At 40.9% G+C, this 64,621-nt stretch overlaps 1 protein-coding gene across 1 annotated transcript; it reads left to right on the forward strand.

Moving 5' to 3' along the window:
- The first annotated feature begins 2,822 nt into the window (after positions 1 to 2,822).
- Nup160 (nucleoporin 160) lies at positions 2,823 to 57,598 on the forward strand. The gene is made up of 36 exons (XM_032903621.1): positions 2,823 to 2,940; positions 3,201 to 3,312; positions 8,319 to 8,529; positions 9,380 to 9,602; positions 10,959 to 11,037; positions 12,435 to 12,549; positions 13,395 to 13,553; positions 16,750 to 16,827; positions 17,277 to 17,374; positions 18,509 to 18,593; positions 20,503 to 20,571; positions 22,971 to 23,054; positions 23,268 to 23,438; positions 24,063 to 24,162; positions 24,420 to 24,585; positions 25,144 to 25,271; positions 25,802 to 25,962; positions 28,621 to 28,754; positions 29,898 to 29,968; positions 30,592 to 30,751; positions 31,817 to 31,886; positions 33,409 to 33,507; positions 36,334 to 36,453; positions 39,862 to 39,957; positions 40,051 to 40,145; positions 40,237 to 40,333; positions 40,414 to 40,519; positions 43,387 to 43,547; positions 44,208 to 44,268; positions 45,311 to 45,421; positions 45,569 to 45,692; positions 46,974 to 47,075; positions 49,338 to 49,479; positions 52,644 to 52,769; positions 54,110 to 54,214; positions 56,578 to 57,598. Exons 1-36 carry the CDS (start codon positions 2,841 to 2,843, stop codon positions 56,665 to 56,667), a joined length of 4,209 nt encoding a protein of 1,402 aa, XP_032759512.1. The 5' UTR covers positions 2,823 to 2,840; the 3' UTR covers positions 56,668 to 57,598.
- Positions 57,599 to 64,621: the final 7,023 nt, after the last annotated feature.

The raw sequence follows: 64,621 nt of genomic DNA on the forward strand, positions 1-64,621 counted from the left end.
ATCTAAAGATTTATTCAGCCATGAACAAGAAAAAATTGCATCATTTGGAGGGAAACGGTTACAATTAGAGATCATCATTACTAATAAAGGCAGATATACAAAACAAGCTCTGCCTGTTGGTTCTTACATGCAAAATCTAGATTTAAATATAAGTATACATGGCATAAAAGGGGAGGGAGGACTTTATTCGGGAAGAGGAAGGGGAACAGAAAGAGGGGAAGGGAGGACAAGATTTGCTAACAAGGAGTGAATGTGACCATAGTAGATTAAAGTACATGTATGAAAATGTCACGTGATATCCATCATTTGTAAAATGGATAACAATAAAAAGCAAACATACTGATAAAATCTTCTGTTTATGTCTGTGAGACAGGGTCTGACGTAGCCTAGGCGGGCCTCAAACTTACTATGTTGCTGAGACTGGCCTAAAATGCCTCCACCTTGCAAGTACCTGGGATGAGGTGTGTGCCACTATTCTCAGCTTCATTCATGTACCTCTATCGCCCTCTTTTGCACCCCTCCCCATGAGCCCCTCCTTCTTCCCAAGTAGTTCCCCTTCTATTTTCATGTCTTTTCTATGAATGCAACCCACTGAGTTTAATTAGGGTTGCTTGAATAAGCATGGGAGGGAAGATTATAGGAACACTGGCAACTAACCAGTAAATACACTACTGAAGAAAATTACTCCTCCCTCAGAGCAGCCACTGACTTTACCGATGGCTCCTCAGGGAGGGATGGGGCCTCATCAGTCCAACCCCCACAACGGAATGTTGACAGGCCCCGTCTTTTGTGTAGGTAACCACAGCTATGATCTCATCAAAGCAGCCACCACATTGTATGTCCAGGAGGCAGTTTTTACAGCATTCCTCCCTATTCATCTCTTACATTCTTTCTTATATTATAGATATTTTGAATATGTGAGGAAAATGACTCTTAACATCAAGTTCCCCAAAACATATTTCACTCATTCCATAGACTAGGCTAGCCGTAAACTCACAGAGATCTACCTGCATCTATCTGCCTTCTGTGTGCTGAGGGTCAAGATGTGAGCCACCAAGCCCAACAACAGGTATTCTTTTTAAAAAGATTTTTAAAAGTGTGTGTGTGTGTGTGTGTGTGTGTGTGTGTGTGTGTATACTCGCGCGCGCACAGGCAGAGATTTGCACACAGGAAAGCGCACATAGCTTACAGAAAACAGCCTTGCTAGGGGAGTGACGAACGCAGGATTAGACAGGGAAAATTGAACTGAAATTGTGGGGACCAGGACCTTATACTTCATCTGGATTCACTAAAATGTGTCCACTGAGTGCAGACATAATTCCCATTCACCAACTGTAGAACACAGGAGTTAGCAAGGCTTTAGGGGAGACTTGAAATCAGTGAGATTTAGAAGAGTAACAGTAAAAATGGAAAAATTAAAGATGCTAAAATGATCAGTTAACTGAAGGTTGAAGTAGGAAGGGTGTCTCTCTATAAGCTCAGACACAGTTCAATGTACAGAAACAGAAGCATAAAGCTAGAATTGCTGGTAGTGGGAAACATGGTTGCAGGGCAAGTTGTCTTTTGTGGGGAGTAGTGGCATCAAGACAGTTTCTGTTTTGTGTAGCCCTGGCTGTCCTGGAATTCACTATAATCCAAGCTGCCCTTTAACTCACAGAAACCCACCTACCTCCTCCTCCTGAGTGCTGGGATTAAAGGGGTGGGCCCCCACACTTGGCTGCCTTTTGATTTGAGCCAGGGTTTTAGGCAGCCTCAGGCTGGCCTTGATCTTGACATAGATTGGAGGATAATCTTGAACTCCTGATTTACTTGCTTCCTAAAGTTGCTGTTGTGTACGACTATGCCCACTCAACCTGACTTCAGAGTAAGCTAAGTGAGAAAGATGTGGGCAGTTACAATCACGAAATATTCATCAAGGCCAAGGGAATTGTAATTGCTGGGGCAGGGGCAGAATTACGGAACTGCACAATGTTATGATTCTGATGAAGTTGCCAAGGAACGTGTTCAGTTGTAAGCCTGAAGTTGTGTTTATTTATTTATTCATTGACAGACTATTCATTGACAGACAAAGTCTCAGTATCTAGACCCAGCTGGCTTTGAATGATCAATCCACTTTCTTCAACCTCCAGAACACTAACCGATCCCAGAGAAAAATTAAAGAACAATTATTTGCACATTTGCAAATTGTACTGCATTTTGATAGCCTCAGAGGGTTGCAGCATTAATGTTTAATTTAATGCACCCGACCCGTGTCGATCCGGGTGGCAAGTGCCTGTAATTCCTAGTACTCGGGAGTACTAGGGGCGGGAGGATAAGAGTTCAAGGCCCACCTAAGCTAAAAAGGGAGCTGCCATCTCAAAACACACATGTGTATGTGGGTATGTAAAAAAAAAAATGTCTCCCAAAAATGCTAACACAAAAGATCCCTCTCCCGTTCACTTTTCCTCCTTGTTTCGCTGATCGATGAAGAGGTTGGGTAACAACTTACAAGCCAACACTCTGACGGAGGGGAAGGTGACCGCTAGCTGCTAGTGTGCTTGTCAGGCCTCTTCCCTCGCCGCCCGTCCCCGCCCGTTTTTCAAAATGAAAACACACACGGCCCCGCCCCTGCTCTAGGCGGTCGAGAAAGGGCGCCGCCGCCGCCGGCTCCAAAATGACCGCTAGTGGAGGCATCTTCCTCCCGCTTCAGCCTCTCTCTCGCGGTGAAAAGCCACAAACGATCCTCAGACCCATGGTCCTCGGCCAGCGAAAGTCTCACAGGCCCGCCCTGCGCCACACCCCCGGAAGTGACGTCGACGTGACCCGCCCTTGTCCCGTCGGGCCTCGCGACGCGCGGGAAGATGGCGGCGGCGGGATCCCTGGAACGGAGCTTCGTGGAGCTGAGCGGCGCTGAACGCGAAAGGCCCAGGCACTTTCGGGAATTCACAGTGTGCGACATTGGTACGGAAAGGGCTTGGGAGAATGGGAGCCACCGCTTTCCCTCGGGCTCCCCAAGTAGGCCTTTGGTCTCCCCTGGTTTATCCAAGTCCACATGCCTAAAGCCTGTGCATCATAGCTTGTCTTGTGCCTGACTTCTTTCTCCCTTTTCCACCTATTATTGTATGCACTGTCAGTCCCTTGCACTCTGCTTCCTCAGCACTCTTCAGTGCCTGTCATCCCCAGAGAACCACGTGTGCAAGCCGACCACATTCATTTTGTAGGGACTGCAAATGCTGCGTTTGGAGCAGTGAAATACAGTGAGAGCGCAGGAGGCTTCTATTATGTGGAAAGTGGCAAGTTATTCTCCATCACCAGAAACAGGTTCATTCATTGGTAAGTGCTACGTTCCCTCTTCTCCTACAGATGTGTAAGGTTGTCTGATGTATCAGTATTTGTGCCTGTTCCAAATTTTTGCGTCTAGCAGTAATCCACACATAGGAAAAGAGAACCAGTGTCTCCCTGTTTGCGTCAGAATCAGTTCTAGAAGTATTCTTGTAGCTGGATAAAACTAAAGGAATGTAGTCAAGATAAAACACTGAAAACCCATTTTAGCCATGAATTCAAATTATCATTATAGTCTTTGAAGCTTCATTCAGTTGATGAGATTAAGTCGTACATGGTGCTGAGTACTAGGAAATGGTGCAAGATGTTGTAGCTATATAATAGTAGACATATAGTGGATGCCACTTTTGTTGTCCCAGTTTCACACACAAAGAAGACATTAAAGATATAACGTAGATATATAAATACAGACTTTCATGCCTCAGAGAAAAGTCTTGGAGACTATAAGAAGCAAATGGGACAATCATATGTGATTGGCAGGGGAGGGGAGGGGAGGGGAGGGTCACAGTTTAACAGATCCAAAGGATCAAAAAAGTTAGCTAAGCATGGGCAAAGATGGATCAAGTAGATACCATGGAAGGGAATGGACAGAACTTGAGAGCTGGGTTAGAGGGGAGTCGGGAGTCCAGGTTACCGAGAATGTGAATATCGAAGAAAGACTGAAAGGAGGAGGATGGATGCAGAAAGAATCCCACTCTAAGAAAGCCAGGATCAGTGTTCTAACTGAAAGAGACCTGGTTTGGGGGACAAGGATGCAGATGGCGGTTGTAAGGTGATGGGAAGGGACTCCTGCACCTTGGAGATATCTTCTTGAATCTGTCAAAGATCTGGCCTTTGGGGGACAAGGATGCAGATGGCGGTTGTAAGGTGATGGGAAGGGACTCCTGCACCTTGGAGATATCTTCTTGAATCTGTCAAAGATCTGGCCTTGTTTAAGCATAGTATGTTATGTGTCTTTGGGTTTCTATTGCTGTGAAGAGACACCATGACCACAGCACCTCTTATAAAGAAAAGCATTTAACAAGGTTTGCTTACTGGTTCAGATGGTTAGTTCATTGTCATCTTGGTGGAAAGCATGGTGACACATAGACGTTCGTAGTGCTAGAGAGGTAGCTGAGAATTCTACCTCTGGATCAGCAGACAGCTGAGTAAAGGAATGAGCTACTGGGTCTGGTTCAAGCTTCTGAAACCTTAAAGCCCAGTGCCGTGACAGTTCTTCCAACAAGTCCACCCCTTCTGACCCCACTCTCTAAGCTTTCAAATATATGAGTCTGTGGGTACCATTCTTTTTTTTTTTTTTTTTTTTTTTTTTTTTTTTTCGGAGTTGGGGACCCAAACCGGGGCCTTTGACTTGCTAGGCAAACGCTCTACCGCTGAGCTAAATCCCCAACCCCAGTGGGTACCATTCTTAATCAAACTACCATGGTATGAATTATCATTTAAGTTATATGACCTGCCGTGAGTAATTTTTGTCCATTTTTTTTTAAAGAATAGCAACACAAAAAGCTCTTGGTGTTTTTGTTTGTTTGTTTGTTTTAATATGAATATGAAATATTCATTCTCTTCAGACACACCAGAAGAGGACATCAGATCTCATTACAGATGGTTGTGAGCCACCATATGGTTGCTGGGAATTGAACTCAGGACCTCTGGAAGAACAGTCAGTGCTTTTAACCACTGAACTATCTCTCCAGCCCTGGTGTTTTATGCTGCTTTAAACTATTTCCTGCTAGGTTATCTATCCCATAGTAAGAATCAATAAATTTTTAGAACTTTTACTCTTATGAATAGAAAAACCTAGATTTATTCAAAACTTTTTTCCTTTCCTCTGCTGTGAGTAAAGTCAGTCACCTGAGTCAAAAATAGCACCACAGTTTACATTAAGATACCAGGGCTGAATTTCAGTAAAATGAGTCAAGATGAGAAACTTTTAGATGGGACGTCTCCTGTCATTCTCAAGGGAACAGTTGATTAATGACACTTGACACATACTTAAAAGAAGCCAAATAAATTGGACAAGAAAAATGAAAAGAATTTGAAATGATAAAAGTTCCAAGAAAGTTCATGTGCATGAGTGTTTTAGCTGCGTGTATTTGCGTGCACCACATGCATGCAGGCCTGGTACTGCTGAAGACCAGAGAGGTTGCCTGGGTCCCCGGAACTGGAGTTATGGGTGGTCGTGAACTGCCATGTTGGTGCTTGGATTCAAACGTGAATCTTTTGAAGGAACAACTGGTGCTCTTAATCATTTAACCAAGTTTCTAGCCCCCAAATTGTTAACTTTTTGTTTGTGTTGGGGGTCAGGGAGAGAGAGAATGCCTCACTATGTATTTCTGACTGGTGTGGAACTCGCCGTGTAGCCAAACTGGCTTACTCACAAAGACCTGTCTGCCTTTGCCTCCAGATTGCTAGTATTAAAGATATGGGCTGTCATATGCAGCTGACTAAACAGTATTAATAAAAAGATATATTTCTTCAAAATGAGCAGAGGGATAAAACTAAAGGCTAAAAGTTAAGGAGAATAAGTTGGTTGGCTTTTTTATTTAAATTTTAGTCTTGATTGTTGATTCAAGAAAAAATTCATTTTATCATTCTGAAGTCAGTGTGATCTTTTAAAATGTTCTTCATGCTTTTAAAAGGCATAGTATTTGCATATAATCTGCATGTCCAACATACTTTAGTTCATTTCTAGCCCACTTTTTTTGTTTTGTTTTTTCTTGGATTTTTTTTTATTTACATTTCAAATGTTATTCCCTGTCCCAATTTCCTGTCTATAAGCTCTATATCCCCTTCCCCTCCCCATCTATAAGGGTGTTTCCCTCCCCATCCACTCCCATACACACATCCCCCTATACTGGGAGGTCCAGCCTTGGCAGGATCAAGGGCTTCTTCTTCCATTGGTGCCCAAAAAGGCCATCCTCTGCTACATATGCAGCTGGAGCCACGGATCAGTCCATGTATAGTCTTTGGGTAGTGGTTTAGACCCTGGGAGCTCTGGTTGGTTAGCATTGTTGTTCTTATGGGGTCTCAACTGCTTTAACTCCTTTAATCCTTTCTCTAATTCCTTCAATGGGGGGGGCAGTTCTCAGTTCAGTGATTTGCTGCTAGCATTCACCTCTGTATTTGACATGCTCTGCTAGCCCACTTTTGATGCTATATATGATGTTAATATTGTATAAATAATTGTGATTTGATGCTTTATATGATGTTAATACTGTGTATAGGAGGATGGTGAGAAGAAAAAAGAATGGAGGTACAAGCAAGTTGTATGTTTGTTTTCCTGGGTGTTTTTAGTTTGTGGCTAGTTGAGTTTGCAGGTATAGAGCCTGTGGGTTTATAGGGGCAGCTGGGGTCTGAGGAGAAAGGGTCATTTTGGTTCAGGTCCTGGTCCAGAATTGATCTATTCTTCCTTTGGTCCTGTGACCTCACCTCTTAAAGGTCCTACTACATCCCAGTACTGCTCTGAGGACTAAACCTTTAACACATAAGACTTTGGAAGACATTCAAGATCCAAACTAGCATCATACATGTTGACATAGACCAGTTAGTAGATACTAAAAAGATGTTTAAAAATGACAAGTTCTGGGGTTGGGGATTTAGCTCAGTGGTAGAGCACTTGCCTAGCAAGCGCAAGGCCCGGGGTTTGGTCCCCAGCTCCGGAAAAAAGAAAAAAGAAAAAAGAAATGACAAGTCCTGGGTTGAAGAGATGGCTCAGTGGTTAAGAACACTGACTATTCTTCCAGGAATCCTGAGTTCAATTCCCAGCAACCACAAGGTAACTTACAACCATCTATTAGGATCTGATGCTCTCTTCTGGTGTGCTTGAAAACAGCTACAGTATATTCATATAAATAAAATAAATAAACCTTTAAAAAAAGAAAAAAAAAAGACAAGTTCTTAGAAGGCAAAAGTGAATAGACAGAATAAGAGAAAGTGGCAGCATCTGTGATGGACACAAAGGACAGCACAGGCAGCAGAGGGTAATTAGAATTATATGAATTTAAATTCAGACAGAGGATTCTCAGCGAAACAGTTTGGTTCCTGTGTTGCAACTTGGATTTGAACAAAGCCCCCACCTTGCTCTATCTCCCTGCTGCCAGTTGTATTTGTATCTCATCAGACAGCATTTATTGAATGTCAGCTCTGATTCAGACACTTTGCTGGATTTGCAGATATCTAAGTATATGTGGCACTTCCTCTGCACTCAAATTGCTTACTGCCATTTATTCAGAAGCTGTCTTTGAAAAGGACTAGGAAGGAAGTTGGACTGGTTTTATGTAGTGAAGAGACTAACCTTGATATGCTCAACATGCAGTTATTTTTATATTTTTTAAAAATATTAAGAAATACTGACCCTTACACATAAATACAAAACTCACAAAGTTGCTGCTTTTCAAAAATTTGTTAAAAACATAATAGAAAAGGGAAATGTGCTTATTACTTTAGAAACAATTTTTGTTTGGTGGTAAATGTACATGAATACCTCATTCCTCTACAAATGACGTGTGGTTTCATTTTTATATAGTAGGATTAAGGATTAAGGAAATGGGAAGTATATTTACTATTACCATAGTGAGAGTTAGATTTTTGTTGTACTGTGTTTTATAAATCTATATAATAGATTCTTAGCAATTTTTTTTTTTTTCCGGAGCTGGGGACCAAACCCAGGGTCTTGTGCTTCCTAGGCAAGCGCTCTACCACTGAGCTAAATCCCCAACCCCTATAATAGATTCTTAAATGGAAAGGTGGTCCAAGCCAGACATGGTGGTGCATTCCTTTAATCCCAGCACTCAGGAGGCAGAGGCAAGCGAATCTTGTTGAGTTTGATGTAGTGACAGGCAGGGATATGTAGAGAGACTCTGAAAAGGGTGTAGGTTCAAGCTGAATTGTCTAATCTTTTCAAATTGGGAGAGTTCATTTATATACTTTTATACACTTTATTGCAGCGGTCATTGAGGGAAAAAAGACTTTAAACAAATCTGTCTTTGTTCTAACAGGAAGACTTCCGGGGATACATTGGAGCTGGTGGAGGAATCACTGGACTTAAATTTGTTGAATAATGCTGTTCGCCTAAAATTCCAAAATTACAGCCTCTTACCCGGTGGGGTTCATGTCTCTGAGACCCAGAATCATGTGATAATCTTGATATTAACCAATCATACAGTACACAGATTAATTTTACCACACCCATCCCGTATGTACAGAAGCGTAAGTTAATTGTTGTGTGCATTAACTTGTTTCCCATATTATGATATCACAGATTGAAGACTAGAATGATTTCTTTGAAATGGAAAAAATAGATTTGTTAGACCTTACAAAGCATACTTTATAGTGACTGTTTGAAATAATTAGGTTGGGGTGTTATTTAGTCAGAGAGCACTTGCTAGTGTAAACAAAGCCCTGGGTTCCAGCCTCATAAATTGAGTTTGTGCCTGTAATCCCACTGCTTAGGAGGTGGATATAGAAAGATTGGAAGTTTAAGATCATCCTGAAGTTCACAGCCAGCTTGGGCTATATGAGACCCTGTCTCAATAATAAAAGAGCAGACATTTTAAGTTGATAAAATAGTTTTCATTAGGTACTACAGTACACATCTATAATCCTAGTAAGAGGGTCTGACACAGGAGAATTTCTTATCTCAGAGCAGTCTCAGCCGTACAGAGGAAGTTCATGACCAGCCGGGGCTATGTAATGACAACCTGACTGGCAAGGAAGAGAGGAAGCTTTTGTCTTGTCCTCAACAATTTTTTTAAGATTTATTTTATGTGTATAACTGTTTTGTCTGCATGTATGTAAGTGCACCACATGCATGCAGTGCCTGCAGGAGCCAGAGGGTATCAGATACCCTAGAACTGGAGTCAGGCAATTGCGGGCCACTATGTAGTCGCAGGGAACAAAGCCCAGGTCCTCTTCAAGAGCCACAGGTGCTTATAACCACTGGGCTGTCCTCTCAACCCCTCGACATTTTTTTCAATAAACATTTTTGAAAGGAAATAAACATAATTGAAAGGAACTAAAAACAATTCAGGTACTCTCAAAATATGCTTTCTCATTACAGGAGCTGGTAACTGAAAGTCAGATGCAATCAATATTTACTGACATTGGAAAAGTTGATTTCAAAGATCCTTGCAACTATCAGTTAATTCCAACAGTGCCTGGACTGTCCCCGAGTTCCACCACTTCTGCAGCCTGGCTTAGCAGTGATGGGGAGGCTCTGTTTGCTCTACCGTCTGCTTCTGGTGGCATCTTTGTTCTTAAGCTGCCTCCTTATGACATACCTGGTGAGTATGGGAACTGAGTATGAGTCAGTCATCAATGCTGACACTGAAGCATTGTCAGTGTAGGGTTAAATCTGTACTGTGTCTGCCTTCATTATTGCTTGCTCGGTCCCTGCTGCTTTACCTTTCTTTATTCAGTGGATGAGGGACCAGGATGGATACTGGGTGTGGAAAAACAGAAATATATAAAGTAACTATTCTGAGTCTAACAGAGACGGATTACTAGTTTCCCACCCTCATATTGAAGAAGTGTATTTAAAACAAATGAGTTTTGGAACCAAGTTTGACAACTGATCCCTGTTCTAAGTCACCATTAGACCATTGTATCTTGCCTGCATTATAATGTCCTAAATGTCTTCAGATCTGCCCTCCCATTTCAGGAACTTCTTGGGCAGATTGATATATTAATCATTAGTAATCAGACAGTGGTAGTGCATGCCTTTAATCCTAGCACTTGGGAGGCATAGGCAGGTGGATCTCTGAGTTTACAGAGTGAGTTCTAGGACACCTAGCACTATACAGAGAAACCCTGTCTCCAAAAACAAAACAAACAAAAATTGGTTGGGGGACTAGCAAGATGGCTCAGCAGTTAAAAAGCACTGGCCACTTTTCCATTTCTAAGGCATTCACATACCAGCTCATAGCTATAACTCCCATTTCCACAGGATCTGGTGTCCTCCTCTGGACTTGAGGGGCATCAGGCATGCAGGTGGTGTGCATATACATGTGCAGGCAAAGCACCCATATATGTAAATACATTTTAAAAAACAAACTCATTTCCTCACTTGCCCTCTACCAACTACATGCCCTTTTGTAGTTTTTTAAAGGCATGAGACATATTCCGATATTTTAATTCCTCGTCAATGTTTTTAGTTCTTGATTGTATCTCCATATTGAGGTCTTCTTTGACCATCCTTTTGGAAATCCAACCTTCATCCAGACATGCCAGCAATACTCATTTAAGGCTCATGAGGGCAGTTGTTCATTGACCAGTGAATCTCCAGCACCTAGATCATCTGCCACAGTACCCAGTGAGTGAGAAAATATGAGATGACTGGGCAGTGGTGGCGCACACCTTTAATCCCAGCGCTCAAGAGGCAGAGGTAGGTATCTCTCTGAGTTTGAGGACAGCCAGGGCTACACACAGACCCTGTCTCAAACCTCCCTCCCCCAAAAACAAGAAGAAAAGAAAATATGAAACGATTCTATTGAGTGGAAGAATATGCTGCTGTCTGCAAATGGCAAGCCGTTTCTCCTAAGAATATAAAAAAATGTCGTTTTATTTATTCTTATTTACGGCATTTGTAGCATTGAGTTTCCCTAGGTTAAAACCAGGAGGTTTCTTGGGTATCGTTGCAGGGATAGCATCAGTTGTGGAACTGAAACAGAGTTCAGTGATGCAGCGGTTACTCACAGGCTGGATGCCCACAGCTATAAGGTAAGTTGCTGCTATAAATATTTTTTGGGAGATATATACCCCCTTTTGCATCTTAATATCTATTGGGAGTTTCTACCCCACTTCTGCCTGTTTTGCTCCCAAGAAAATGACAAAGAAACACTAATTTATTAATAAGCTTTCGGTTCTATGCTGGGCAGGTTCTTCTTCCACACTGTTAAAACCCACATGAATGCTCTGTAACTGGCCAAATTAGTGTCTCCTGGGTAGCCTCTGCTATAGTCATCTGTCCTCAGAGTGAACTTCTGTGCTCCTTGTCCATCCTAAGTAATGACAGCCTCCTCTTCCTCTTCCTCTTCCTCTTCCTCCTCCTCCTCCTCCTCGTGGTCCCTAGAAGAGACCCCTCTACTCAATCTCAAGTCCTGCCTTCCTCTCTCCCCTGCCCAGCCACAAACTCTAGCCTTTTGTTAACAAATCAGAGGTTATTGTGGAACATTCTTCATAGCACATTGGTCAGTACAATGCCCATGTCCAGTCTGCAATCTGATCTTGGGACACAGAACTCAACATCTAAATATAAAATGCATAAGACTAACCCCAACAGTAAGTTGTGTCCTGCAAGAAATCAAAGGGCTCAAGTTGTACTCCTGTGTTACTGCCTCCAGCTGTATTTCATGGCATATTCTGCACTGAGCACAAGAGTGCATAGCCTGATGTCTTGCCTAAGGAAAGCCACACTCCAGAATCTGCCTTATTTGCAGATTGTCCTACACTTTGACGCCATTGCTGTGTCCTGACTTAACCAAATTCAGGTTTCTGTAAGGTGGCTAGAGTAGAGAATACAAGATGGCCCAGAGGGTTAAGGCGCTGGCTGGAGAGCCTGACATCCAATGATCTATTGCATGTCCCACGTGCTGGAGGGAAGAAAACCAGCCACTGTGCTGTCCTCAGACCTTCATACATGACCCCTATGTGCTCTCTTTCTTTTGTGTTCTCGTTCTCTTTCTCTCTCTCTCTGACATACATAAACAATTAAGAGGTGTTATTTTTATAAAGATCTAATAAGCCTAGTGTGCTTACACACACCTTAAATCCTAGCATTTAGGAGGCAGGTGGATGTCTGCGAGTTTAAGCTAGCCAAAGCTACAAAATATCTCCAAACCAACCAAACAAACAAAAACGGTGAGATAGCTTAATGTAGGACGTTTCTCAACCAATAGAAAAGGAATCACTTTTGTGATATAGTCCATATTCTATTTTATGGTAATAATGAGCATAAACTACGTAGAAATTTATTTGTCTTATATCAGCATATTAAGTTCATGTTCTTTCTGCTAAGAATATCCATTTACAATTTTATTTTGCCTATTAAATCACAAATTCTAATGATCCACTTATTTGCACTAGTGAAAAGTCTAAAGTCTGTCCTTTGTTTTTAGGGGTGACCATGGGCCTTCAGATCGTGCCCTGAGTCTTGCTGTTCATTGTGTTGAACATGATGCCTTTATTTTTGCCCTATGTCAGGATCATAAACTACGGATGTGGTCTTATAAGGTAAGTACTACATTTATGATTGGTGTAAGTTAAAATGTGAGTGTGAAGTATGGAAGGATTGAAATCAATCCTGCTTCATTTAGAGATGATTAGATCGTTTGGGTTGAAAACAATATACTTTCAGATCTTGAATTAACATTTTCCTATTTTTTATTTGGGGCCTTATATGAGTTAAAAGGGTAATATAAGACACAGTCTTCGCTTAATGGCAACAACTGTTTGAATTTTTTTCTTAAGTTTATTTTATGTGTATGACTGTTTTGCCTATATGCAAATACGTAATTCATGTATCCTTGGTGTCTGTGGATGTCAGATCCTCTGAAACTGGAGTTAACAGATGGTTGTAATCCGCACAACTGTTATTAAAATTTATGTTGGGGCTGAAGAGATGGCCCTGGCTAACAGTAGTTATCAACACTGGCTGCTCTTCCCAAGGGTTGAAGTTCAATTCCCAGAATCCATATGGTGGCTCATAACTGCCTGTTACTTCATTTCCAAGCAATCCACCACCTTCTTTGGTTTCCAAAGGCACTAGGCACATAGGTATACACTAATACATGGAGGCAAAACATCCACACACATAAAATTAAGAAAAAAATTAATGCATGTTGATGATTTTCAAGATCCGGGGGGTTGGGTGGGGAGCTGGTACTGTTTTTTTTGTTTTGAGACAAGGTCTTGCAGGGTAGCTCTGGCTCACTTGGAACTCACAAAGATCCAGCTGCCTCTGCCTCCCAAATTCTAGGATTGAATGTATGTGCCTCTGCCAGACTTTTTGAAAAGTTAAGGATGTATTTCTAGCTGCAGTATTCTTAGAACATCACTTATCAACTTCTCTTGGGCAGGACCAAATGTGCCTGATGGTGGCTGACATGCTGGAATATGTCCCTGTAAACAAAGACCTTCGGCTCACTGCAGGAACAGGACATAAGTTACGGCTTGCGTATTCCCCTTCCATGGGGCTCTACCTAGGAATATACATGCATGCTCCAAAACGAGGACAGGTATGAAATAGTGTGTGTGTGTGTGTATGCCTGTCTGTCTGTGTCTATGTGTGAGTCTGTGTGTGTGTGTGTCTGTCTGTCTGTCTGTGTCTGTGTGTGAGTCTGTGTGTGTGTGTCTGTGTATTGATTTGGGGAAATATCAGGCTCATTGAGTCGACTTAAATTTTGCTTAAAATATTAAGTTATTGGAAGGGAGATTGGGTTTTGTGGGGATACATGAATTAGAACATTGGTAAGGAGTGGTAAGGATTAAAGGGAAGTTTAAAGGGAAGTTAGATTTGAAAATCTAGGTGAAGAAGATAAAACTGCTAAAAAGGAATGCAGGTGTTAGTGTGTTAGGAAGTAGTTTTGGTAAAATTAATGTTTAGAAATATTTGTTCACCACCCAGATCCTGGTGGTGTTTATGGGTGAGGCATACAGAGTGTATACAATAGTGTAATCAAATAGTAAAGAGCTGTTTGTTGTGTGTTTGGCATGGTAGTATGCATTCTACATAGCAGCACTTGAACAGGCTTACTGTACTCCTATCAGACAGAGGATGTGTCTCCCTTACTTACTGGAGCTCTGATGCCCCATGCTAGGTTTTTGTCCTGCTTAGAAGTCTGGTTGGGCTCTGCTGTCCTTTCCCTGTTTGAGCCCTGAGACGCTACCCCCATTCTCCACTGTGAATGTTCTCATAACAGGGCTTAGTGGGTAAAGATACTGTGCCTTCATCAAGCCTGACAACCTGAATTAGATCTCCAGGATATAACACAGTAGAAGAGAACCTCCTTAAAATTCTTCTCTGTGTGACATGCACATGTTACAACACACATGAATGCTAAGAAAATAAGAGATTAAATTAATAAAATTAAATAAGCCTGGGGTTGTGATAAATATTTAATCCCAGCATTCAGAAGACTGGGACAAGAGGATTATCATGGTTTTAAGGACACACTAAGGGACATCATAAAACTGTCCAGAAGAAAAAAATGGAGTAAACTCATTTTTTGTTACAAGTCATTTGAGAAACTCATGCACTCAACTGGAATTTTCTGGATTTTGTTGTTTTGTTTGGGCTACATTCTACAATGCATATTTTACTTGAGTATGCACTTTTGTAATGGTAGACATATAACAGGAATTTTTTTAATAAAACATTTATTTTTACTATAACATACCACAATGAATAGGTGAGTTCTAATTCTTTAGCGAGTTATTGTGGTCTTAAGTTCTATTGTGGTTTTTGTTCTTTTTTGAGACAGACTCTGTGTAGTATCACTGGCTGAACTGGAACTCAGAGATCCACCTGCCAAGTGCTGGGATTAAAGGTGTGCAACACTTTTTATTTTTGGTCTTCATACATGCTACATATTCACACTGTCATTGAACTATACCTTCATCCCCTATGTAGATCTTTTTATTTTTTAAGATTTACTTTTGTGTGTACATATGTGTTTGTGTGAGTATACACATATATGTGTAAAAGTGCCATGGAGTCTAGAAGATGTCGGGTCCTTTGGAGCTGGAATTATGTGTTAATGAGATGTCTGGTGCGAGTGATGGGGCCCAGTCTCCTTAAGTCTTCTTACCTGCCAGGCTATCTCCAGCTCCCCCCACATGTCATATACTTATTTTTCCCAGAAGACGATTCAGTGTTTATTTTTTTTCCCTTAAAGCTTGCTTGTGACGCTGGGACTATAGCTTAGCAGTAAAACTACCTACAATGAGTAAAGTCCTAGGTTCTAATCCCCACTACTGGGGAAACAAAAAAAAATTATAATTTTCTCCTTCTAAAAAGTTTTTTTAAAGCCAGGCAGCACATGCTTTTCATCCCAGCACTTAGAAGGCAAGGATGGGCAAATCTGAGTTTGAGGCTAGCCTGGCCTACATAGTTCCAGAGCTATATCAAAAGATCTTGTCTCAAAAAGCTTTTTTTAAAAAAGTGGTTATAGGAGAGTGGTAACCAGACAGCTAAATGAGTACCAGTGTTTGCAGCCATGCCTGACAGCCTGGGTTTGGTTTCCAGAACCTATACAATAGAGACAACCAATTCTTGCAGGTTGTCCTCCATGCACACTTGAATCCTCATATATACACACATACACTAAATGTATATAAAAAAAAAAAAAAAAATAGGGTTGGGGATTTAGCTCAGTGGTAGAGCACTTGCCTAGCAAGCGCAAGGCCCTGGGTTCAGTCCTCAGCTCCGGGGGGAAAAAAAAACAAGAAAAAAAAGAAGATGAGGAGGCATGTCAGGTCCCTCTTTTTAAAAAAAAAGTTAACTTACTGTGAGTAGTTGCCTACCTGTGATAGAAGGCACGGAGCATTACATTGTCAGTGCACAGTGAATTTTCTTTAGTAAAAATTGTCAAAAATACTATTTATAAGTATCTTATGCCTTAATTTGTTTCTTTTTTTTTTTGTCTTTTCCTCCAGTGTAAGGGATTGAACCCAAGGCCTTACACATTTAAGGCAATGATTCTACACTGAACTAAACCTAGCCTTCAACTGCCATTTAAGAAAAACACTTTTATATGTTTATATATAATTTATACATAGTATTTGTTTTGTATATTGTGTATTTTAAATTTGTGTGTGTGCACGCGCTTGTGTGCACTACATACATGCAGGAACCTGTGGATACTAAAAGAGGGCATTAGATTGTTGGAACTGGAGTAGTAGGAAGTGTGTGGGTGCCTGTGTATGTGCAGTGTGCAATTGGGCACTCATAAACACTGAGGATCAAACAGGGTGCCATATCTTGGTTTCTAAAGTAGTAGTCATAGACTCAGAGTGGTTATTGCAAGGCAGTACGACTGGAGTGTGAGGGATTGACAGTATGAGAGGAGCTGTTTATTGGGAGTAAAGTTTCAGTTTTGCAAGATATAGAGTCCTGCATATGAGTAGCACAGCAATGTCAATATATATAAACTGCATTCTTAAAAATGGTTAAGATAGGGGTTGGGGATTTAGCTCAGTGGTAGAGCGTTTGCCTAGGAAGCGCAAGGCCCTGGGTTCGGTCCCCAGCTCCGAAAAAAAGAACCAAAAAAAAAAAAAATGGTTAAGATAGTGACTTTGTTATATTTTAGTTAAGTCTGGTGGCACACACCTTTATTCCCAGCACTTGGAGACAGGGGAATTGTGAGTTCTCTCCATAGAAGAATAACATGTTGATTATATGAAGTGACGAACTTTTAACTTGTTTTTCAACAGTTCTGCATTTTCCAGTTGGTGAGCACCGAGAGCAGTCGCTATAGTTTAGATCACATCTCTTCACTGTTCACTTCTCAGGTAAGTTAAACCGTCCTGTGCATTTCACACAGGCACAGGAAGGAAATGTTGGCTATAGCCTGGTGATGTTGCTTGTTTTTGTAATCAAAGCTTTTTTTGAATCTGAGGCAGTCATTTAAACACAGGAGTTCCAAACCAACTCAACAACTTTCTGTAGTTGCCAAGTAGAATCTCACAGCAGTGAGACTGTCTCAAAATTCCTTAACCCCATTGTGTTACTGTAGACAGTTGAGAGCTCACCATATGGGTGAGAATTGAGCTAAAGTGTTTTGGGAGAGCAGTCAGTGTTCTGAACCATCTTTCCAGTCCCTCTTCATGTATGGAAACAGTTTAAGTTGGGTTTTATCAAGTTCATGTGGCATGTTGTGCTTTTATGTGTTTTGTTCTTGTCAATACAAACTTAGTCTCTGCTCCCTTTTTTCCCCTTACCTTTCCCCCTTTCTTCCTAGGAGACACTGGTCGATTTTGCCTTAACCTCAACGGATATCTGGGCCCTGTGGCATGATGCTGAGAACCAAACAATTGTGAAATATATCAACTTTGAACAGTATGGAATATAACCTTTGTCTTCCTGCTTTACCCCAGGCAGAGCCATACTGAGATGAGACCTTTGCATGTAGAGTCACATAGTTTAGTTCAAATGATTCTGATGTTTGTCTAGATTTTTCTGAAGTGCTACCTTTTGTGGTTGTTACCTTTTGATTTTAGAGCAAATATGCTTAGGATTGAGATAAGATAAAGTACCATTATTTCTTAGGAGAGGTACCCTAAAAACAGTAGCAGTAATTTGGAATCTCACTGCTAGTACTCTAATTTTTTAGCTGTGGTCTCGGGCAAATGGCTCAGCAGTTAAGACTCAGACTGCTCTTCCAAAGGGTTGAAGTTGAGCCCCAGCACCCCTGTGGACCCCAGATCTGACTACAGATGGTCATGGTCCTCTTGCCTCCTGGGACACATACACTCACATGGACATACACATACCATATACATGATTCAAAAATAGTGTTAAGTTGTTTTATTGTTCAAGGATTTCTCTGAATATCCCTGGCTGGCCTCAAACTCCAAGATCCACCTGCCTCTACCTCCCTAGTGCTGGTTAAAGGTGTGTGCCATAACACCGAGATTAATCTGGAAAAAAAATAATATTTACAAATATATTTATAAACAGATTTAAACATTTTTTTTAATCAAATATATAACCACTGAAACACTCTTCATTGGCCTTTTGGCTAAGATCGAGTGTTGAAGCATCATCCTTGTAAGATTCCTTTTGAGAAACTTTAGTAAAAGTGCTAGCTGTGGGAGCCTGACAACAATCTCCAGAATTCATGGTGAAGGAGAGGACAGATGCACAAGATCTGTCCTCTTAGATCTCCATATATCTACTGTGGTACCTGGGTAACTGCTTTCACCACACAATGGTAATGACAGAATAGGTAAATGATTTAGAACAAGATGGAGAACAGCTGAGAAAGACATTTGGCATTGAGCCCTAGCCTCCACAAGATATGCCTGTCTGCACCTGCACACACACAGAGCCAGTAAGAGCCGATAGTAAGGACAGGAAAACTTAGTAGGAGAGTTAAATACTGATCGGTTGCAAGAGATTAACTGATAAGACCGATCCTACTCAGATAGTATGTGGCCATTTTTTGGTAAACTTTTGAATTTTTTTCTATAGTAATGTTGCAGGTCAGTGGAATCCAGTTTTTATGCAGTCTCTACCAGAAGAAGAAATTGTCATCAGAGACGATCAAGACCCCAGAGTAAGTTCATTAACTGTTATGTTATTGTAAGAACCACTTGTATTAGTTTTTACCCTCAGGTAATTTGAACTGACTGAAACGAGAAGGCAAATACACTGGCTTTATGAGGCTGAGATGTTGAGCATCTGCTCTCAGAGGGCTGGCATAGTGTTTTCAAGGCTTCGTCTCTTTATTCTGTTTCCTTCCTTCCTGTTTTTGGTCTCAGTACCTCTTGCCTTGACAAAGCTACATTCTGTGTGTTTAGCTGTCCTGTGTCCTTGTGATGAATTAGCATGGCCTGGGTAATATGTTCGTTTCTAATGTGTTCACTGATGAGAATGGATGTTCTGGGCTAGTGTGACACATGTCAGGAGACAGCTCTACAGTTAGTTCTCTCTTCACCATGCAGGTCCCAGTGGCGCTGTGGTCATCAGGCTTAGTGGTGAGGGCCTTTACAGTGTTAGCTGCTGAGCCATTTTCATGACTGAGAATTTTACTTTATGTACATGGCATTTTTTTTCTTGCATGTATGTATGGGTACCCTGTGCTCACCTGATGCCCACAGAGTTCAAAATGGAGTGTTGGATTGTCGGGAACTAGAGTTGTAGATGGTGGTAAGCTGCCATATGTGGGCTAAGAACCAAAGCTGGTTCCTCTGTAAGAGCAACAAGTGCCCTTAACTCCTCAGCCCCCAGCTCCCCAGCTCCCAAACCTTTCAGTTGACATAATTATATACATTTGTGAAATATGCATGATAATGATTGTGGAACCATCATTATAGTAATTAGTATTATCATCTGCTTAAACATTCTGTGGAGTTCAGATAAATTCTGAAGAATATAGCTTGATTGTAGAGAACTTGTGTATGTCAAACCTGGGTTCAATCCAAAGCACCTTATCAGGGGTTTACAAATCTGATAAAGGGTAGAGTAGTGGGCAAAGGTCTTTAATCCCAGTACTTGGGAGGCAGAGACAAGCAGAGTTCCAAGACAGCAAGGGCTATGCAGAGAAATTCTATCTCAAAAACAAAACAAAACAAACAAACATTCTGGTAAAGGTAATGTGCAGTAAAGCATAATAGGCCAGTCTCCATGTTTTAAAAAATATCTCTAGGCTAAATGAAAAAAAAAGTTGCTAGTTGATGCCTTAGTGAGCTAAGCTGAAATGACGAGGGTTGTCACCCCTGGAATCCCCACTTTAAGTATCAGAAATTGAATGTTGCTCAAGAGACTTCCTTGGTAATGGTTACTCATTACTATAGTTAACAAAGACTAGCTTTTGGGTCTTGTTTAAAGCCAAAGTCACAGCCTGATCATTAGTAGCCTTTATTCCATCGTACTCGTGTTATCACCCACCAAGAAGCTCAGTAGAAGAATCTCTGATGATGGTCACTCAGACTTGACGCTTAGAAGTAAATCTGGTTCGTGAGACTTGTTCAAAATAATGAGGCAGCATGGACTTTTCTAGTCTAGTCTATACTCTGTTAGTTTTCGCAGTTTATTTTGTTAGATTTGGATTACCTACTGTCAGTTTCTTTTATATGTGAGTCCTTGTGAAGATGGTTTTAAAATCAACTTGTTCTAACTTGTTATGCTCTTTTACCAATGCATAGTATCAGCAGGCTGGGTCCACCCTTTGCATTTAAGATTGGCAGCTGACACCTTTGTTTTGCAGTGGGCCCCAGTAGGGTGCTGTAAGAATGGGTATCATTCAGGAGGGTGTAGCAGCTTGACCCCGTTTGACAGCATTGCAGTCTTCACTTACACCATAAAGACATGTCTCTGCAGTGCAACTTATTACTGCTCAAGTGTGGAAGGGCAGTGTGCAGTTCATGTACAAATCCATGTGTTGGGGTCACAGATTCTTTTGTATTTTTTACAATTTCATCTTTTTCAGAATCATAATAGCTTTTGTTTTAATTTTCTAATAGGAAATGTATTTGCGGAGCCTATTTACACCAGGACAATTCATAAATGCAGCTTTATGTAAAGCTTTACAGGTAAGCAAGAAAATATCTAATGTTTACTTGAAATTCCTGATTTTATTGCTGTGTTGAAAATTAATTATTCATTTACTTTTATTTATATATATATGTGTGTATATATATTTGCTTGGAAGTACTATTGTAATTTGTTTTAACATTCTTTACACAAAATAAGAATCCTGTCTGAGAAATAGGAGTAGGAAATGCTTTCCCAAATAATTAGGGGAGCATGCCACAGACCAGATTGTGTGCCAACACTATTGTAAAAAGAAATTATTCTACATTGCATATAGTCTTTATACTTGAAAGAAACTTATAGGTTAGTTTTTAGATTAGTTATGATTGATTATATGTTGTTTTTACCCTTTTGTTAGTACAGTGACAGTCCAAGTTCAGGGTTCAGAGTATAGGCAACTCAAAATATTTTAGCTTCAAGCTAGGTATACATGACTACAATCCCAAGATTCAGGAGGCTGAAGCAGAAGGATAATGAATCAGAGGCAGCTGTCTATATTGAATAGTGAAACTGTCTCAGAAAATATTTTGTTTTCACTCATGACTTAGAGTTGTTTATTATTTTACAAAAATTGTTTTTTTGTTATTTGTTGTTTTGCTTTTGGGGTAGAACTTGAACTTTTGATCCTTTTGCCTCTACCTCCCCGTAGTTGGGATTAATTATGTACACAGCAGGTCCACTGCAAGATCCTTTCCAGTTCCTTAAATACAAGTTGCTATCTTCAGAAACACCTGGAGAGGGCATCAGATCTCTTATGAGTGGTTGTGAGGGGTTGGGGGATTTAGCTCAGTGGTAGAGCGCTTGCCTAGGAAGCGCAAGGCCCTGGGTTCAGTCCCCAGCTCGGAAAAAAAAAAAAAAAAAAAAAAATGAGTGGTTGTGAGCCATCATGTGGTTGCTGGGATTTGAACTTAGGACCTCTGAAAGAGCAGTCAGTGTTCTTAACCACTGAGCCATCTCTCCAGCCCACAAATAGATTTCTTTCCCTCTTTGTTCCCTTCCCCTTTCTTGCTATTGTGAATTTTTTGGGGTGTGTGTGTGTGTGTGTGAGAGTGTGTGTTTTGATTGCACGTGTATCTGTGTATCACATGCTTCCTATGTATGCATGAGGAAGTGGTGATCATCTATATGGGTACAGAAACTTGAACTACTAGTCCTTTGCAAGAAAAGCAAGTGCTCTTAACCACCAAACCAATTCTGCACAACACACCATAGGGGGCGGGGTTCGTTGTGGTTGCCTTGTCTGTCCCAGAACTAACTCTATAGTCCAGGCTGGCCTTGAACTCCAGAGATTCTCCTGCCTGGTGTTGTGTTTTAAAGACAATCTGACTATATAGCTTAGACTAGCTTCCTATTCCCCCTGTACACCAGGTTGGCCTTGACTTTGATCTTCCTGTCTTCATTTCTGAAGCACTAGAATTACCGGTGTGACAGTTTATAGGCCTTTGACTTTTCTTCAGGGTAGGTACATCTGTTTATCTGGTTACTGTGTGTTTTTTGTTTTCTCTCTGATAAAACTACATGATCACTTCAGAGTAAAGTGTTCTGTTTAGCTTCTCATCACCATCTTGTCCTTGTTCATAATTACTAGTTGGGTTGTTTTGTTTGGTTGGTTGGTTGGTTTTTATTTTTCGAAATAGGGCTTTTCTCTGTAGCCCTGACTATCATAAATCTTGCATCTTGCTCTGTAGACCAGGCTGGCCTCAAACTCAGATCCGCCTATCTCTGCCTCTTTAGTATTGGGATAAAAGTTGTACAGTAGCATTTTTTATTGTATCTAGTATATAATTAGGATATAAAAACATTATTAATGCATTTATGAAATTGCTGTTAGACTCTTTCCTTGGAGAGTGCCCACCATCATCCCTAGCTTTCTCTCATGTGTAGTCTTGTGCTGCGAGTCTTTGACCTCCCATAGACCCTTCTCTCCAAATGGGCAATAGTTATTTTCATTTTTTTTTTAAAGATTTATTTATTCATTTATTATATATAAGTACACTGTAGCTGTCTTCAGACACACCAAAAGAGGGCATCGGGTCTCTTTACAGATGGTTGTGAGCCACCATGTGGTTGCTGGGAATTGAACACAGGACCTCTGGAAGAGTAGTCGGGTGCTCTTAACCATTGAGCCATCTCTCCAGCCCCCGTTATTTTCATTTTAATTGATTTTTTAAAATGATCGTATGTACTTTATTATAATTCTTTTGGACACAGATTTCTGGAAGTTACTCTGGTCTTTAATTGTTATTGCTGTTAGAAATCATCTGTGCAGTATTAGAGGAAATGCTCCTGGCATTTCTGAGGTTGCTGTGTGGTTGAATATTGCCTTAGGGACTTTTAGGCCAGACTTCCTTCAGTTTGAGTATTTTATAATATTGTGAAATATTTCTTTTAATTTTAGATTTTCTGCCGGGGTACTGAGAGGAACTTGGATCTTTCATGGAGTGAACTAAAAAAGGAAATTACTTTAGCTGTTGAAAATGAGGTGAGAGGTGAGGTGTTGGGTAAGAGCGGGAATGATGTTGTCTGTCTTGTTGAACTGTCAGATTTGATCATTTTTATCAAGTTAGTAGAAAGTATAAAAAGCCTTTTCATTAGGGAGTTTGAGAGATATTTACATATCCCATAGGATTTAATATATAAGAAATATTTTGTAGAGGAAAAATCCCAAAAGGTTTAACTTCTCTTTGTTTATCAGCTCCAAGGAAGTGTAACCGAGTATGAATTCTCCCAGGATGAATTTCGCACTTTACAACAGGAATTCTGGTGCAAGTTCTATGCCTGCTGTCTCCAGTATCAGGAAGCCCTCTCCCACCCTCTTGCTCTACATTTGAATCCTCTCACAAACATGGTGTGCCTTCTGAAGAAAGTAAGGGGGCTGGAGCATTCAGAGCTCCTCTGCAAAGTTCACTTAGTCTGTATTGATGCACTTTCAAGTCACAAAAATAACATGACAGCTCAGGCCTGTATAGCCTAACTTTTGAGAGATTACATGGGAATGCCAGTATGATTCCAGGTCAGCCTGGGCTATAAGACTCTGCTTCAACAGACTAACAAAAACAATAATAATGATAACACAAGAATTTCTGTATCTCCTTCACCCATTCTCATTGGTTGTTAGCTTCGATTTTGGTGAGAGTGTTGGTTGGTAGCTGGATGGGTTTCTCCTTCCCCTTCCCCCTCTTCCATTCCCCCCCACTCCCCTCCCCCTTCCCTTCCCCTCTTCTCCTTCCTTCTTCCACTTCCCCCTTCCTCTTACCCTTCCCTCCCCTTCCCATCCCTATCCTCTTCCCCTTCCTCCTCCCCCTCCTCTTTTTCCTCCTTTTTCTCCTCCTCCTCTTCCTTCACAGTAGCTCACACTTTCTCCGCCTCTGCTATGTATACATATTACATATTGCACAGTTTGTTGTTATATGATACATTATGGATTATGAGTTACATGTTTTCTTTTTGAATTATTTAAAAGAAAATAACTGAAAGTTTGTACTTGCAGGGGTACCTGTCTTTCCTGGTCCCATCTTCCTTAGTAGATCATTTATATCTCCTGCCTGATGAGCACCTTCTGACAGAGGATGAGACGACCATATCGGATGGTAATAATTTTTCTGTCTATAGTTGATCCCCTTCGTATATGAATCTTATGTTTTATCAATTTAACATTTTCAGTTACCACTGTGATCTGTCTTGATGAGTTTACCTCACTCACTGAAGATATTTTTTAATCTGGAGAGTCTTAAATACCTATGCTATGGGAAAGGGATCCCTTCTATCTAATTACTGATGTCTCTTAATGCATTAATCAGTAGACCTTCACGGCTTCAGATGTCAATGTTAACACTCTCTCCCACAGATGCAGATGTGGCACGGGATGTCTTATGTCTTATAAAATGCCTCCGGATGATTGGGGAGTCAGTTACCATGGATATGGCAGTTTTGATGGAAACCAGTTGTTACAACTTGCAGTCTCCAGAGAAGGCTGCAGAACACATTTTGGAAGATTTGATCACTATTGATGTGTAAGGAGAATTTAGGGTAAAGTACATTTCCTAATGGAATTCAGCAATGTTGTTACCACAGATTTTTTAATATATGGTCAAGTATATAAAAGATCATGATTTAATGCTAAAGTAATTTTCCTTGATTCTAAATAGGTGTGTGTGTGTGTGTGTGTGTGTGTGTGTGTGTGTGTGTGTGTGTGTATGAACCTGGACCTTGGGCATTCTAGGCAAGCGTTCTCCTAAACTACATCTGCAGTCCCTGTTTCAGATGTTACAGGGGACTATAAATGCAAATGTTAACATATTCAGCTCTAAAACAAATTCATAAAGTATTATACTTATAATCCCTTAATTGAGCTGTATTTCTTTAAAAAAAAAAAAAAAAAAAAAAAGCAAACAAGTATTTTCCTTGCATTGATTTTTGTGGGTCATTCCTAAGAAGTTGAGGGGGATTTTATGTGGACTCTGAGTATCTTATGCCAGAGGGATTATCTCTACCACTGTACTGTGAGCAGCTCACATAGAGCCTGTCTTAAGTGTTGTCAGTAGTAACAGGAGTTTCTCATTGTCGTGTAGAGAAAATGTGATGGAAGACATTTGTAGTAAACTGCAAGAGATCAGAAACCCCGTCCATGCCATTGGGCTTCTCATACGGGAAATGGATTATGAAACGGAAGTGGAGATGGAAAAGGGATTTGATCCAGGTAAACAACAAAACAACAGCGATGTGGGCTCAGATCAAGAGTCTGTTCTTCCAGAGGAACTGAGGCTACCTCCCAAAACCCACCTCAGGTGACTTACAACCAGCTCCAGAGGAATCTGACACCCGTGGTCATGTGCACATACTCACATACAGATAGATACACTTATACGTAGTTAAAAATAACAAAGCCAGGCATGGGGGCACGCCTTTAATCCCAGCACTCAGGAGGCAGAGGCAGGCAGATCTCTGAGTTCCAGGCCAGCCAGGATTACACAGAAAAACCCTGTCTCAAAAAAAACAATATTAAATGATGTATTTAGTTCCCTTTTCCTTTTAAAATTACATTTATTTATTTATGTACATACATGCACACATATGCTATGGTGCATAGACAGATCAAAGGACAATGTGAAGGGGTCAGCTTTTCCCTACCACATGGGTCCCTGGGAATTAGTTTATCAGGGTTGGCAGCAGGTTCCTTTACCTGCCGAGCCATCTTGTCAGCCTTTAACTCCATTTTTCTTGTTACAGCTCAGCCTTTGAATGTTCGAATGAACCTTTCCCAGCTCTATGGTAGTAGCACAGCAGGATATATTGTGTGCAGAGGTGTGTATAAAATTGCCAGCACTCGCTTCCTGATCTGCCGAGACCTCTTGATCTTACAGCAGCTGTTGACAAGACTAGGAGATGCAGTAAGTACCCGACAGGCTGGAGACTTGCCTGGATTCGCTGCTTTCTCCCTGCGCTTAGCCTAAGCAAAACTCTGTGAGCACCAGCAGAGAGGAGTAGTGGCAGTTACTTTGTCATCCATATGACAAGACCCCCGACAGAAGCAACTTACGGAAGAAGGCTTTGTCCTGATTTGCTGTTGGAGGTCCAGTCTGTTGTGACTTGAGGAGTGTAAGGTCACATTGCCTCCACAGTCAGGAAGCAGAGGAAACTGCTGGCCCTCAGCTCACAGTCTGTGTACAGCTGAGGCTTCAGAAAAAAAAACATTTCAAATGCTGATTGTAAACATGGGAAGTAAATAAAGAGAGGTGCATAAAAAGAAAGACACCCAGGTGTGGGTGTGGGCTTTTCTAAGAGAGGGCTGCTAGTTATTATTTCGTCCCCCTTATTGAGTATTCAACGCCACCCACGGGATAGTCCCAGATACAGTCAAGATGGACCATCCCTCTTCAGTTAAATCTTGTTTTTTTTTTCTTTAGTTTAGCCTTATTATAAATCCAGAAGTGAATTTCCTGATGATTCTAAATCTCAAGTTGATAAGATTAATCATCATATAAATAGAAATAAACATAGAATGCACTTGGACTCTCTGTGAAGCAGATTACTGTTCTAACCTCTGCCTACTTAGTGTTGCAGAAATTTTGCAGGTCAGCTCCTACTACCACTGTAGATGCAATAACAACTTCAAATGTAGAGGATAGGGTTGCCCTAAACAGTTTGAGCCTGCAGAGTTTGTTGCTCTGAGCCTTTCTGCTCCTTTTTATGCCTCTTTTTCCATCTCTTCTTTCTCATACCACCAAACTCTGTTGCCGTCAGAATCCTGGTGGCATTATAGACCATGGATGTACTGTGTAAACGATTACCTTTTTCCCCCACAATTGAATCTTTTTGTTCCTTGGACACTCCAGGGCTGAGGATCAAACCCAGGGCCTCAGACCCATGTGTCTCTAAGTTGATAAATGCATTCAAATCTGATAAGGAAACAGTCAGACTAGACAAATTCATGTTAATGTATAAAGAGCTAAGACTTATAAGGCTCCTAGAGTGTTGATATTTTTTTAAATAATTTTTTTAAGACTCATTTTTATTTCAGCTAGGTGGTGTTGGTGGCACACACCTTTAACACAGCACTGTAGAGGCAGAGGCAAGTGGATCTCTGTGAGTTTGAGGCCAGCATGGTCTATGTAGAGAGTTCTGTGACATCCAGAACTATATAGAAAGACCTTGCTTTGAGAAAACAAACAAAAAAATATATACTTTCACTTTTTCATATGCATGAGTATTTAGCCTGTATGTATATATGTGCACTGTGTGCATGCTTGGTGCCCTCAAAGGTCAAATAAAGACGTCACATTCCTTGAACTGGACTTCTGATTGGTCGTGAGCTAGGAACTGAACCTGGGTCCTTGGCAAGAGCAGTCAAGTGTTATTACCCTCTGAGCTATTTTTCTAGCCCCAGGAAGTTAATTTTGAAAGCCCTCCCCAAAAGAAATAGGAAACTATTCTAAGAACCTCACTTAGATGAGACCTCAATAAACTTTGTTGGTTTACTTATTAAACAGGACTTACTATTTAGACCAGGGTAGCAAACTACAGAAGTCATTCTGCCTCTATTGAGATTAGAGGCCTGTGCCACCATGCCCAGCTCCTTTGCCTGGTTTTCAGTAAACACAGAAGCAATAAATGTTAGTGTGGAACCTTTATGAAATGCACGTGAGCTACACAGCAGTCATCCGTAGTCACGCACAGTAACAACACAGTATGCATTTTGCCATGTACGCTTTTCTGTGAAAATAGCTTTCTTGTTTATAGAACTAGAATATCTTAGTATCTTAGTAGCTACCTAGTACAATTTTAACTTACTCAACTATTCTTTTTTGCTATCTAGGATATTGTTGTTTTTGTTTTGTTTTGTTTTTCTTTTTGGTGTCAGGAGTTAAAATAGGGTTTCCTAGAGCCTCAAACTCGCTATATAGCTGAGACTGTTCTTTAACTCCTAATCTTCCTGTCCCCATGTCCAAATACTAGGAAACTAGCCATTGACCACCAACACCCTACTACCAGGTCTTTAACATCTCTAGAGTGAGTTCTGAGAAGTAGAGTTGATAGTCAAGGGCCGTACACAGTTTTAAGACTGGGCATCATTGACAGATTTGTACCTGTTAGTCATACCTGTCTTCGCATAAACAGCAGCCGTAACAGAAGAGACTTAGATTTCTCTGTTCCTTTATTTCTTTTCACCATCAGCTTTCATGAGTCAGAAAACTGTTTTGAGCCGTGTGTGGTGGTACAAACCTTTAATCTCAGCACTCAGGAGGAGAGGCAGGTAGATCTGAGTTTAAAGCCAGCTGATCTACATAGTGAGTTCTAGATAGCCAAGACTATGAAAAGAAGCCCTGTCTCAAAAAAAAAACAAAAAAGAAACTTGGTTTGGTGGTGGTGGCTGTATTTGTTTGTTTTGACTGTTACTGTTCAGCAAAATACTTCCTAGTTGCTACACAAAAAATGTAGCATGTGTGTTGCCTTTACAATATTGTTTGCTTAACTGGATTGCTTTATTTGACCTCTCCTGAACCTCCAGAGCCATCATTCCTAACAGCTTACCGTTCTTGCTGTCATAGGTGATCTTAGGAGCTGGTCAGCTCTTTCAAGCTCAGCAAGACCTGCTGCATCGCACAGCTCCCCTGCTCTTGTCTTATTACCTCATTAAGTGGTCAAGTCAGTGCTTGGCAACCGATGTCCCAGTTGACACACTGTGAGTTTCATTATTATTTTTATTTCTTTTAAGTTATTTAAAATAGGTTGTTGGATTTGTTTTTACCTTTAAGAATCACAAAGGTTGAGAGATAATGCCCCATTCTTGCCTCTACTGGCACTGCACAAATGTGGTGTACATGCATAATATACAGGCAAGACATCCTTACACAAAAAATAAAATTTAAAAGGAATTATATTTATTTTAAAAAAGAATTAGGGCTGGAGAAATAGCTTAGTGGTTAAGAGCACTGACTTCTCTTCCAGAGGTCCTGAGTTCAACTCCCAGCAACCACATGGTGGCTCTCAACCATCTGTAATGAGATCTGCTGCCCTCTTCTGGAGTGTCTGAAGACAGCAACAGTGTACTCACATAAATTATTTCTAAAAAAAAAAAAAGAAAAGAATTAACATGTGTAGGTCTTTCATTTTTTTTAACGATTAAAGTAATACTTTATTTTGTATAAACCAAACACAAAATGGTTGTTAGAAGTAGACTGAACTTTATATGCAAAGAAGAAATAAAAGTCCTTTGACTACAGTGTGCTCCTGTTTCTTTTCCTGTTGCTCTGATAAAATATGCTGAGAAAGACATCTCAAAAGAGAACAGGCTTGTCTTGGTCCACAGTTCAAGGATAAAGGCCCTTATGTCAGTAGGATCTTGAAGCAGCTGGTCACATCTACACTCAAGAAGCACAACACATGACTGCATGCTTGGTGCCCAGCTCCCTTTCTCCACGTTGTATAGTCCAGGACCCCTGCCTAGGGAATAGTCTCAGGCATGAGTAAGATGGGTCCGCTCACGTCAGTTAATGCACTAGAGAATCCCCCACGGGTACCCTCTGGAGACAGCCTTAGTCTAGCTGACCCTTCACTGGTATGCATGAATATTGCGTCCTGGTTGATTCTAGTTTCTGTAAAGTTGACAGTACTGTCATTAGTCAGTGAGCTCTGGCACACAAGTGTCTTTGAGCAGCCCTTGAGTAATGTGATAGACAACAGTCTAAATCCTGAATCCTGTTTTCTGACCTTTTTAAGCTTTCAGTGGAATTCTTATATGTACTATATTAATTAAATCAACAATATAAAATAAATTTAGAAATATAGTATTTAACAGAGTATTTGTTTTCTCTTTTCTTCACAGGGAGTCTAATCTACAACATTTGTCAGTACTGGAACTAACTGATTCTGGTGCCTTAATGGCAAATAAATTGGGTAAGGAGTAGGACATACATATATTTGCTTTAATTTGGGGGTTTATTGTGTATTTATTAAAATGACCTTTTGTCACCTTTACTGTAGACATGGCCTTGCTCTTTGCTTTTGTGCCATGAGCAACCTGTGGCCTGAGACCTGTGGTTGTGGCAAGTCATCTGGGAAGATGTAGTCGCAGATCAGGCGTAAATGGTGTTGTAGGTGTATGTGTAGCACAAATAAGCACTGTTGGGAAGATTATAGAAAACCACCAAGAGAATCAGAATCTTGCATTTAGTGTTTCTTACATTGCTTTTTTATCCATTGTTTTTTGATACTCCAGTAATTAATTCAACAAAATCATTTTAAAATTCTACTCAGTTCTAACTTTACTAAGTGGCTTTCATACTCTTATCTCATCTTTCAGGCCCTCTCATTCATGCTTCAGAATGTACCTAGAGAATTTGTTTGAACTAAAAGGTGGAATCTTGGGACTATTGTAAAAGGTCTCTGGATAAGTTGCTTAACTGTAGTAAAATCATGAAATGATTTGTGTTGCTTTTTCATTGTGTATGTACAGCATGACAGTTTGCAGACTGTTTTCATTGCTATGCTACTAATGATACCCATGTGTTTCTTTTAAGTCTCTAGCCCTCAGACAATTATGGAGTTATTCTTCCAAGAAGTTGCAAGAAAACATATTATATCTCATCTCTTCTCTCAGCCCAAAGCCCCTCTAAGCCAAACTGGACTGAATTGGCCTGAAATGGTTACTGCAGTTACCGGCTATTTGTTACAGCTTTTGTATCCTTTTGCTTGAAAGTCAGGTGACAAGTTATTGTCCTTTAAAGCCTTTATTCTTGCCATGTAATGAAGTTTTCCTTCTCAGTGCTGGAGACCATGCAACACAAGCTAGACAAGTCTGTTAATACATAGCTAGCTACATCTCCAGACCCATGAGGGACATTTAAACATTTTTAAAATAAGGTGGGGAAAGATGGCTCAGTGGTTAAGAGCATGTACCTGAGGACCTAAGTTCAGTTCCCAGCAGCCACAGCTCTAAACTGTCAGAAACTCCATCTTCAGAGGATCCAACTTCCTTTTCTGGCCTCGGAAGGCAAACAGCCCTTTCTTATGTGCACATGCCGTACACAGATGAATCGCATGCTTACTCCCCAAATAAAAGAGGACAGTATTTAAAATACCCCTTTTTGTTATTGTTTGAGACAGGTCTCACTATGTAGCCCTGGCTAGCCTAGAACTCACTCTGTAGACCAGGCTGGACATGAACTCACCTGCCTGTCTCTTAAGTGCTAGGATTGAAAGCATGAGCCATCACACCTGGCTCTGGTTTTGGGGGTTTTTTGTTTGGTTAGTTTGGTTAGTTTTTGTTTTTGTTTTTTTATTTTCCTCCCTTCCCTGAGTTCTTAAAGCTTTCACAGCTAGCTAGTCGCAGACTAAGCCCAGGGCTTTTCTTGTTTGCTTGGTTTATTTTTGGTTTGTTTGTTTGTTTGTTTAATGTTTTTAGCTCTATTTTATGCTTACTTTATATATATGGGTGTTTTGCCTATGTATGTGTTTTGCACACGACTTGCAGTGCTCATGAATGCTAGAGAGGGCATTGGATCCTCTGGAGCTGGAGTTATAGATGATTGTGAGTGCTGATAGTAGGTGCTGGGAATTGAACCCAGGTCCTCTGGAAGAGCAACAAGTGTTCCTAACCTCTGAGACAACTCTCCAGCCCACTCTTACTTGTTTCTGATTAAACCGTTTCAGTGACTCTTCTGAGTTTGATACCCATTAATGTGGATATTTTTAAGTTTTACTCAAAGACAGGGAAAAAGCAAAATTCCTTAATATGGTTACTAGATGGCCTAGCAATCCTGGTTGTCTCTTTCTAGAATGTTTGATGGGAAATTGCCAGTATGTACAATTGCAGGTGAGTTTTGTTGAACATTTCTTACTATTCTTATAAAGAAGGGCATTGATAGATTATTTACCTATCTTACTGTTAACTATATTTTAATTGTACTGTTAGCAAGAATTACAAAAACTAAACTTGATTATGCCAAGACATGGCCCAATAGAATATTCATTCTCTTCTCTCTTCCTCCTCCTCTTCTCCCCCGCCCCCAAGTCCTAATTATTAAACCTAGGGCCTTGACTATGAAAAAAAAAAAAAAAAAAAAAACCTGAAACCTTCCCTCAAAAAAATAAACAGAAAAGAGAAAACTGTGCCACTGAGCTATATCCCTAGACCCTAGAGAATGACTGAAGCAACCATAATCCCTCTGGGAGTCAGAATTGGTACAATTCTAAGATAACATAGAAGTCACTTAGTCAAATGACATCTCAATGATTTTGTGGCCTAAAAGTAATGCTCAACGTTTTAAGGGGAAAGGACTTGGGCTAAGTAAAACGTAAAATCTGGGAGCTTCAAGGCTCACCAGACAGAAAAGGATCTCCAGTTTTAAAAACTCTATCCAGGGGTTGGGATTTAGCTCAGTGGTAGGCGCTGCCTGGGGCGCAAGGCCCTGGGTTGGGTCCCCAGCTCCGGAAAAAAAGAACCAAAAAAAAAAAAAAAAAACTCTATCCATTCCCAGCATTCCTGGAAGAACAGCCAAGGTTGTCAATTGAAATGACAAGCTGTGGCTTCTCTAGTGCTTACCTGGGTGCACAGGCCTTGTATACCCTCTACACCCCTGCATGTTTGTCTCTGTACCACGGGCTGCCTAGTGCCCATGGAGAGCAGAAGGTATTGAATCCCCTGGAACTGGAGTCATGGACTACCTTTTGGATGCTTGGAACTGAGCACAGGTTCTCTACAAGAACAAGTGTTCTAAACCACTGGTCTATCTCTAAGCTTGGGAATGGGCATCACCACTCTTTCTCAACTATGGAGCTGACCTCCATGCCAGCTTCCCTCAAACAACATGGCTTTCTCTTTGTTTTCCATTCTTCCTCCTCTAAGTAGCTGACTACCCTGGGATTTTTCTTTTAGACTCTAATAAACTTGTCTTCAGATTCAAAAAGAAAACTTTCAGATTCTCATTAGGTTTTCTTTAAAATAAAACAAACCATTTATATATAAATCCTTTATTGGACTATACTCACTGAATATGGGAACACCAAAAATTGGGAAATTGCTTACTGTGAGGTATGTGTGTTTACCTGTGTGTAGACTCCTTTACTTGCTGTGTTGCCCAGGCTGGCTCCAACTCTTGATCACAGCGATCTTCCCATCCCATTTTTGAACTAGTTATGATTATAGGCATGCGCCACTACCCCTGGCCCTGCTTTCTTATGGTCCATAGGAAATATACACTGGATTCCTTTTTCTTTTTTGAGTATTTTGGAAATAAAGCCTGGTGTTGGTCACTCTTCTCCTGTGAAGAACTTAGAAATGGCCGTCCTTATGTAGTGCTTATTTTCTAGTCAGAGTCGTCTTTTATGTCTTCTAGGATTACATCCAACTACTGCATCCCTGGTGTCAAGTCAATGTTGGATCATGTCGCTTTATGCTGGGACGGTGTTACCTAGTTACAGGAGAAGTACAGAAGGTAAACTGCATTTGAGTGGTGAGCAAGCTAGTGTAAGGAGGACACCTGGGTTCCATCTATCTAGGATAGGGAATGGGAGGCACAGAATCTTCTGGAAGTGGTTAGAGAAGACTGACCAGTGAAGGACATGATATGAGTGTCAGGATTTGCCAACTACCCATACTTTGTTAGTACAGTGAAGTAAGAAGGAAGCATTAAAATCCCTCTGCCCCAGTGCAGATGTTTTTAGGAATTAGTGATACTTTTGGTTAGTTTGTCGATCAGATTGTTTGTTTTATTTTATTTTGTTTTGTTTGAGACAGTTTCTCTGTATAGACCATGCTGGCCTGGAACTCAGAGATCTCCCTGCCTCTGCCTCCTGGGTACTGAGATTAAAGGCCTGCACCACCACCACTTAGTGATGTATTCTTTAAAGTTGTATTCACTTAGTTGGAGCTGGTTCTGAACTTAGGAGCACAGGCTAGGGGTTGGGGTTTTAGCTCAGTGGTAGAGCGCTTGCCTAGCAAGCAAAAGGCCCTGGGTTCGGTCCCCAGCTCCGAAAAAAAGAAAAAAAAAAAAAAAAAACAAAAGAGCACAGGCTGTTCTAACACAATATCCAGGTTTAATTCCTATTCCCTGTGATAGCCCACAACCAAGTGTAACCACAGCTCCAAGGGAATCTGAAGCCTTTGGCAAGTGTTGCACAAAAATACACACAGGCAAAACTCCCATCTCTAATCAAGTTAAGAAAAGAAGACTGAGCTGGTGAGCAGTCATAGACCTACCAGTCATGTCCTTTAGTGGTAATATACTGCTGTAGTTACTTCGTTACAAATGTATTAAACAAAGTCATCAAGATGAATATTTTTTTAAGTTTTTAAAAACCCAATAGACTTCTTATTAAACTTTACACGTATGTGTGAGATACTAGTGATTAAATCTACAGCCTTTAGAAAGGACTGAAAGAACTTGAAGGGACTCGAGACCCCATATGAACAACAATGCCAAGCAACCACAGCTTCCAGGGACTAAGCCAATGGACTGACCCCTGGGCTCCAACCTCATAGGTAGCAATGAATAGCCTAGTAAGAGCACCAGTGGAAGGGGAAGCCCTTGGTCCTGCCAAGACTGAACCCCGAGTGAACGTGATTGTTGGGGGGAGGATGGGGAGGGGAAGCCCATATAGAAGAGGAGGGGGAGGGATTAGGGGGATGTTGGCCTGGGAACCGGGAAAGGGAATAACAATCGAAATGTAAATAAGTAATACTCAAGTTAATAAAGATGAAAAAAAAAATCTATAGCCTTGCCTACTAGACAAGTCCATTTCCACTGAGCTATGTCCATGGACCAACTCCACCTTTGCTGATTAAATAATATGAGTGTGTTACTTCAAAATACAAAATCAATGAATCAATGATCCTCTCTCTTCCCCCTCCCCTTTTTATTTATTAAAAATTTGAGTTTGAGGCTGACCTTGAACTTGCTATCCTGGTACTTACTTCAGACTCCCAAATTCTTGGAATTAGGGCATATCTGTATTTTGTTTTGAGCAGGATCTCACTGTGTAGCCCTGGCTACCTAGAACTCACTGTAGACCAAGCTGCCCTTGGACTCACAGACATCTACCGACCTCTGCCTCCTGAGTACTGGAAGTGTATTTATTTGCTTTTTCTGTTTTGTTTTGTAACTTTTGAGACAGTCTCTATGAAACCCTGGTTGACCATCAACTCACTATGTAGACCAGGCCAGCTTTGAACTCAACAAAAATTTACCTACCTCTACCCCCTGAGTGCTGGAACTTGTCATCACATCTGGCAATACATGTTTGCCTAGTAGTGATAGTATTTAGCATGCTGGAGAAGTGTTTCAGTGGTTAAGAGTAAGCGCTTGTTGCCATTTTAGAGGACACGGGTTAAATTCCTTCATAGTGGCTTACAACCTTAGTATAACTCCAGTTCCAGAGAATCTGACGTCCCCTTCTGATGGACACATATGCTATGCATACATGACGGCAAATTAAATCTTTAAATATATAATAGCTTTTTTTTTTTTTTTTTTGGTTTTTTTTTTTTTTTCGGAGCTGGGGACCGAACCCAGGGCCTTCTGCTTCCTAGGTAAGCGCTCACCGCTGAGCTAAATCCCAGCCCTATAATAGCATTTTAAAAGTGAGACGGAGACAGACAGAGTGGCTTTTAGTGGTAAGAGCACTGGCTGCAAACCTGAGTTCAGTCCCCAAGCCACGTGCAGAAGCAAAGAATCGTTTTCTGAAAGTCGTTCTCTGACCTCTGTATTTGTGCACATGTGTACAAGATAGATGTTTAAAGAGAGTGTGTGTGTGTGTGTGTGTGTGTGTGTGTGTGTGTGTGTGTGTGTGTGTATTAAAAATGTTTTTCTGAATGAGAAAATTTAAGAAAAATGTTAAATAATTGCTCAAAATTTAGATTTGACTGCCAGGCTTGATGTATGCCTATAATCTAGCAACTTGGAAGGCAGAGGCAGGCGGATCTCTGAGTTGAGACCAGTCTAGTCCACATAATGAGTTCTAAGACAGCCAGGGCTACATATAGACACCCTGTCTCAAAAAACTAAAACAGATTAAGAAAATTAACTGAGAATTCTAATGTAGTGTGGGTTTTCTTAAGCGATTTGCTTCTATTTTAGCTTTCCCTAGTCAATGCATCCTGATTTATAGTAACTAGAATTGAAATGAACTTTTTCCTTGTTGAAACAGTCTCATGTAGCCCAAGACTCAAAACTGCTGAGGTTAAAGGTGTTTTTGTCCCACTATGTCCAACCTTTGAACGATCTCTTGTAAGTTATTTTGTGTTTTACTATTTATCTCTTCAGGCTCTGGAATGTTTCTGTCAGGCAGCATCTGAAGTGGGCAAAGAAGAATTCTTAGATCGCTTGATCCGAACAGAGGACGGGGAGATTGTGTCCACCCCCAAGTTGCAGTATTATGATAAGGTACAGTGTTGTGCTTGGGCTCTCCTTAAACACTCTGTACAGAAGTGCATCTCAAATACATTGTCTTGGTATTTCTCTCATGGAGGAAGTATGTCTGTTAGCACAAGTTTAACTGGTACTCTGATTTGGTCCATTTGTAGCTCAGTCCTAGATAGGCATCTTGGAAGAGTCAAAGTATTCCAGCTAGGCGTGGGGGTAAGGTAGTGATGCCCTCACCTGTCCCTCCTCCTTCTTCAGTGGGTTATGTTTACATGACCAACTATAAAACTTTGTTCTGTGTGTGTGTGTGCGTGTGTGTGCGTGCGCACGCGCACGCATGTATGTGTGAGTTAATAGCATGTACCCATAAACGCTTTTGAGAGGCTGAAGTTGGGGAATCACTTTAGGCTAGGCAGCCCAACACCTGCTTGGAAAGTATAATGAGATTCTATCTCATTTTTTAAAAGGTGGAAATACAGCTTACTATCAGAGCCTTTGTCTAGTGTTTGAGGCTCTACGTTTGAACCATAGGAAGAAAAAATACCACTTAAGCACAAAAGATCCATGTTGAAGACAGTATATTAACTGCAAGTACAAACTTGAAGAAAAGCTATACCTAGCATTTCTACCCTTGACCTACAACTTCATCAGCTACATTACTACAGTCACAGATATAACCAGTCTGATAACTCACCAAAAAACAATGGAACTTTTTAAAAATGTAATTTTAAACGAAGTAAACCTTGAACCATGATGTACCACTTCAAGATAACTATGGAACAATAAATTTTTTAAGGATATATATGATCACAATAGATTTGTTAAAGCTACTTTAGAAAATTCATTGTCTAAATCAATTATGGTATAAATCTATACTAAAAGATATACTTATTTAATGAAAGATTTTAAGTTACTTTCCAAGTAGTAGTACTCATAAAAGTAATGGGTGTGGTATATGTATGGGCATGCTCTTCACGGAAGGCGGAGATCGACTTCATGTGTCTTCCAGTGTCACACTCTATCTTTTCATCTTTATTGTATTTTAGATTTAATTCTAAGGGGTTGGGGATTTAGCTCAGTGGTAGAGCGCTTGCTAGGCCCTGGGTTCGGTCCCCAGCTCCGAAAAAAAGAAAAAAAAAAAAAAAAAAGATTTAATTCTAGTTCTTTAAATTCTATCTTTGTGAATGTTCTGCCTGCATGTATGTAAGTATACCATGTGCTGCATGCCTGGTGCCTGCAGACGTCAGAAGCCAGAGGATCCTCTGCAACTAGATTTGGGGTAGAAACTGTACCCAACTCGTCTACAATAGAAGGAAGTGCTCTTAACTGCTGAGCCATCTTTCCAGCCCCTCCATTCTCTTTCCTTTTCTTTTAAGAGTATTTATCTTTTTATGTACAAGGCTCCTCACCCCACCCCCATATATGTATATGTACTGTTTGTGTGTTTGGTGCCCACAGAAGTCAGAAAAGGGCTTCTGGAACAGAATAAAGAATGCTTGTGAGCCACCATATGAATGCTAAAAATAAGATTCAGGTCCTCTGCAGGAGCAACAAAGCACCTCTCCACCGCCACCACCCGTGTTTTCCTAGTCTGGAGATTTGGTTTTGTTTATGTCTGTGTGAGTGCATATCACATGGGTGGTGCCCTCAGAGGCTAGAGAAAGGAGTCTGTTCCTCTGGTGCCAGAGTTACAAGTGGTTGTGAGCTGCTATGCAGTGCTAGAGACCAAACTGGTTTCCTGGAAGAACAGGATAGATTCTTAACCCCCAAGTTGTCTTCCCAGTCCCTCTCTCTTATTTGTGAGGCAGGGTCTCTCACTGAACAAAGCCAGCCACTTTGGCTCGATTGCCTGGCCATTAAACAACCCCAGCATCTACCATTCTCTGCCTCCCACTGCTAGGCTCACTGTTACATGCTGCCACACCCTCCCTGCCTTTCCATCAGTGTGGGCATGCAGCGGCATATTAGATTAGGGTGATCAACCTGTAGTAAAATTCATTGTACTTGTTCTTTCAAAGTCGCTTCCCTGATCCTAGGGTGGGAAAGAAGCTAGACAGACAGACAGACAGACAGACATGAATGTATATATGTATCTGTGTGTGTATATACATACACATAAACACACATGTATATATGGTAATATTGACATATATTGAAATGGGAAATGACTTTCAAAAAATCCGTACATGAGAGATATATTTGGTGATATTGCTAAATATTTGATAAAAGTAAGATGTATCAAGGGGATAGATGAAGGAATGTTAACTTTATTATCAAAATATCTTGGAAACTGGTGGTTTCAGTGTAAAGATTTGGATCCCAAGACTCTTAAGTGAACTTGGCCAGGTTATTCTTTTTTTTAAGATATATTTATTTATTTTCTATATATGAGTATACTGTAGCTGTCTTCAGACACACCAGAAGAGGGCATCGGATCCCATTATAGATGGTTGCGAGCCACCATGTGGTTGCTTGGGCTTGAACTCAGGACCTCTGGAAGAGCAGTCAGTGCTCTTGACCACTGAGCCATCTCTCCAGCCCAGACAGGTTATTCTTTACTGATAATCTGAAAGTCTTCATCCAGTGCCGTGAGGGTAGTAGTTACCATATAAGTCTTCTATAATCAGAGTGATTCTTGTCCTCTCAGCTTACTGGATGCAAGTGTAATGACATAGACATATCTGGATCTTAGAACTTTTTCATTACTTCATCACATCTGTCAGTAGGGAAAGAAAAATGCACATGCCTATGGTCTCAATACTTGGGAGACTGAGGCATGAGGGTTACTTGAACTCAGAAATTCCATTCAATCTGGCAGTAGAGTAGGGCTTCATCTATAAATTAAATAAGTGGAACAGGACAACTATATGCCCTGCATAATCTATTATTCATTAATAGTGGTTCTTACCAATGTTCTATAGAGAATGTTTGGATCATCTCTTAAATGTCATCTGTATGTTTCAATCTAACACTTGCAAACAAAATTAATCTGTAACTAGAGCCAGTCATCATTCTAGTAGCATTTTCCTGTAAAACAAATAGATTTCACACTGACTGGTAGGTGTGCGAGTGGGTGGTTGGTCGTTTAGCTGGTTGGTTAGTTTTCGATACAGTATCTTATGTAGCCCATGGCTGAACTCACTGTCGTTCTTGTTCCTCCTCCCTCCACATCCTAACTCTGGGATTATGGACATGCTCTAATGCCCAGCTCAGCTGGGAGATCTTAACTATTACCCAGATTGTCCTGTCCATCCTGGCGCCGCCTCCTCTTTGTAGTGCTAGTTCACTGCCCAGTTCTAAACACTCGGCTGCCACGGTCTCACCTAATTCTCTTTTCTGAATAGTTGAGAACCATTGCAGTGCTACTGCTGAGCCACTTTGCCAGCCCCCAGTCACGTGAGTTGTAATGGAAATGTCTTAACTTTCTAGGTTTTACGTCTGCTAGACGTTGTTGGATTGCCTGAGCTGGTTATTCAGCTCGCTACATCAGCAATTACTGAAGCGGGTGATGACTGGAAAAGTCAGGTAAAAATTTACTAAATTTAGTTGTTTTTCCTTAAGATCAGCTGTGAATTTGGCATGTTAATTTATGTTGTTCTTTTTTGATATTTCACTTAGGCTACTTTAAGAACATGCATTTTCAAACATCATTTGGACTTGGGTCACAATAGCCAAGCATATGAGGCCTTAACCCAAATTCCTGACTCCAGCAGGTAATCTCTCAGACGTTTGTAGAGAAGGCAGTTTCCCAGCCCTGTTTAACTCACTGAGACAACTCACCTTCATCTGCTTCTTTCCTTCTAGGCAGTTAGACTGTTTGCGGCAGCTGGTGGTCGTTCTTTGTGAACGCTCCCAACTGCAGGATCTTGTAGAGTTTCCCTATGTGAATCTGCATAATGAAGTAAGTAACTCGTCCACTGTTGTCTAGTAGCAAGTCTCTTGGCTGCCATGATTGCTACTGACTTCAACATCTTTTGTTAGGTTGTGGGAATCATTGAGTCGCGTGCCAGAGCTGTGGACCTTATGACTCACAATTACTATGAACTCCTCTATGCTTTTCACATTTACCGCCATAACTACCGAAAAGGTGAGCCACTGGACCAGAGCCTTGGTGTTAAAGCAACTTTATCAGTTTAACCATATTTCCAAAAACATTGTGTATAGGACATGTGTTTTAATTATATATAAGGTATAATAATGTCCAATAGCATTGCAAGTTTATATATATTGGCTTTCATTCTATAACATTACAAGTGATTTAAAGTAAACTGGTACTGGAATAAACTCCATTTTCTGCCTGACTATAAAGAGAGTATTGAGCACTTTGTGCTCCTTAGTTTTAGTTCTGTACCCTTGACTGTCTCCCTTTTTAATTTTGTTTCTTAGAATAAAATCATAACTGCTTAAATGTACTTAGGTTACCTGAATATAATAGTCTTCCTTATTATCAGTGGTTTAATTGTCCTATCCCTTCAACATTATACAAATTAAAAAGATCACAATTTATCCAGGCAGTGATGGCTCGCACACCTTTAGTCCCAGCACACAGAAGGCAGACAGAGGTAGGCAGATCTCTGAGCTTGAGGCCAGCCTGTTCTACAAAGCAAGTTCTAGCACAGTCAGAACTGCACAAAAAAAGACCCCGCCTCCAAAAAACAAAACAAAAAAGTATGTTATAGGTATCATGACTCTATACATGGTTACTGCAATGACTATGGGTGTTATCTGTTCTCTTTTAAGACAAGGCCTTACTAGGCAACCCTGTCTGTCTCTGAACTCACTAGGTAGCCCATGCTGGCCTCAAGCTCAGAGCTCTATCTGCCTCCTGGGCGCTGGTGTTAAAGGCTGTACCACCATGCTGGCAACATTCTCTTATCCCAACAAAAATAAAAGTAAAACGAGAGCTTAGTAGTTAAGAGTGCTTGCTGGACAATGGTAAGGTCCTAAGTGCACAGAACACTAGGTGATAGACAGACAGACAGATAGACAAATGTCCATACACTTTTAAACAAGTAAAAAGCAACCACTAAATGGTCAGTTTTCTGCCATGTGCATTTTATCAGTCTTTCGAAAAGGACTGTAGGGCCTGGAGAGATGGGTCAGCACTGAAACCTTACACTTCTGTTACTTAGGACTCGGGTTTGGGTACCACCCTACATCAGGTAGCTCAGTTACTAGCTCCAGGGATCTGATGTTCTATATGGGCACTTACACACATGTGACATACAGCTCCTTCCATCGTATATACAACATTAAAACTGAAAAAATAAAATCTGAAGAAAAAAAACAGGAAATTTGTTTTATTTTGTTTTTGTTTTATTAAGACAGAATCCTAAAGTATGCCTTAGTGTGATCTCCACCTACGCTGCCTCGGGCAGCCAAATAGTCGTGGTAGAGACACACATCTCTCACTACTCCTGGCTAGTTTATGCATTCTGAAAGGTACAGGTTAGTTGCCCAACATGGATGCTGGGAACTGAACTCACGTCATTGACAAGAGTAGTACAGCTCTAAACCCTAGGCCTTCTCTTCTTGTAGGATCTTAATAAATTTATTCTGTGCACACGTGCCATGGCAGACTTATGGAAATCAGGAAATTTACAGGAGTCAGTTCTGTCCTCTGGCCATGTGGGTTCCAGGAGTCAAACAGAGGTTGTCAGAAGTGCCTTTATTCACAGAGCCTGTGCTAGAGGGTTTCACTATTGACCCAGGCCTTAGGCAAAAGCTCTAAAACTGAGCTACGTACGTCTAGCCTTGGTTTTCCCCCTGTATTTTAGCTGTTTGTAAGCGTAAGCGAAGTGTTTAGAGACACTCCAAGTGTTTTACGGTCACTCTCCTAAAAAACTGAAGCTCCATGCCCCTGCACTCCCTGAGTCCATTCCTAGCACATGCTGTCCTGGTGGCCTCCTCTGAACCTGCTCTACTGCTGAGCTCCTTGTCTTTGGAAATGACTTATTTCATTCAATTAGCTTTACTTTAGGGTTCATCCTTAGAGCTGCATGTTAGAATTTCCTCTCTATTTCCCCTTTTAACATTGAATTAATATGGTGTGGTGATGGAGAACCTGCTCATCATGTATGGAAGCTCTGACTTTTTTTTTTAATTGTATGTGCATTGGTGTTATTTACCTACATGCATACCTGTATAAGAGTGTTACACGGGTCTTGGAGTTACACATAGTTGTGAACTGCCATATGGGTGCTCTTATTTACTGAGCCATCTCTCTAACCACTGAGGCTCTGATTTGATTGCCAGCACCACTACACTCCCTAAAAATGTTATAGGTGTGTTAATCTATCATGTTTTGCCTGCCCATCCATCAGCAGGTCTGTGAATCACTTCTACATTTCGGATGTAGTGAATAATGCTGCATTGTAACCTCATCTTGGCCTTGCTTTCCAAAGCCAGATGCGGGGTGAGGACAGCAGCACAGCTAGTAGAGCGCTCAGTCAGCAGGCGCAGGCCTGAGGACTTGGTATGAACTTAGAACCCACCTAAATCTGGGCCATGGCCAGCTAGTTGAGCCTAACTGCTTGCTCCAGACCAACAGGAGATCCTACCTTCAAAACAAAGTACATGGCTCCTGAACACCACCACCCACATTTGTCCTCTGGCCTTCTATACACACAAACTACAGAGAGACACAAAAATAAATAGCTAGACATGGTGGTTCTTGCTTAATACACTGCTTGGGAGGTAAATCAGGACTAAGAACTTACAGTCATCTTTACCTAAAGCGAATTCAAGGCCACCCAGGACTCTTAGCTTCTGTACTTTTTACATTCCCCAAAAAGATGCTTGCCACAAAGGAATACTCCATATCCTCATCACAGTTTTTGTGTGTGACTTTTAAGTTACACTCAATTTTGCCTCATGGTATTAGTGCCTCGTGTGTAATAGATTCTGTTTGTGTCTGTAGAAATATTTTTTGTCTAATTTACTCTTATCTCTTAGCTGGTACAGTGATGTTTGAATATGGTATGCGTCTTGGCAGAGAGGTTCGAACTCTCGGGGGACTTGAGAAGCAAGGCAACTGTTACCTGGCTGCTATTAATTGTTTACGGCTTATTCGTCCAGAGTATGCGTGGATTGTACAGCCAGCCTCTGGGGCAGTGGTATGAAAACTTTTCTTTGGGGGATTTTTTTCATTGTTATAAGGTTTTTGTCCTTTCAACTGTTACCATCTCATTTTGTTTTCAAGCGTCTACTGAGGGTGCAGGTGGTGGTGGCACATACCTATGACTCAGGAACTGAAGATGGGGGGTGGGGGAGAGAGGCTTAAAGGCCAACCTCACCCCCGTCCGGAATTAAGGCTACCCTGGGGTACATAAGACCCTGTCTCAAAAATAGTGTTTAATAAATGATAGTGCTTTTAATTTTAGTCTTGGTTTAATTGCATTAGAGAAGTCAGTTTTTCCTATCCTGCGGATAGTTTTTCTGTTACACAGTGTCAGAATTGACTAAGCTATTGCCCAAGGTTCCCAGTGAGTGATAGAACGACGGAGCAGGGAAAATGAGAATGATTTATATACAGATCAAGTTATGACCGCGGGCTAAAACGTGTGAGCAGACAGACTCCTTGACAAACAGCTCCACTTTGTTATTATGGTTACAGAACCCCTATGAAAGGAGATATGCCAATGGAAATAAAAGTAGCTCCTTGCCGGGTATCAAAAATTCTATCGATAATTTAAACAAGAATGCTCTAATCACAGTTAATACTATAAAAATGAAATACTATTTTAACAGTTAAGTCATTGGTTTTTGTTTTTCAGTCTGATCGCCCTGGAGCATCTCCTAAGAGGAATCATGATGGCGAGTGCACAGCTGCCCCAAGTGAGCCAGGGATTTCTGATCTGTGGATAGTAGCCATTGTTATAGTTCAGTAGGCATGGATTAAGGTCATGGGGGGGGGGTGTTACAGTGATTAATATAGACAGGAGGTAACATTACTTATATACAATATTACAAATATCTTACATAGTCATTACCTATGGTAAAATTACCTCATTTTACTTTAGTTTCACCGTTCTAATCACCTAAAGATTTTGAAAATACTATACTGTCACATAATAAATGAAAATTGCTTTAGAAAGTATTTCTTTGTGTTTAGGAAATAGTTCAGTGGATAAGCTGCCTGTCGTGCAAGCATGAGGACCTGAGTTCAGATCCCCAGCATCCACATTAAAAGCCAAGTATATGGTGTGCTTCTGTAACCTAGCATTACAGAAGAGACAGAAAGATCCTGAGAGCTCACTGGCCAGCTAGTCTTGCCCAGTTGGTGATCTTTAATAGAGCCACGTGTGGTGACACATGCCTCTAGTCCCAGTCCCCTGGGACAGAGACAAGTGTGTCTGTGGGTTGGAGGCCAGTCTGGTGGACATAAGTTCCATGCTAGTCGGGGCCATGTACTGAGGGGTTGGGAGAGGGGAGGTAGAAAACAAAGTCGTGTTGCTTACTGTGTTCAGGTCAACTCAGTACCGTGCATCTCCATCGGGATCCTTTATTACAGACCAGAGGATGATGGTCTTTCCCAAAGAGCCTGAACTCCAGATTTAATCCTGCCTCTCCCACTTAGGCAGTTATAACAGCTAAATAAGTTACACGTTTGAGACACTAAGCACTCCCCAACTACAGGTTTAGATTCTAATCCATTGTTTGAGTCAGCTGTGTATATACAAGGGGACATTGCTTAATTTTTACTGATTCCTCTTTTTTCTTCATTTCTTCCTCTATACCTTGGAAAATTAAAGTGAGAGACTTTGTCATACCTCACTCCCCCAAAAGTGGAATGTTATTTAATATCCCCCTGAAATTGATAAATTCATCTAATAGACACTCCTTATTCTTGGAATAATAAAATTTATTTGTTTTCCAGCCAATCGGCAGATTGAAATTCTAGAATTGGAAGACCTCGAGAAAGAGTGTTCTTTAGCGCGAATTCGCCTCACATTGGCACGGCATGATCCATCAGCAATTGCCATTGCAGGTAGGGACTTAGCTGCTAACCCACCTGACCGGGATGCAGGCCAGACAGTGTGTTACTAAGGCAGAGATGCTTGTCAACAGTCAAAGCTTTCAGTCCTGTTTATACATGCCTGTAGGTACACTGAGTAGCCATATTCCATTTCCACAGGAAGTTCGTCAGCAAAGGAGATGAGCACGCTCTTGGTTCAGGCTGGCCTCTTTGACACTGCCATATCACTCTGTCAGACTTTTAAGCTTCCATTAACACCGGTCTTTGAAGGGCTTGCTTTCAAGTAAGTAAAAATATGTTTTAATGGCCTTAATTTTCTTTTTCTTTTCTTTTTTTTATAAGATTTATTTTTTTATTGTATGCATATGAATACATTATCACTGTCTGCAGACACACAAGAAGAGGCCATTGGATCCCAAATGGTTGTGAGCTATCATGTGGTTGCTGGGAATTGAACTCAAGACAAGCATTCAGTGCTCTTAACCACTGAGCCATCTCTCTAGCTCCAGTAGCTTTAGTTTCCTAATGCAGAGATTCTATTATTAAGTGTCAAACAGTTATCAGAACTGTTATAAAGAAATGCTCTGTTTGGTTTTTGCAAGAATTTTTAAAATTTTTGCTAGCTTATAGTTTTATTTTACTTAAAAAAATCTTTACTGGGAATGGTGGAGCACATCTCCAGTGCCAGCACTTGAGAAGTAAAACAGGAAAATTGGTCCAAGGCCAGTCTTAGCTATGTAAGACTTTTAAACTTTTTTAAATTTTTAAATTTTAAAATTAAAAAAAATCTTGATCTTTGACCTTTTGTTGAGAAGACACTGAATTAGATAACCATGATGGTGTTCATGCTAGTTGAGTCATGTGCTCTTTTCAGTCCTCTGGCTCTTGGAGTCATTTTTGAAAATTATTCCTCGTTTCCTCCTCCTTGTATGTTCATGTGTGTGCCAGAAGACCGTATTCCTTGGAAGCTATCCACCTTGATTTTTGAGGCGTTGTCTCTCACTGGGGCCTGGGGCTTGCCTGTTAGAATGGGTTGGTAGCCAGTGGCTTAGGAGCTCTCCTTTTCTACCTTCCCAACACTGAGTTACTGGCATGCTATGATGCCCAGCTCTTGATTTGGCTGCTGGGGACCAAACTTGTGTTCTACACTTGTATAGCAAGCACTTTAACTACTGAGCTAGAGTATTGTCCCTAAAATTAATTATGAGCTGGAAGTTTAACACAGGATACCCTTACTTAACATGTGTAGGGTCCTTCGTAGATTCTGTTCCTAGCAATTATTTTTTGAGCCAAGGTTTTTCTCTATATAGCCCAGGCTGGATTTTCAGTGAAACTTTTTATTTTGGTTTGTTGATACAGGACTGTCCTGGAACTCACTCTGTAGACCAGGCTGGCCTCTAACTCAAAGATCCACCTGCCTCTGCCTCTGCCTCCTGAGAGCTGAATCAAAGACATGCACCACTACCACCTGGCTTAAAATTGTCTTATCTGCCGAGTTGTAAAAGCAAAATAAAGCGGCTCACTTCAGCATTTGGTTATTGGTATGGGACTATTTTCATTGCAGGTGCATTAAGTTGCAGTTTGGAGGAGAAGCAGCACAGGGAGAAGCCTGGGCCTGGCTAGCAGCCAATCAGCTCTCTTCTGTCATCACCACCAAGGAGTCCAGGTATAGATAGCCCTAGGCCTAAATAGACTCACCTTCGGCAAAGCTGTCGCGCTCTTTTCCCTGAATGAATAACTTTCTTTAAAAAAAGAGTTATGTGTGTGGATCTCTTGGCTAAATGTATGTAAACCGTTGGTGACCAGGATCAAAACTGGAATTATGGATGGCTGTGAGCCACCATGGAGGTGCTGGGAACTAAAGCCAGTTCCACTACAAGAGCCACAAGTGCCTTTAACTGCTGGACCATCTCTCCTGCCCCAGGAATAGTGCTTTATGCTGACCATACTTTTATTTCTTGCTCCTTTTTTAAAAGGAGGAGGGTAATTTGAGGTTTCTCGTTACTTTGAACTATAATTTCACTATGAACCCATCACTGTTCTCAAAGTCTCAATTCCCCTGCCTCACCCTCCTGAGCAATGAGATTGTTTACAGGCCTGCAATGTCAGACCTGCCTTACCTAGGGTTTGTGAGATGTTTTTGTTTTTGTTTTTAAGATTTTTAATTTTTTTTGTTATGGTGTGTCTGTGTGTTCAAGTTATAGGAAGTTGTAAGCCACCTGGTATTGATGCTAGGAACCAAATTGGGACCCACTTCTCAAAACCATTACACTGGGGATGGTGTTTGCCATCCTATGGGCTGAAGAAATGGTTCAGGCAGTTCCCACCACTCATGTTGGCTAGCTCACAACCACCTGTAACTGCAACTTCTAGGGATCTGACGCTATATTCTGCCTGGCCTCTACAGATACTTATAGACATGTATATATACACACATAACATGTATAGACATAAATAAAAATAAATTTTGTTTTGTTTTGTTTTTTCTTTTCTTTTCTTTTTTTTTTTTTTTTCTGAGCTGGGGACCGAACCCAGGGCCTTGCGCTCGCTAGGCAAGTGCTCTACCGCTGAGCTAAATCCCCAACCCCATAAATTTTGTTTTAAAATGTTTCTAGCCAGTAATAGACATGCCTTTAATCCCAGCATTTGTAAGGCAAAGGTAGGTGATTTCTGGGAGTCCTGGTCTACAAATGGAGGTCCAGGACAGCCAGGGTTGTTACATAGAGAAACCCTATCTTGAAAAAACTTCTAACACATTAACTTGGAAGGACCATTTCAAGTCACGGCTTGTTTTACTCTTTATTATTAGTGGGAGACAGACACAAATGCCACATGTGAAGGTCAGAGAAGTAGTTAGCAGTTAGTTTTTTCCTACTGCTTTAACCTGGGTTCTATAACCTAACTCAGGTCTCTAGACTTACTCAGAAAGTGTCCTTTACCCAGTGAGCCATCTCGCATTGGCTGATAACAGTTTGGGACTTGCTTTTGTTTTAATTTTTATTGGCATTTATTTGGAGAGTGAACAGGTCTGCCTTGGAGTATGTGCAGGTTCAGGGACAACTTTCAGAAGTCAGTTCTCTTGATCTCCACCTACTGACTGCTGTAATGTAGGCATTGCCACTATATCTGCCTCTGTAGCAGTTCTCTGTTACTAGTTTTAAATACTGAATTAGAACATCAAATTTTTTACATGAGAGACTGGACTTTTAATAGGCTCAGTAGTTATAAGTATTTGCTGCTCGTGCAGAGAACCAGATTTGGTTTGCAATGTCTATATGGTGGCTTATAACATAGTTCCAGGGAGGATCCAACACCTTCTTTTGGCCTTCATGGGTACCAGAAACACACATTGTGCATATATATACATGCAGACAAATATTCCTATACAAAGGAAAATGTTTTAGTTGATTTCTACATGAATGTATTGTTTGGTCAGTTTTGGGGACCAAGAGCAGTGATATGAGCCAATTCCTTTTTTTCTTTAAACTCCTAACCAAGGAATTAAATAGAAAAGTAAATCTTAACTTACTTAATTTTAAAATGTTTTTATTAGCTCATCTAATTTCTAGTTACCATTTAGCTATATTATCAACTCAGTTGTTAGCTGGAGAGATGACTCAGCAGTTAAGAGCATAAACACCTTTTATGGAGGACCCTAATTTGATTCCCTGGTACATGGTGGAAAAGAGAGTCAACTCCCAAAAGTGTCCTGTAATTTCTAAATGGATGCTGTAGCTTATGAGCCACACACAAGGTGGATGGTTGGGGGGGGGGGACTTTACTTCGGTATTGTCTGCTTATGATCACAGCACTCACAAGAGTCTTAAAAGTCTTGTCTTCACAGTAAGGCCTAATTCCTTAACTAAGTAATTAGTTTCTAATGAACTAATAGAATAGGAGTCTGAACTCCCTTGTCCTTTTTTTCAAGTGCTACAGATGAAGCATGGAGGCTATTATCAACTTACTTGGAAAGATACAAAGTCCAGAATAACTTGTATCACCACTGTGTGATTAACAAGTTGTTATCTCATGGAGTTCCTCTGCCTAATTGGCTTATAAATAGTTACAAGGTACGTGATATTGAGGTGGGGTAATAATTTGGGAAATTGCTGACTTACAAGCCAGTCGTTGTGGCAGTACTTGGGAGTTGGAGGCAAGAGGACTTCAAAGATAGCCAAAGTGAGTTCAGGGCTAGCCTAGGCTAAATGAGACACTGTCAAAAGAAGTGGGAGATAAGGGAGAATTCACTGGCTTAAATGCTTTGATTCTCAATCATCTCTAACAGGACTAAAACAGTTTATCTTAATTTCCACATATAGTACTGAGGATTTCATAGGCTAGTAATTAGATTAATACCTAGTTCTGTGCTCATGAATAGTGAGCTCATAATTAGAATAAAGAATATATTTCATGGAACAGTATCTACTGTCATTGCTTAAAACCTTGACAGCAATGAGTAAAATGTTTCCCAGTTAATAACAGTGTTTTACCTATTAGTCTGTTGTCTGTTCCATGAAGAGGTACCTGGGCAGCTTAGCATTTTAGAGAAAGAAGATTTTGCTCACAGTTTTATAAACTAAATGTCCAAGAACACATGGCTCATTATTTTGGCCTCCAGTAAGAACCATCTGTGCTGTTATAGCTTATCACAGTGTGGTGGGAATGAACAGAACATAATATGGTCATGTCTTCAGACAGGAAGCCAGGGGGCAATACAGCCTCCCTGGTCATTCATAACTGCTCACTCTCCTGAGAACCATCTTTTTTTTTTTTTTTTTTTTTTGGTTCTTTTTTTTTCGAGCTGGGGACCAACCCAGGGCCTTGCGCTTCCTAGGTAAGCGCTCTACCGCTGAGCTAAATCCCCAGCCCCCTGAGAACCATCTTAATCTCGTCAGAGTGGAAAGACACCCTCCTTGATCTAACATCCCTCACTGGGTCCCATTTCTCAAAGGTCCTCCAGTCCCTGTGCTACCATATTGGGGGCCAAACCTCCAACATATGATTCACATGTGAACTATACAAGATCATCTATAGCAAAATGGTTTGAATGGTAGCTTCTTTAAAATATCAATTCCTTGGTCTTATGTCAGACTACAAAGTCCAATTACCTGGAGCCAGGAACCAGAACTCCACATTTTGACAAACTTCTGTTTTTGTGGTTGTTTGGTGGGTTGGTTGGTTGGTGGGTTGGTTGTTGGGTTTGGTGGGTGGGTGGGTGGGTGGGTGGGTGGGTTGGTTGGTGGGTGGGTTGGTTGGTTGGTGGGTTGGGTTGGTGGGTAGGTGGGTTGGTGGGGTGGTGGGTGGGTTGGTTGGTGGGTTGGTTGGTGGGTGGGTGGGTTGGTTGGAGAAAGGGTCCCACTGTAGCCCTAGCTAACCTAAAACTCACTGTCAACCAGGCTGGGCTTGAACTCGGAAATCCACCAGCCTCCACCTCCAGGATGGGGAATAAAAGTGTATAACACTAAGCCAAGTTGTTACTGTTTTAATGCTTCACGAGCAGTTATGAATGACCAGGGAGGCTGAATTGCCCCCTGGCTTCCTGTCTGATGACATGACCATATTATGCTCTGTTCATTCCCACACACTGCAGTAAGCTACGATGTAAGAGCACAGTTTCATGAATGTATATGTTCTTTATCATTCCAGTTTTAGTATATATGCTGCTGAGCCAAGAGCTTCTGATTTGGTTTAGATGGACACTTATTTAACAATAATATGAAGCACTTTCAGTGGGATAAGGAATCTGAAAGTTATTAATAGTAAAATTGGTTAGATATTTATAATTACAGATCTTAGAAGGCTGCGTAGAGGATTACTGTAAGTTGAAGGCCAACCTGGCTGGTCTAATAGCAAAACCCTGTCTCAAAAAAAAAAAAAAAAAAAAAAAACAAAGTGGAAAAGCAGCAGTTCAGTTGGTAGAGTGCTTGCCTGGCATGTAGGAAGCATTGAGCTCAAGCCCTGCATAAAGTAGATGTGGTCCACATAGAGTGTCAAAAGCTCGAGGTCAGCCTTTGCTACATGAAACCTGCCATAAAAAAGGGGAAAAGAAAGTAGAGAAAAATAGCTAAAGTGGGAAAAGTAAAATTGAGATTACATCAGAAGAGAGGAGGCATCCTCACTATACTAGAGTACAGGATCCTACTATAATAAAGTACAGAGGACCCAGACATGGTGGCTCATGCATTTAATCCAAGCACTTGGGAGGCAGAGGCAAGTAGATCTCTCAGATTGAGGCCAGCCTGGTCTACAGAGTGAGTTCCAGGATAGCCAAGGCTACACAGAGAAACCTTCTCAAAAAAAAAAATCACAGCATTCTCATTGTCTTATTGCTGTGAACAGACACTATAACCAAGGCAACTCTGATAAGGACATTTAATTGGGGCTGGCTTACAGGTTCAGAGGTTCAATCCATTATCATCAAGGCAGGAACATGGCAGCATCTAGACAGACATGGTGTAGGAGGAGCTAAAAGCTCTACATCTTGTTCTGAAGGGAAACAGAAGACTGACTTCCAGGCGCTAGAATGAGGGTCTTAAAGTTCATACCCACAGTGACACACCCACTCCAACAGGGCCACACCTAATAGTGCCACTCCCTGGGCCAGGCATATTCAAACCACCACACTCATAAAAAAGCTTCAGAACCGAGGGTACTTTCTGTCACCTTGAGTAATACAGAGTTAAAGCTGTGCTGATTTTGCATTTCGTTATTTCTGAGAATTAATGCATATATCCTGTCGCTTTAGTGCTCAGCATTCCTGAGAAAACATGTTGACATGACTAATGTAAAACTCAAATGGGGACAAGTTAAAACATGTCTTAGATCACAAAACAGAAGAAAAAAACCACTTAACAGACAGTGTTACAGTGTGCCTGGGGGAACTGGGCTCATGGGAACTTTAGATTTTACTCTAAGGAACAGACGGATAAACTCAGGTGCTCACTCACACTAAGAACCTTTTTTAAAATTGTTTGGTTGGTTGGTTTGAGGCAGGACTGTGTAGCTCCACCTGCCTAGATGTGTATGTTATAAGTTGGAATAAAAGTGTATTGAAAAAGTTCATAGGAAAACCTGACTATTTGTTGATGTAGAAGCAATCAACATATGTTTTGGTAATACATTTAGGTATTCGTGCGTTTGGTTTCTTGGATAATTTCCAAACATTCTGAAGGCAGCACTGTTAAGCTCTGTTTCAAAGTGGGGTAGACATGATTATAATTGTTGCTTTTTACAGAAAGTCGATGCTGCTGAGTTGCTTCGCCTTTACCTGAACTATGACCTTTTAGAAGAAGCCGTGGATTTGGTCTCTGAATATGTAGATGCTGTATTGGGAAAAGGACATCAGTACTTTGGAATTGAGGTAGTGCATATGAGTGTTTCCTTTTGCTTGTGTGTTATCTCACTAAGGAAGTATCTAAAATAAATTGCATATATTAATATGCTTAGCCTTTACTAAGTATATTATTTATAGTAAGTATATATTTAGTTATATAGTGAAATGTTGATTCTCCAAGAATCTCTAGGTTTTTTGGCTTGATATTTTTATTTGTTTTTAAGATTTATTTTTAATCATGTGTGTACGCCACATGCCTGTGGGTCTCTGAGGAGGCCAGGGGTATGGGGTCCTTTGGAATTGGAGTCACAGGTAATGGAGAGCTGCCTAGTAATACAGGCGCCAGGAGCTGGAGTCAGGTCTAGAAAAGTAATGGACTTTTTTTTTTTTTGGAGACAGGGATTCTCTATGAGAACTCATTCTGCAGACCAGGCTGGCCTAAAACTCACAGAGATCCACCTGCATCTGTCTCCCTATTGCTGAGATTAAAGGCATGTGCCACCACCACCTAGCCACCCTTTTCTTTTTTCTTAAGTATTTTTATTTTTCTCTCTCTCTCTTTTTAGTTTAAAATATTTTATAATTTTTTATTAAATTATTTTTTACATTCCAAATGTTGCCCCCCATCCCAGTATCCCCCACCATGAGTTCTTTACCCTGTCCCCTTTGCCTTTAAGAGAGTGTTCCCCCACCCACCCCTACCTCATCACCACCCACCCACCCTCAACACTCCCCTTCCCTGGGGCATCAAGTCTCTACAGTATTAGGTGCATATTAGGGTTAGTTGATACTGTTGTTCTTTCGGTGGGCTTGCCATCCCTTTTAGCTTCTTCAATCCTTCCTCCAACTCTTCCATAGGAGCCCCAACCTCAGTCCAATGCATCTGTCTCAGTCAGCTGCTGGTAGAAAGTCCCAGAGACCTCAGATGGGAGAGGTTCCCAGGACTCAAAATGGGCATGACCTTAGCTGAAATACCCAACAGTGAGAACCTGAAGAGATTGCCTCCAGTACATAAACAGGGCCCCCAGTAGAGGGATGGGGCCACCCACCTACCTTCAATCGTTTTGTTCCTGTCTAAAGGAAATTCAGGGACAAAAATGGAGCTGAGACTAAAGGAAAGGCCATCAAGTTATTGGCCCAAATTGGGACCCATTCCATGGGCAGGCACTATGTAGCCCCAAATTGAATTCAGTTACATAGGTAGCAAATGCCTTTGCTATCTCACCAGCCCCATACAATTTCTTAATGGTGGCACGGGTGGAGTTTAAAGTATTTCATGTATAGAGTCTTGCAAAAGCAACTACCTAGAAGAAATGGTCTCATTTTAATAAATTTTCTTTCCTTTATTAAATGACATTTTCTTTCAGTTTCCACTGTCAGCAACAGCCCCGATGGTGTGGCTCCCATACTCTTCTATTGACCAGCTTCTCCAGGCTCTGGGAGAGAACAGTGCCAATAGTCACAACATTATAGTAAGTAAACTCTTGTTATTTTCAACAACTCTCTACTGGCAAGGACACGCTAGAGCATGAGTACTACGTCTCTAGGAGGAGAGGGAGGACAAAGTCATTATTGCCCCTACTGTGCTGCACCGCCACCCCTTTATAAATAAGGGTCTAAGCAATCTAAGCAACCATGTCCAAAAGTCTTAAGAAATCATGTGGGCTTCAGGAATACAGAGACATTGACTTAGACTCTTTTTTTTTTTTTTTTAAGATTTATGTATTTATTTTATGTATGTGAGTACACTTTAACAGTCTTCAGACACACCAGAAGAGGGCATCAGATCACATTACAGATGGTTGTGAGCCACCATGTGGGTTCTGGGAATTGAACTCAGGGCCTCTGGAAGAGCAGCCAGTGCTTTTAATCACTGAGCCCATCTCTCCAGACACCGACTTAGACTCTTGAAAAGGTGTTTAGCAAAGCAGACAGACAATAAAATAAACAGTAGTATTTGCTTGCTCAATCATTATACAGATGACTTTTGTTTACTAAAGTGTCTCCTAACCCTATCAACTAAAACTAATGAAACATAGTTGTAAACCACTTCCTACAGTAGCACACACCTGTGTCCTAGCTACTGAGGCATAGGCAAGGAATCAGTCCCTTGATTTAGCAGTTCAGGGTCAGCCTAGGCAGCATAAGAAGATGGCATCTGGGCAAGGCTGAGTAAAGCGTTCATTCAGAGTATGAGCTGCTTGCTTTGCTTGTTGTCCAACCCCCGTCTGCTTTCAGTGCTCCTCTGGATGTTGTAGTTTGCTCTAGCTGCTCTCAAGCTTAGGATGTCCTACCCTGTGCTTCCCACCCAGGGCTGGGGTACAGGCGTGTGACACTACACCCATACTAAACTGTTTTTACAGTGTGGATTAAGCAAGGAAGAAGGCAAGACAGTCCTAAAAGTTAGTTGCTATCAGCTGGACCTATCAATTTAAAATAAGCACAATAAATATTAGTCTTATAATTTACTGTGGAGCTAATTAACTATTAAATCAGTTACAGTGTCTCATTCTGGAATTCTTTCATTAAAAGTTCTGGTACGGGTATGGAGAGGTGGTTCAGTGGTTAAGAGCACCAGCTGCTCTTCCAGAGGACCAGGGTTCATTTCCCAGCACCCACATGATAGCTCACAACTGTCTGTAACTCCAGTTCCAGGGGATCTGATACTCTCACACAAACATACACACACATTCATATAGGCAAAACACCAATATAAATGTAATAATAAATTGTTTAAAGTAATTTGTTTAAAATAAAATAAAAATAAGTTGTTTAAAAAAAAATTCTGGGGGTCGGGGATTTAGCTCAGCGGTAGAGCACTTGAAGGCCCTGGGTTCAGTCCCCAGCTCCGAGAAAAAAAAAAAAAATTCTGGTGTTGACTCACACCTTAATCCCAGGACTTGGGAGGCAGAGGTAGTCGGATCTCTGAGTTTGAGGCCAGCCTGGTCTACATAATGAGTTCCAGGACAGCCAGGGCTACATAGTGAGACCTTGTCTCAAAAAAAAGTGGGGAAAAAAAGAAAAATACTGATGTGGCCTATTGTGGTAGGATATGGAGAAGAAGAGTCAAGAGGGTTGTGAGTTTGAGCATACATTTTCATAAGCACGGCATTGTGGTGCACAGCTTTAATCCTAGGGAGATAGATAATCTGTGAGTTAGGGCCAGCCAGGGTTATGCACCGAGACCTTGTCTCGGAAGTGAAACAAAAACTGGTGTGCTTGTCTCATAAATAAATGAATATATACATATACACATGAAAATTACAAATATACACAGTGGTGTAACTGAGTTGGAGATAATCGCTCAGTAGTAGAGTCATTACCTAGTGTACATAAGTGTTTGAGATCCACAAGAACACAAAATTGTGGTTTGCAGCTGGGTGTGATAGCCACTGGGAGGCAGAGGCAGGCGAATCTCTTGAGTTCAAGACCAGCCTGATCCACAGAGTTCCAAGACAACCAGAACAGGACTACACAAAGAAGCTCTGTCTTGAAAAAATGAAAAAACAGCATCAGCAAAAATAATAATACTATATTTTGCATATTTAGAAAATGTATTACGGGGTTGGGGATTTAGCTCAGTTGTAGAGCGCTTGCCTAGGAAGCGCAAGGCCCTGGGTTCGGTCCCCAGCTCCGAAAAAAAGAACCAAAAATAAAAAAAGAAAGAAAAGAAAATGTATTACAAAAACAAGAATGATGATTACATGTAGCAGAGAAGGGTCAGTTCTCTGTAAAATCTCAGAACAGAATAATGAAGCAGACAACTAACGTCTCTCATAGGTTGTCAGTCAGACTCCACTGTTGTGTATAATGACTTCTTTCTTTTCCCTTACAGCTGTCCCAGAAAATTCTTGACAAACTAGAAGACTACCAGCAAAAAGTCGACAAGGCAACACGAGATTTACTGTACCGTCGGGACTTGTGATCGGGATAGCTGCTCAGCCTTTGTAACCTTGGTGCCTCTTAGGCTTAAGACTACAGAAACCCTGTCCTCAGGGCCAGTTTTGATGACTGTAAATGATGTGTACGGCGCCTGAGTCTGCATTCTGCACAACATAAGAGAACAAAAGTCAGGACCGACCCTGTGCTTGCTTGTGGTGCTAACATGGTTTCTGCTTTTCAAACTTCGTCTCTAACAGCTGCTTTTGTATATGATTCTCAACCTTTTTCAGAGTTTATATTTTTTTAAACTACCGAAGCCATCCTTTATCTGCAAACAAAAAAGTCACCTTCACTTTCCGTAATAGCTATGATTGTTGGCTTGTTATAGCTGACCACCAAACTGTCACTGTGTATCTTTTCATTTTTCCTTATCTTTTTGTATTTCAGTGGGATTGATTTGGTCCAGAACTGACATATATTTTCTGTATTGCAAACAAAGGCTAGTGGTTTTACATAATGCTTTCATTATTTATTGTAGAGTTTTCATGTGACCTTCAATAAAGTATTAGGTGATATGCATAGATTAAGCATAAATTATGACCAGCTTTTTAAGGAAAATATATTTTGAATCTGGCTCTAAAGCTAAAGTTGAGTAAACATCAGAAAAAGATTAATGTCCACCATCTATAAAAGAAACAGATTTTCATTTTCAAAATGTATTTATGTGATTTACTAATCAAGCTGGACTTGATCCTACAGTTAGTGTGATAATATATTGGACCAAAACAGAATTTTATTGGTCAGAATCAGAAACATTCGTGCAAACAGACTTTGGGAAAGGTGAAAAATAATAAAAATATCCTTTGATTTTATTCTGTATATTAAGATTTATCTTTCAAGGGAACAGTCTATACACTATTTGAATGAATGCCCTTTGACTTTTGTGTTTTTTATAAACTTTAGAATTTACACTATCCACAACCTAGTTGTGTTACATAGTTTATAGCTCTACAGTGCTTAATATGACATGCTAGGGATTGGCCCCGTGATTCAGTCGTAGTCTGAAAATAGCAAACCCTGTTTCGGCCATATCTGAAGAGCAACAAGTAAGAGGACACTGATGCTGCCTCAGCAGTTCACACAGCACTGACGCTTTCCCTGTGCTAGCCCTCCTGTCAGAGCAGTCTGGTCTTCCATTTACCTCTACCCGTCTCACTGTGATTCCAGCCAGAGCAAAGGGAACTTGTGCTCTCACACAGTTTGCACGCCACTGTGGGTCTGTGTTTGTGTTTACTGTACCCTTTGAGATTTTATTAGTCCACAGTATTATGACCTTTGTCTGGTTTTGGTGGGTTTTTTTTTCCCTACTCTTGTGATTTTTCTGTCAGAAAGTATTATTTAAAGGTTCTCTGAGAATCTAGAGAAATGGCTCAGTGGTTAGGCAGGCTGGCCATGAGTAAGTTCTGTTGGGCCAGGAGTGTGGAGCTCACAATAGAACATTTGCTTAGCAGATCCAAGGCTCTCAATTGCCAGCCCCAGAAGGTATGTAGTAAAATGGAACTGCAATGGCTGTAAGAGATGTTGTTTCTGTTATACTGAATTTGGTAGGGCTGGCTGCCAAGGCCTCTGTTTAACCCCAATACCACAGAGGGAGAGGGAAAATGATAGTAGCACTGAGTTCTCATACTGATAATTTTTATTGTCATTATTGTAGCCCCAATGTTTGCTATACAAATCTTGTGTAGTGTATACAAACAACACTATTTTAATAATTCCTTTCCTTTGCCAGCCTTCCTCACTAGAGCTTAAGATCCTTGGGGTCTGCCAGGATAAGTGTTGACACACCTTTAATCCTAGTGTTCATGAGGCAGAGGCAGGAGGCCCTCTGTGAGTCTTGAGACCGGCCTGAGGTACATAGTGAGCTATGGCTATGTAGAGAGACCCTGTCTCAGAAAAAAAGAAAAAGAACCATTGGATTAGTAGTCACCAGTTCAGGACCAGCCTTTGTCCCTATTGTGACTCCCTCAAGTTAACTATTTAGTACTTCTCAAAGTCCTGGCTATTTTGTCTCTTAAAACTTCACTGAACATGCAGGGTAAACAAGCGTTCAAAAAAAGAGAAAACAAAATTACAGGCTTGGAGAGATGGCTCAGCTCTTAGGAGTACCAGAGTTCAATTCCCAGTATCACCAACAACCAGCTCTTAAGCTCCAGGGAATCTATAGCCTTCTGGTCTCCTGAAGAACCTGTGTATGTAGAACAGAGGCAGAGACAAGTGGATCTCTGTGAGTCTGAGGCCAGCCTGGTCTACATAGTAATACCATTTCAAACAACAGCAATAGCAAAAACTACAGCAAATGTACCTCAAAGAAAGACCTTTTCCATTTCCCCCAACATAAGGTTTCATGTATCCCAGGCTGGCCTAGAACTCACTATAACTGAAGATGACCTTGAATTTCTGATCCTTTTGCCTCTGGCTCAGAAGTGTTAGGATTAGTTATAAACCACCACATCCAGTTTATGTAATGTTAGGATCCAACCCAGGTCTCTGTATACTATAGTCAAGTACTCTGCCAACTGAGCTGCAGTTCAAGCTCTAATTGAAGACCTTAATTGGCTGTTTGAGGTTATAGAGTCAAGTAACTCCCCATTCTGTGAAACATGCTGTAGGGCTAGTGAGTGTTGTGTCAGTAAAGTATCAGCTTGATGACCTGAGTCCAGTCTCCTAGAACCCAGATTTTAAAAGGCTAGACATAGTCATATATGCTGGTAATACCCATGCTGGAGGATAGAGACATGGATCCCTGGGGTGCTGGCCAGCCAGACTAGCCTACTTAGTAAGATCCAGACCAGGAGAGATCTTGACTCAAAAACAAAACAAGGACAGCTCCTGCAAAATGGCACCTGAGACCTGACTTTGACCTCTGGCCACCGTATACATTTATACACATAGAGGTAAACTCACAAACAAATATGTATAATGTTGAGCTCAGTGGACGCTAATTTTTAGCAAGAGAGGGGCCTAGCAAGATGGCTCAGTCGGAAAAGGTGCCTTCTGCCAAGCACAGTTTGGTCCCCAAGGTAAAAGACAACCAATTCCTGCAAGTAGTCCTCTGACCTCAACACATGAGGCACATGCATAACACACACACACACACACACATCTAAAAATAAATGTGAGGGGTTGGGGATTTAGCTCAGTGGTAGAGCGCTTGCCTAGGAAGCGCAAGGCCCTGGGTTCGGTCCCCAGCTCCGAAAAAAAAAAGAACCAAAATAAATAAATAAATAAATAAATAAATAAATAAATAAATAAATGTGAAAAGCAATTTGCACTGGGTAATGGTGGTGGCACATTCCTTTAATGCCAGCACTCAGGAGGCAGAGGCAGGTAGATCTCTGAGGTAGAGGCCAGCCTGGTCCTCAGAACAAGTTCCAGAACAGCAAGGGCTACACAGAAACCCTGTATTGAAAAAAAAAAAAAAAAAAGATAAAGGAAAAACTTCTCAGGCTGGAGAGATGTCTCAGGGATTGAGAGCACTGACTGCTCTTCCAGAAGCCCTGAGTTCAATTCCCAGCACCACATGGTGGCTCACAACCATCTGTAATGAGATCTGATGCCCTCTTCTGGTGTGTCTGAAGACAGCTGCAGTTTACTTACATATAATAAATAAAAATAAAATACATTTTCTGGTTGAGGTTAGCTTCTGTCTCATTCTCAGGTTCCTTTAAAGTCAGATAACTTTGTTTCAGATTAGTGGTGTGGAACACTAAAGCTAAGTGACTTTGGTTTTGGTCAGGCATAGTACAGGACCTAAAGCCAAAGCAAGTGTCTCCTGTAAATACCACTGGCAGAACAAAAGCTTAAACCCTGAGTTTAACCCTGATACTTTCAGTTATCTGCAGCACAACAAAACTAGGGGAGGAGGAGACCGTGGCATCAAGTAGATTCACAGAATCTCCTCACTTCGTTCTCAGACTGTTGCAAACACTAACACTCCTCAAATGAATATGGATAGGATTTATATTAAATAGCAAAAAGAAAAGTCTACCCATGAACACAGTGTAAATAAGATACCTTGATACATTTTCCATTAGCACATAGTTTTTATTACAAAATTTTCTGTTTGAGTGTTTTACCTGAATGTATATATATCCATCATGTGTGGATCTGATGACCATGGGGCCAGAAGGAAGCATCAGAATCCCTGAAACTGGAGTTAGAGATGGTGGTGAGCCCCCAGTGTGTGCTGGGAACTAAACCTGGGTCTTCTGCGTGAGTATTTCAACCACCGAGCCCCGTCATAGAATTTCTAAAGTGTCCTTTAATCTCCCCTGTTTTTCCTAGTCATAGTACCTAAAACCATAGATATTCCTGTATTGCTGGGTTCTGTATATACCCCTGAAAATTAGATACTTTAATGTATAAATAACTTGCTGACTTCTCATTGTGTCTACTCAGAATTCTGTAAGTAAAAAGCCAATTTATTGTGCAATGACCTATGATTTGAATATAGGTATTTCAATAAACCAGGCTTCATGGTTTAAATGAATCTCCATAAAACATGCAGAGTCAAATAGTGTGGCATTATAAATAATCTGGTCTTTGTTTTTGGTTCCTGGCATAGAACTTCAAAACCTTTGAAATTCCCTCAGCTGTGGGAATTGGTTTAATAAGTTGAGTCTTGGTAAGTTCCTAACTAGCTTCCAAAATACAGCTGCTCACCAGAAGACAACCACAAGATTAGAGGGTTGGAACTTTGAACCTGCCCGACTTCCTGGGAAGAATGAGAGAGCTAGGACCTGAGTCCAATCTTGTGGCCAGCAATTTGACTAATGGTGCCTTTGAAATCAAATTCCTTAAAGAATCCTCAAGCCGGAGCTTCCTACATGGTAAACTAGGAGACTGATGCTTTGGCTACAGAGGGAGGTTAAATATAAGCCAGGATCCCCTCTCCCTCACCTTCATCTCACACTGTTTACTATCCTTATAACACTGTAGTGATAAGTACAGAACTCTGAGCTGTAGTTGTAGTGAATTATGGAAAGGAGCATAGGAGGTGACACATTGATAGCCAGTCAAGTGCAGGTGTTCCTAAAATCTGAACCCCTAAACCCGTGAAGTCTGGTGCTAATTCCCAGTGTCCAGGATTGAGTTGTACCAAAGTATACCCACTTTGAAGTGAAACAACAATTACACTTAGCTAAATTAATACAGCCATGAAACTTAACCCTACCTTACTGAATTGGCTCTTCTGTGGCTTGTCATCTCTCAGGTGAAGTTCCAAAAGGCAAAGCCTTTAAATAGGATCAGGAAGCTTAGCTTTCAAAATTACCAAACAGTAAAGACCACCTACCAAATGAGGATGACTAAATATATTTGAAAATATGTTTGCTTAAAGACAGTACAGGGATGAGAAATGGTTCAACAGAACTGTACTTGCATGCAGCTGGGCTTGATGGCACAAGCCTTTAATCCCAGCACTCAGAAGACAGAGGTAGGCAGAGCTCTGTGAGTTTGAGGCCAGGCTGGGCTACAAAATGAGCACCAGGACAGCCAGGGCAGAAAAACCCTGGCTCAACAAAACGGACCATGTACTGCTCTTGCAAAGACCTAAATTTGGTTCCTAACACCAGGACAGGAACTGCCTCTAACTCCAGAATGCGCGCACACACACACACACACACACACACACACACACACACACACACACACTAAAAAGTACAAAACACAAAAGATGCTCATTTGTCAAACTTTTAGTTTTTTAATTGCATACTGAGTAATGAGATATTTTTCCATAATTTTCCATTTTGTTAATCCTCTTTCCTGCCCATCGCCTCTCCCCAAGCCCGTTGTCTCCCTCTCCTCCCTTAGTAACCCTCTTCTGCTTTCACCACACCTATATCCTACAAACCTCTTCCTACCCCCACATTAAGACCTCTGTCTACCTTCATGGTCCCCTTTCTAGTATCATGACCTACATGCACACACACACACACACACACACACACACACACAATTTCTTGACATATCTAAAGACTAACGTCTGGGATCCATGTATGAGAAGAAATGTGGTCTTTTCCTGAGATCAGGTTGTATCACTCTGGTAATTCCCAGCCTCATCTACTTTCCTCCAACTGTCATGATCATGATTTGGCTTTTCTTTCTTTCTTTCTTTCTTTTTTTTTTTAAAGATTTATTTATTTATTTAAAGTACACTGTAGCTGTGTTCAGACACACCAGAAGAGGGCATCAGATCTCATTACAGATGGTTGTTGTTACTGGGATTTGAACTCAGGACCCCTGGAAGAGCAGTCAGTGCTCTTAACTATTGAGCCATCTCTCCAGCCCTGGCTTTTCTTTATAGCTGAATAAAATTCCATTGTGTATTTAGCTAATCCACTCACATGGTGATGGACATAGAAACTGACTCCATTTCATAAGACTTTCTGATAAGACAAGAATTGACAAATATAGTTACATGAAGTAAAAGAGCTAGGTAGCAATTAAAAAAAATTATCAACAAAGAAAAGAGACAGCCTAAGGATGGGGGCATTCTTTGCCAGTTTTGCTTCAGGCAGGGGTTAATATCTAGAATAGACCAAACCCCCCCACAAAAAAATCTTCCAGTCAGTAAATGGGCTAATGATTGAGCAAGACAGTCCTCAAATTGCCAATAAATATTTTAAAAGTAGTCAACATTCTTAGCCATCAGAGAAATACAAAAATACTTTGGGATTCAATTTCACTCCAATTAGAATAGCTAGCACCCAGAAAACAAATGCCTAAAAAAATGTTGGTGAGAATGGAAAAGGAAAATCTTTACTCACTGTTAAGAGAAATCAAACTCGTACAGTCATTACAAAAGTTTCTCAAAGAGTTAAAAATAGAGGTGGGATGGGTAAGTGAATAAAAATCCTCACCCCAGACCTGAATTCAGAAGGAAAGAAAAGACTCCTGAAAGTTGTTCTCTGACCTCCACACTTGTAAGAAATACATGTATGCCCCTCCCAACAATCAGTCAATCATTTTCTTTTTATTAATATCATAGTTACGGTGTTACTGCTGTGAACAGACACCATGACCAGGGCAAGGTTTATAAAGGACAACATTTAATTGGGGCTGGCTTACAGGTTCACAGGTTCAGTCCATTATCATCAAGGTGGAAACATGGCAGCATCCAGGCAGACACGGTATAGGAGAAGCTGAGGATTCTACATCTTCATCTGAAGGCTGCTAGTGGAAGACTGGCTTCCAGGCAGCTAGGATGAGGGTCTTAACGCCATGCCCACAGTGACATACCTACTTCAACAAGGCCACACAACAAATGCCAGACCCTGGGCCAAGTATATACAAACCATCACAATTAACAATAAGGCTAGTGAGGTGATTCAAACAGCTAATAGTGTCTGCTCTCAAGCCTAATGACTGAGTTCAGTCATGCCTCACATGTGAAAAAGAAGAACCAACTTCTACAAGTTGTTCTCTGACCTCCACACACATGCTGTGGCATGCATGTCTAAAAGAAAATAATAGGCTTTTACTGTGTATTACAGGCTGGCCTTGAACTCCAGGGATCCACCTGCCTCTGTCTCTGGATGTAGTATATTTTTATATATATAAAAAATTACACTACACATTTGCCATATTTTACTGCCACTCTTCCCAAGAAATACATCAGAAAGTTGCTAACAATTTCAAAACAGTTATCCTTTTCTTCTGTTTTTCCTCCAAAGCTTACGACAAATCTCAGAATAATAATTCAGAGTCTTCATCCCCTAGGTAAGAAAACAATCTTCTAATTTATTTCAAGTTTATATATGCTCATTCATTCATCTATTCACGTTTTCATATTTTAAGATTATTTGCTGAATGTTTTTCATGTTCCAGAAAGTATGCTTAACAGACACAGGAAACAAATGAATGCAAATAAATCAACTCACTGTTCTTGTGGATTTTGCACTCAGTAATCATTAGCAATTGAACCCAAAATTGGGCTG

Source organism: Rattus rattus, chromosome 5, assembly GCF_011064425.1.
Source record: "Rattus rattus isolate New Zealand chromosome 5, Rrattus_CSIRO_v1, whole genome shotgun sequence".
NCBI classification, from domain to species: domain Eukaryota; kingdom Metazoa; phylum Chordata; class Mammalia; order Rodentia; family Muridae; genus Rattus; species Rattus rattus.

Excerpts from the sequence above, each read along its gene's own strand:
- Nup160 (XM_032903621.1), top strand. The coding sequence starts at position 2,841 with ATGGCGGCGGCGGGATCCCTGGAACGGAGCTTCGTGGAGCTGAGCGGC. Across the intron at positions 18,594-20,502 it reads GAGACGATCAAGACCCCAGA|GAAATGTATTTGCGGAGCCT; the intron begins GTAAGTTCATTA and ends ATTTTCTAATAG. Across the intron at positions 36,454-39,861 it reads AGTTGCAGTATTATGATAAG|GTTTTACGTCTGCTAGACGT; the intron begins GTACAGTGTTGT and ends TTAACTTTCTAG.